Source organism: Thrips palmi, unplaced genomic scaffold, assembly GCF_012932325.1.
Source record: "Thrips palmi isolate BJ-2018 unplaced genomic scaffold, TpBJ-2018v1 HiC_scaffold_10, whole genome shotgun sequence".
Lineage (NCBI taxonomy): Eukaryota > Metazoa > Arthropoda > Insecta > Thysanoptera > Thripidae > Thrips > Thrips palmi.
This window is the reverse complement of record NW_023144621.1, coordinates 12,816,362-12,886,022: the sequence shown is the minus strand read 5'-3', so window position 1 is coordinate 12,886,022 and position 69,661 is coordinate 12,816,362. Positions and strand designations below refer to the sequence as shown.

Genomic DNA, 69,661 nt, shown 5'->3' with positions numbered 1-69,661 from the left:
CCGGCCGGGCGTGGCCGCGTGCTGTTGGCCTACCCTGGCACGCGCGGGCGCTTCACACGTGCACCCGTGTTTGTCTGCCTGTCTGATTGTTGTTTGTCCGCCTGTCTGTTTATATACGCACGCCTGTCCTCTCTGTCCGACTGTCTGCCTGTTGGATGGGGTTTGAGTGCTGGTGTCGGTTTGTTTGTCAGAGGGGAACAACTTTTTGAATTTGAAACAATAATAAGTGGAATGGCGCCCCACAGTGGGCCAGAAGACCGGTGGAGGCGGCCAGAATCCGGGACGTGTTTTGAGCCCCAGAGTCGCTAAACAGGACTCGAACCGTAGGCCTATGTGTGACCCCACCAATGGATTCCTCGTTCGGAGAGCAATCCATTGGTGGGGTCACAACGTCGGTTCGAGTCCGAGTCCCATTTAGCGCCTCTGGAGCTCAAAACGCGTCTAGAGTTTTGGCCACCTCCACCGCCCTTCCCCTTCGCCAAGCCGTTTGTCTGATTGCTGGGCGTTGCAGGGCGGGGCCGTTGCGGCCCCTCGGCATCGGGACGGAGGGGCTCCGCAGCGCTCTATCCCGGCTGCGGCACCCGACCCAGGGCCACGGCGGCCACGGCGGCCACGGTCATGGCCTCGCCGGCCACGGCGCCACCGCACCGGCCGGCTCCACGCCGTGCCTCACGCAGGGCTCCACGCAGGGCCTGACGTCGTCGCCCTCCTCGGTGCGGTCCGGGACAAGGTCCGGGAGCCCCGACAGCGGCCACGGCGGGGACCACCATCACCACCACCGCATCGGCAGCGGAGTAGCGGTAAGTGGAGGGCCGCGTCTCTTAGAGTCTTACGGTGAAGATTTCCCATATCATGGTGATGATTTTCGATTTTATAGTGAGGAACCACCATCTTATGGCGATGAATCACTATATTCCACTGTGAAAATTTGAGTCGTCACTTGATGACAATTTCAAGATGACATTGTTGTCACGCCCATGCAATAAGTATAGGAGCTTTGATGAAGATGTCATCAATTTGTGATGAGATTGTCATCATTTAAAAGTGATGAAAATGTAATCCGCTTTTTTGTCATAAAGTGACAACAAATTTTCACAGTGTTATGGTGAAGAATCACAATATTACAGTGAAGAAGCACAATATTACAGTGAAGAAGCACCATATTTTAGTGAAGAATCGCCATATTATGATGGAACATTCAATATTGGTGGTGCAGTTGACCTTGTCACTTCTAAAAATCCATTGTTCCTCATGAATATTCTGTCGTGTTTCTTTCGTATGATGAAAGAAAAGAAATCTCCACTCCAATATGTTGGTAAAGCCGTTCATCTTTGCTTTCACCGTAAGACGTAGAGTGTAGAGAAAAAAGTACAGTCTGTTGTCCGGTCTATTTTTTCACCTGGGGCGGTTCTGTGCATGTTTTCCGCACCAGTTTACACGAGAGCGAACTTAACCGGACAACACGTGGCACGTTACCCCCGATTTTTTTAACAGTGCACGTTCTGTGGTGCGTGCTGCTCGTGATTTATGCACAGCCTCAATGTCATTACACGACCGCGAAAAAAAGAAGAAAAAGGGCAAAAAGGTTCGCGGGGTCAAACGGCGCCAGCAGCCACGAGCGTTGTGCTCAGGATAAGTTAATTTCCAAATTCACTCTCTGGCTTTCCCCCTCCCTCAGTCCCACGGGAGTGAAAAAAAAAAAGCTTTTCGCAGTTTGTGGAGTCCGGCCGCGGGTCCGCTTGTAGGTAGGACCTCCCTTCTGCACCTGCAGGCTGGATTCTCTTGTCCGAGTTGCACTTTTTCCAACACCAAGAGCTCAGATGACAACCGAAATGTGATCCCCACAAATTATATGGCTCCGCAAGTGAAAATTTTTTCTTTTGCAGTGCTCAATTTATGCAATAATCATCGCACATTTCTGCCATATCAGTCTGAACTGTTGAAAAAAAATATGCAATTTAAAAAAATTATCACGGCTTTTTCAGATGGTCACATTTAATGTACCATGAAATTTGTATTGCGCCAGCGGTCTTTTTTTAATCGAAAGTGGAAACACAGTGTTGGCACTGGTGAGGCAACTGCACCTGTGCCGACGCCCGACAGCACCAGCTTTGATAACGGGTCCGACATAAACAACACCGAAAAAGCTTTCAAAAAACACTCGTGACGTCATTGGACCGGGATATCAACCCGCGCCACGGTGCCGATGGGCGGAAGGCTTGTCGCTCCACGACAAGTCGCGTCGAATGACATCCATCCCGAATACGTTGTTTTTGTTTGGAGGTCTTTGCGAGTTTGAGACGACCGTTTGACCCCCCCCCCCCCCCCCCGTGAATAGTTGACGAGCTTCATGAGCTCGCTGGATCATCGGGATCAAAGCGCAGCCAGAGAGAGAGAGAGAGACAGAGACAGACAGAGGCAGAGAGAAAGAGAGAGAGAGAGAGAGAGAGAGAGAGAGAGAGAGAGACAGACAAAGAGAGAAGAGAGAGAGAGAGAGAGAGAGAGGAGAGAGAGAGAGAGAGAGAGAGGATCCTTGGGGCGAAGGGTCTTCGCGAGGCGGGGCGGGCAGCATGCTGAAGCATCCGATTCCCGTCCGGGACTCTCCAAACTGCAAAGGAATGCACCGGTGGCACAGACAGCGCTGCGATCGCGAGCCTTTCGTGCTTTGCGCCCCCTCCCCCTTCTTCCTGCCATCCCCTTCCACGCCTCTCTCTCTCTCTCTCTCTCTCTCTCTCTCTCTCCCCTACTCACTCACTCTCCCCCTCCCCCTCCCCCCCTTCCCCCTATCCACTTCACTCACGCGTCCCGTGAATGGAATTACAAGGGGCCATCACTGCTGGGGCCACGCCACGCACTTAGGGACGACGGGCACAGTGGGCCAGAAGACCGGTGGAGGCGGTCAAAATCCCGGACGCGTTCCGAGCTTTAGAGTCGCTATGGGACTCGAACCGAACGTGTGGCCCCACCAATAGATTGCTCTCCGAACCAGGAGGAATTCATTGGTGGGGGTCACACGTTTGGATGGAGTCCTGTTTAGCGACTCCGGAGCTCAAAACGCGTCTAGAGTTTTGGCCGCCTCCACCGGTCTTCTGGCCCACTGTGCGCGGGATTGAGGCGGGCAGGCGGACAGACTGACAGTGGACTGCCAGGCAACGGCAGGCAACGGCAGCCAACCAGGATTGTGTGCCCGCCCGCTGTCCGGCCTGCCTCCGTCCCGCCTGTCACTGTCTGTCTGTTTGACTGTCTGCGTGTCTGCCGTCCCCCCCTGTGTGTGTGGTGGGGGGGGGGGAGGGGGAGCAAACACAAAGCAGCCACAAAATTACGCGTTCGCTTTGTTCTCGTCAATAAGACGAGGCCCTAGCTGCTCGGCCCACTAGGCCCGCTAGGCCCGCTAGGCCGCTAGGCGGCGACGAAGGCAAAGATTTGGTCGCTCCGTCTCTCTCTCTCGCACTCGTGGCGCCTTCTCGGGCCGTGGGTGCGAGAGAGACGGCGACGCGGTCGATGCGTTTGCAGACACGCGGCGTGTCAATAACAGGCCGACACGGTCCATTGTGAGGCCATCGCCTCGGCCATCGTCGCAAGCAACTCTCTGTCTCTGTCGCACTCGCTGGGGCGTCCCGTGTGCGTGCGAGAGAGACGGAGTGGATCGGACACAAAACGGCCGACGTAAATAAAGACAGGGAAATAAAGGGAGAGGCCTTTCCGCTGTTTGGGCTGCACTGCACTGCGTCAACCTCCACCCCACAGTGGCCCAGAAGACCGGCGGAGGAGGCCAAAAACTCTAGGCGCGTTTTGAGCTCCAGAGTCGCTAAACAGGACTTGAACCGAACGTGTGACCCCACCACTGGATGGCTCTCCGAACGAGGAATCCATCGGTGGGGTCATACGCTCGGTTCGAGTCCTATTTAGCGACTCTGGAGCTCAAAACGCGTCCGGGATTTTGACCACCCCCACCGGTCTTCTGGCCCACTGTGCGGCCGAGCGCATTTTGTGTTCGAATCCATGCGCGCGTTGCTCAGTGGGAACTACAGTGTGCTGGTTCAACGCGGCAGGGAATAGTCATTCCCACCCCTTTCACCTACTGCTCTGCGGCTGTGAATCAACGGCCCACCCCGAATAGGCAACCCGCCGCGCTGCTTCCCGGCGAGGTCCCCGACTAGTCCCGGAGAGGTGCGGTGGAGCGCCATCAGCCGACGGCCTGCGCTCTGTCTCTCTCGCACCGCTGCGGCACATTGCACGGGAGCGAGGGAGACAGGAAGCTTCGTTCGGGATCGCTTAGCTGGCGTTATTGGCGTGGGAGCGGGTTCAACGCCTGCCCCCCGCAGAAATTAATCTCCATTTGGACGCCGCTAGCGCCGCCTATCGCCTGCAGCTTACTAGCCGCTCCACCGTTAGGCTCGGCCGGCTAGGCACCGCATCGGCGGGCATCGGCGGGCATCGCCACCCACTAGAATCCAATTACGGTGCCGGGCCGCCTCACTCGCCTCGACTCGCCTCGGCCGTGCAAATTAATGGACTGCTTTCGCGTGGATGGGCTAAGCGCGGTGCGGCTGAGCGCGGCCGAAGCGCGGCACAGTGGATTCGCCGGAAGACCGGTGGAGGTGGCCGAAACTCTAGACGCGTTTTGAGCTCCACAAGTCACTCAGTGGGACTCGAACCGAGCGTGTGACCCCACCAATGGAGGGCTCTCCGAACGAGGAATCCATTCGAGGGGTGGGGTGGGGTCACTCGTTCGGCTCGATCCCCACTGGTCTTCTGGCCCACTGTGCGCAGGGCTTGGCTGAGCGCACGTCTTGGCTGAGGGCGCGGCGGGGCTTCTGAAGGTGTGTATACCAGCGGTTCCCAACCTTTTTCGGTTCGCGACCCCAAATTTGATACAAAAAATTTCCGGGACCCCCAGGAAAAATTTCGCGACCCCACGCGACCCCTCTTTTAGCATGCCTTTGATACAAAGTGCGATAATCCACCTTAGTTTGGGAGCAGTATTGCCACAAAGTTGATCAAAACGGCCACAAATGTCTTTGAAAAATCGTGTTTTGGGCCGACTTTAAGCAGCCTTTGTGTCTGATTCGAGGCGGTATTTCGTCCTCCTTCAACGGGCATTTGGTCTTTGGACCTTCCTTTAACATGCCTTTGTTACGGAGTGCGATTATCGGCCTTAGTTTGGGAGCAGTATTGCCACAAAGTGGATCAAAATGGCATTCAAAGGCATTTTATACTGTTTTCATCAACTTTGAGACAATACTGCTCCCAAACTAAGGTCGATAATCGCACTCCGTAACAAAGGCATGCTAAAGGAAGGTCCAAAGGCCAAATGCACGCTGAGGGAGGACGAAATACCGCCTCGGATCAGACGCAGTTGCTGCTTAAAGTCGGCCTTAAACACGAGTTTTCAAAGGCATTTTCGACCGTTTTGAACAATTCTGCCAGCCGGGAAACAGCCGCGCCCCCAGGCGACCCCAACCACCTCACCGCGACCCTTCGAAATTTTTTCGCGACCCCATTTGGGGTGGCGACCCCAAGGTTGGGAACCGCTGGTGTATACACACCCTATAGGGTGGAAGAACTGACTTTAAAAAGGGGCTGCGGTAAAAGTAAATTTTCTTCAAAAAGCGAAATGAACACTTGCCTGTGAAATTTGATAAACACCGGAGAAGTCGTCAAGTTTGTTGTGTTGGCACTGCAGGCAATTGTTCTAAATTAGAGACGCCTGAGTGTCTTGAGTGTTGGAGGAGAGAGTGAAGCCGGGCAAGGCGAGGCGGGGCGGAGCGTCCTTGGCCTTGGATCATGATTCATACTGCGGTAATGACCATGCTGGCCCTGCCCGGCATATTGCCAGACGCCCTAAACCCTCCAGGCTGTCTCTGTCTCTCTCGCTCCCATCCGCTACGCCCTGTGAGTTCGAGAGAGACAGAGAGGCAGCGGCGTCCCCAAGGTGCCCCCTTCCAGCCGCCGGCCTTCCACGGCCCGACACGATGAGACAGGGAGCTAAACAGCTGTGCGTGGTCGGGCCCGCGTTGTGCGGCGCTCTGTCTCTCTCGCACCTTCACGGGGCGCCCCGCGAGTGCGAGAGAGACGACGCGGTGGTCGGAATCAGTCTTCAGGTCGGGCCGATGAGAAATGTCACAAGCGGCGGCCGAACGGCGAGAGAGAGAGAGAGAGAGAGAGAGAGAGAGAGAGAGGGAGGGAGGGAGGGAGGGAGGGAGGGAGAGAGGGGGAGGGAGGGAGGGAGGGAGGAAGGAGCAGCCCACCTGCCGGACCGTCGGAGACTGGGCCGCCTTGCGCCGCCTTGCGGCAGGCACCGGCAGGGACTCAGGAGGACTCTGCAGGGTCGACGCGGTAATCCATGCGGATTCCTTCTGCCAGGAGCAGTGGAGCGTGTGAGGGACAAGGGGTGGCAGCGGGCCTCCGGAAGACAGGCAGGCAGGCAGACAGGCAGACAGACATGCAGACAGGCGGATGTACAGACGGGCTGACAGGCACACTCTTAACATTTGGTCTGTCACTTGATTTCAAGGCTCGTTTTTCTCAGAAGACTCCGTTGTCTCGACAGGCGGACAGATAGGCAGACAGACAGGTAGGCAGACAGACAGACAGACAGACAGACAGGCAGGCAGGCAAGCAGGCAGACAGACAGACAGACAGACAGACAGACAGACAGACAGACAGACAGACAGACAGACAGACAGGCAGGCAGTTGAGCCAATAGGCATGGAGGCAGGTGGAGGGCGCCGGGCGCAGCGCGACAAAGTGTGTGAACTCAGTGCGAGGCTGCGCCACGGCTGCGCCCCTGCACACTGATTCCGAGAGTCGTTTTCGTCGCCCTCGCACTCATGGGGCGTATCGCATGGGTGCGAGAGAGACAGAGCGAGACTCTCGGAATCAGCTTGGTGCGTCCCTGTCCCCGGCGCTGCAATGAGGCAGCAGGGAACCCGGGGAACAAATGAACGGGAAGAGAAAGAAACGAGTAAATGGAGAGCTGGTGAGGCTTCCAGCGTGCCTTCCAGCGTGCCTTCCAGCGTGCCTTCCAGCGTGCCTTCCAGTGTGCCTTCCAGTGTGCCTTCCAGCATGCCTTCCAGTGTGCCCTCCAGGCCCGCAGGTGGGGAAGGGCTTCCGCTTCCTCGCTGCCGAGGGCTGCATTCCGAAGGGCTCTCTGTCTCTCTCGCACCCTGGCGGGGACGCCCCCTGCTTGCGTGAGTGCGACAGAGACGGAGCGACGGAAGAAGGCGTCCGGGGCGAGCCGTGCTGGCGCGGCACTACTTGCGAATTTATTTTCCAATGTCGGGGCCCCGCGTCACGGCGGAGCCCTGCAGGCGGATTCTGAGCGTCGGGTCTCTCTCTCTCACTCACGGAGCGTCCTGGCCGGGTGCGAGAGGGACAGAGCGCCAGCTCGGAGCCAGCCAGCTGCCTTCCAAGGGCCTTCCGAGGGCCTAATGCGCTTGAGAGAGAGGGGAGAGAGGGGAGGAGAGAGAGAGAGAGAGAGAAGAGAGAGAGAGAAGAGAGAGAGAGAGAGGGGGAAAAGAGGAGAGGAGAAAAAAATTCCTAGCGACACAATGCTGCCACTCGCTGCTCGCGCTCTAAACTAGGGGTACGCGCCGTTTAGTTTGGGCGCGTAGTAGGCGAGCGATGCGTCTGAACACATTCTTATAGGAGATGGCGAAGAATATGGCAGAATAAGGCCAATACAGTGTCTTCCGTCACGAAGGGCCGGAATTCATGTCTCTTACTGAAAACTGTGGGAAAACAATGAAAAACTCAACTTTGAAATTTTGGTCAAAAATTTGGTAAATTTTAGGAAAAGAAAAGGGTCTGGGATTAAATTGGAAGTCATTTTCGTGATCGCACACCAAAAACTGCAGGAAACTTTGTAAAACTCACTCAAAAATTTGGTCCAAATTGGAAAATTTTTGGGAAAAAGTAAAGGTCTGAGATGAAATTGGAAGTCATTTTCGTGATCAGCACACCAAAAACTGCAGGAAACTATGTAAAACTCGACAAAAAAATTTTTGGCCCAAAAATTGGTAAATATTTGGAAAAGTAAAGGTCGGGGTTTAAAATTGGAAGTCATTTTCGTGATCAGCACACCAAAAACTGCGGGAAACTATGAAAACTCGACTCAAAAATTTTGGCCCAAAAATTGGTAAATATTTGGAAAAGTAAAGGTCGGGGATAAATTGGAAGTCATTTTCGTGATCAGCACCCCAAAAAACTGCAGGAAACTATGTAAAACTCGACTAAAAAATTTTTGGCCCAAAAATTGGTAAATATTTGGAAAAGAAAAGGTCTGGATAAATTGGAAGTCATTTTCGTGATCAGCACCCCAAAAAACTGCGGGAAAACTATGAAAAACTCGACTCAAAAATTTTGGTCCAAAATTGGTAAATATTTGGAAAAGTAAAGGTCTGAGATGAAATTGGAAGTCATTTTCGTGATCAGCACACCAAAAACTGCAGGAAACTATGTATAACTCGACTCAAAAATTTTGGTCCGAAATTGGTAATATTTGGAAAAGTAAAGGTCTGGGATGAAATTGGAAGTCATTTTCGTGATCAGCACCCCCAAAAACTGCAGGAAACTATGTAAACTCGACTTAAAAATTTTTGGTCAGAAATTGGAAAATTTTTGGGGAAAAGTAATGGTCTGGGATGAAATTGGAAGTCATTTTCGCAATTTCTAAGTGTGTTTCCTGTTCATTGTGTCGTAACATGAACCCTGACACTGTTACTCAGTCGAGTAACATTCAACAGCCAGCATTGAATTACTTAATACGATTCACAAATGCTTAAATTTACCATTCGATATCTCCTTGTTATTGAACTTATGAATACACAATGTTATAAGTAATACCTAAAAAGCCTTTTATCTCCCTTTTATTTTAAAATAGTGGATAAAACTACATTGATTTATCTCAATTAATTTAAAAAAAGACACATTTACAGGCAGGCTGATTGCAACCCTTTTCGGAGAAGACCTTCTGTCAGATCCAATGAATCGTTCCATTGAATTCAATGTCGAGCCCACTTATTGCTAAAAGCAAGTTAATCTTATTCATAAGAAGTCATGATGTGGTATTTAATCTTTAAAACAGTATAGCATAAGTATTTACCTAACATTCTGAATAAATTAAAAAAACAGCCAACTCAAAACCCTGACTGACACAAATTACCAGTTGTCGCAGACAATGTATGATGAAGTTAAAAGAAACGTTTATGAAATCATATGACCAAGTCACTGAATCGTCCATTGAATCAGATGTCAATGTCAAACCATGTATGCGCTACTCTCACTCACCATATAGTTATCTTTAAGGTTAGTACTATAGTAAACTTACAGCATTGCAATGAAGCCTTTCCCCAGAGTCAGTGCCAAGAGTCAGCAAAGACTATTTTTTTTGGCAAGATTAGTGTCTGGTTTGTACTTTTAGATTGTTGATCTATTTTCTAACTGTTATTGAGCAAAACAAAAAACTAAAAAGTATAATGTCTGAGAATAAAAAAGGAAATACACTCTCAAAACTTAAAAAAACCAAATCATTCTTGCAATTATCAAACGATCAAACACACTCCACTGACTAAAACATTTCCCCTGTGGCGGGGGGGGGGGGGGGGCGAACGGACGGACGAAACGCGTAATAATTGTCACTTTCATTTTCCGTATTTCACTGTGTTGACACTCCGGAGGGGTTTCAATCATTCTAGAATATCGAAAAACTAAGACCGAACTCACTTCTAAGCCCTTCTCCTCTCTATTTTGTTTTAATTGCCAATGTTTTGCCAGTCCCGTATTTGAGAGCCGCGGCCGCCAGTATGAAAAATTGCTATATATGCTGCCAACCTAACCACGCTAAGAACCTAATTCAAAAAGATGTTTTGAATATTTCAAACGGTAGTAATCGTGAATATAAGATAAACTCCCCCTGTGGGACCTTTAGGGGATGTTCGGTGCAAAATTTGGTAACTATTAGTGTTGTAGTTGCTGAGAAACGTGAGCGTGTACGCTACAGACAGACAGACAGACAGACGCACGACCAGTCACTTTTTGGAGCGCCCAAACACGGCAAGGGCTCGCTATCGCTCGCCAATTACCCTGTCGTTACTTTTTGGAGGGCACAGCGTTTTGTTCGCTATTATTTTGAACCGGCGTTCCGAAATTTTGTGCTTGTTTAGAAACTTTTTAAACGTTGCATTGCTGTGTGGGACTTGTGCACAGCAGCACAGTTTTATTTATTCTCAATAAGCTGAATACCATCCCCCCCCCCTTTCCCGCCTCTCCCGGCCCCGTGAGTCCCAGTCTGAGTGGACGGGCATTAAAAGAAATGGAAACCATGCAAAACATGGCGGTGCTTCTAAAGTTTGGATTGGGTCACGGGCGGGACAGAGAAGAGAGAGAGAGAGAGAGAGAGAGAGAGAGCGAGAGCGGTGGATGGATGGGCGGCATTGGCGTTATTGAAGGTCAGATCAACCCCCTCCCTGCCGCCCCGCTGGACCAATGGGCACGTCGCCCGACTGGTGTCCGCCAACATTGGTACGCCCAGTCCGTACGGCCCGCACCGAAGCGATGCAAAGCCCGTTGCCAAAGATCACAAGCCGAGTGTGTGTGCTCTTTCGGCGTCTGTGAGTGCGTGTGTTTGTGTGTATGTATGTGTGTGTGTGTGTGTGTGCGCGCGCGCGTGTGTGCGCGCGCGCGTGTGTGCGCGCGCGCGCGTGTGCGCGCGCGCGCGGCAGGGATCACTGCGGAGCAGGTTAAACCCAATCAAGTCAGGAAAGAACCCGTCCCGGAGATTGTGGGCGTTTAAGTTTGGCGTGGCAGCGAGTGGCGCACTGATTCCGAGCAGGATCTCTCTCTCTCTCTCTCTCTCTCTCTCTGTCTCTCTCTCTCTCTCTCTCTCTTTCTCTCTCTCTCTCTCTCCACGAGGAGTCCCCCATGCGGGTGCGAGGGAGAGAGACACACGCGACGCTGTCACCCCTTTCCTCCTTGCGCCGACACTCGAGAAAGTCAACTGAACTTCTCTCTTGCCCTCCAATCTCCCCCCTCCTCCCCCCGCCTTTTTGTGTCTCTTCCCCCTCCCCCTTTCCCCTTGACGGCGGCGTCAGCGTCTTCTAATTACGTCCAGGATCCACATTGAATCTTGAAATATATGCTAATGTATGGTAAGTTTTCACAGTGTTTGCGCTATCGGTGTGCTTGGGTGCCTTCCCCCTCCCCCTCCCCCTTCCTCTTCCCCCTCCCCGCCTCGCTCAGGGGGTTCGTCACCCGAGGAATCCGATTTACATTGTAAATCAGGACTGAATAAGTGACATGTTCTAAACTAAACCGCCAGCTGACTGGTGGCTGCAAGTCACACAGCAGCGGCCCCCTCCTACACAACAGCGGGGGGCGGAGATTTAGGCTTTCGCAGTCGGCAGCGTCCCCGCCACCGGACGTGGGGGGCCCGTGTTCGAATCCCGGCGCCGCGGTCTTTCTGTTTTTTGTTTCGCCGTGGCCTCGTGCGTGCCGCCTCCGAACAGCCGCACTGCGCAGCCTCCTCGTATGAGAAAGTCCAGATTTATTTTTATTCCCCCCTCTCACCTCGTCCTCGGCATCCTCCAGCATTCGCAGCGTAGTGCCCAAACCGGAGCCGCGGCCCGTAATATTGAACCTGCGCCCCCTTTGCTGCCTTCACCGCCGATGCCGCCAACACAAAGCAATAGAGAGATGAAATAAAGGATTGAGGAGACGCCGAATATTTCATCACCCTTGCGGGGTTTCGGGGGATGGGGTGTGAAAAAGGGGGCAGAGGGGGAAGAGGGAGATGGGCCACCACCGCCTAAACCACTGCGCGGTTGGCCAAAATTCTAGGCGCATTTTGAGCTCTCGAGTCGCTTAAGTAAAGGGAAAATCGAATGTGTGACCGCACCAATGGATTGCTCTCCGAACGAGGAATCCATTGGTAGGGCCACACTTCCTGTTCTAGTCTTGTTCAGCGACTCCAGAGTTCAAAACGCGTCTAGAATTTTGGCCACCTCCACCGGTCTTCTGGTCCACTGTGGAAGGGACACCACCTTTGCAACCACTGCCCGGAACGTGCAAGCAGTCCACGCGAATTTCTTCAAAGCTCTCAAAAAGTGAAAAAAAAAGAAATGTATATATTCAAGGTGGAAAAAATATAAATCGCCCCACTTTTCGCAGTCACTAAATCGTCGCCAAATCCTCGTATGTTTACGGCGTAGGCGTGGGCCGAGGAGTAATGGTGCCATCCGGCGCGCCGGCTATGAGCTAGGGTGTCCCCCCGTCCTGCCCCGTCCTGCCCCGCCCGGCCTCGCCCGACGTTGCAACACGTATATTTTTATTGGGGCTTTGCCCCTCCCGCGCATTTGTCTTCGACAAAGGCTGTTATTTTGTTATTTTACGATACAGCGCCTCCGCCGCCTTGACCTGTCGCCCTTGCCGGTGTGCCAGTCAACGTCCAGTTAAAGAGGCTCCGACCTTGAGGCCGCGAGCCAAGTGCAAATGTTACTCGGTGGAAAATACCTGCACTGGAAAACTATCTCATTTTTCCAAGTGCGGCTGAGCACAGTGGGCCCCAGAGGACCGGTGAGGGCTGTCAAAATCCCGGACGCGTTTTGAGGTCTAGAGTCGCTAAATGGGACTCGAACCGAACGTGTGGCCCCACTAATGGATTGCTCTACACACGAGGAACTGGTGGGGTCACACGTTCAGTTCGAGTCCTGTTCAGCAACTCTGGAGCTCAAAATGCGTATTTGTGTTATGCGCAAATCGGCGCAAATCGTCCCAATCTGTCAGCCCATCCGTACGTCCCACGCCGCTTCTCATTGCCACGCCGCCGAAGTCGAACCCGATCCCGACCTCGGCGTCGTCATCGACCCTTTCAAGTGGCCCTTTCAAGCGGCCCTTGGACAAACACGGCGCGACCAATCAGAGCGGCCCTTCCACGTGACCAATCACAGCGGCGAGAAACATTTTCGCTCTTTCAGACAAGTGGATCCCCCCCTCCCCCTCCACTCGGGCGCCTCGGGGATTCCCAGTGGGCCAGACGACCGGCGCAGGCGGCCGAAACTCTAGACGCGTTTTGAGCTCCAGAGTCGCTAAATGGGACTCGAACCGAACGTGTGACTCCACCAATGGATTCCTCGTTCGGACAGCAATCCCTTGGTGGGGTCACACGTTCGGTTCGAGTCCCAGTTAGCGACTCTCAAAACGCGTCTTGAGTTTTGGCCGCCTGCACCGGTCTTCTGGCCCACTGTGGGATTCCCCAGTCGGCTGTGGAAAAGTGGCGCAGCCAACGCAGCCAGCAACACGCAAACCGCGTTAGCCACGCGGGCGTGTCAAGAGCGCGCTGCTCAAATTCCCACAATAGTCTCGCACGGACACACGCACAGACACTCGCACGCGCGCGCACACACACACACACACACCTCCGCCTACAAACGCACGCGCAAAAGGAAGTCTCTGAGGGGGCACGAAATGGAAGCCAAGTGCGTGTTGCCCCCCCCCCCCCCCCCCCCCCCACGCGTCCGTCCCGGCAAGCTGCTCGGGGACCTGGGGCCGTCTCGTCACACGCCCTGGGAGGGAACGCCGCCGCATAGTGCTGTACCGGTGTCACATGACCATCTCCATGTCTCTCGACGACAACAACAACAACAACAACGACAACAACGCGGTCGTGTTTCGATGGAACGTGCCGCTGCAGCGCAAACGGAGTTCAAGTTCTTCTTTATTTGTGAGGCGTTTTTTTTTCACCCCAGAATTTTTGTGTTTGAACCCGGCGTACTCTTTTTTGGGGAATTGAATCTGCCCCCGATTTGAGAAAAGCTCAGAACCCGAGTCAAAACCCCTTATGTTCCAACGGTTTGCATCAGGTATAGAAGAAAAAATTATTTTTGGAACACGAAATATTCGGAAATTTCCGAAGCTGCTATGCATCTTTGTGATTCTAATCCATTTTTAACAGTGAGCGAGTGAGTCCAACGAATCTGACTCCACCCCCGATGAGATTCACAAATGACGTTAGTACCCGGCTGCCCTGGCTCCGCAGCAGGCTGATTCCGAGAGTCGTTTTCGTTGCTCTGTCTCTCTCTCGCACCTGTAAAGGGGACGCCCCGTGAGTGCGAGGGAGACAGAGCGACGAAAATGACGCTCGGAATCAGTCTGGCCGGATCGAATTACGACGCGGCGTGCAAAAGGAAGGAAGGACGTCAATATGTCCCGGACGGCCCCCGTCGGCCCCCCCAGGCCCCGTCGGCCCCGCGGCCCCCCGGCCCCCGTCGGCCCCCGTCGGCCCCCGTCGCCCCCGTCGGCCCCCGTCGGCCCCCGTCGGCCCCCGTCGGCCCCGTCGGCCCCCGTCGGCCCCCGTCGGCCCCCGTCGGCCCCGTCGGCCCCCGTCGGCCCCGTCGGCCCCCGTCGGCCCCGTCGGCCCCCGTCGGCCCCCGTCGGCCCCCGTCGGCCCCCGTCGGCCCCGTCGGCCCCCGTCGGCCCCCGTCGGCCCCCTCGCCCCCGTCGGCCCCCGTCGGCCCCCGTCGGCCCCCGTCGGCCCCGTCGGCCCCGTCGGCCCCCGTCGGCCCCCGTCGGCCCCGCATCCGGTGGCAGTCATTATTCCGGATTGCCGTCGATTCCGGGAGTATTATCGACGCGCTCCACGTCCCCGGCGGTCCCCGGGGACCTCGTTACGTCGAGCAGCCCCCCACGGTGCGGGGCCCACACGGTGTGCTGATTACCTCAGCCTGCCGAGCCAAAGTGAATCCAAACGCGCTGGTAGACAGGCGGGCTTCACGCCAAGAAACATTATGCACAGTGGGCCAGATAGGACCGGTGGAGGCGGCCGAAACTCTAGACGCGTTTTGAGCTCCAGAGTCGCCGAATGGGACTCGAACCCAACGTGTGACCCCACCAATGGAATGCTCTCCGAACGAGGAATCCATTGGTGGGGTCTCACGTTTCGGTTCGTGGATTCGAGTCCCATTTAGCGACTCTGGAGCTCAAAACACGTCTAGAGTTTCGGCCGCCTCCACCGGTCCTGGCCCACTGTGCAATGGCGGCTCTACTACTATGACTCGAATCGAACGATGGGGGTGTTGTTGTATTTCTTCATTCAATTCAAATCGAACGGATGATGATCAACGCGTTTTAGTAATTGAACAACGCACCCTCTCTCCAAGACAACCCTTAATTGAGAGGTCTCTCAGAGCGCACTCCGAGCCGCATCCGTGAAAGCACTCTATCCGCGGGGGATCACAGTGGCGGGGTAGAAACACGTCAATCCGGCCGGCCCTGGAAGCATTCGCCCTCACCTGCTAGGGAGAGGTGCGATGTCGGTCGTCCTCCTCCCTGACTGCGACGACGAGCTGGAGACGAGTGGGGTGGAAAGGTTCACTCTCTGGACTGAGGTGGCGGCCTCGATGCTGGGAGGGCACACTGTCAAAGTTTGGGCTAATTTCAAGCACTCGTGTAAATTTTGTCAGAATGTTGCCAGGTGGGCGCGGCAAGGGGAAATTACTGTGAATTTCGGTGTACAAATGAAGTGAATTTCGGTTGAGCTGAGATGAATTTTGAAAAAAAAAAAATCGAAGGGGCAACCACTTGAGGAATCCTGTGTCCCCTGGAGCCTTAGAAATCTCTGGAAATCCGAAATCTTTCCCCAAAAAGGCAAAAAAGAGCACACTTTTGCCGTAAAATTGGATGAAATCTTGCGAAATCTCTTGTCTTAAGAAATCACGTGTCCCCGGGTTGCCCCCGAAAAAATACAGAATTTTGAGTTGGTGAATTTTTGTGAGCAATTTCAGCTAGGGTGATTATTTCCCCTCGCGAATAAGGCGGCGGTCCTCATCCCCCGCCAGGCTCGGGAGGTGCATGGCGTGCTTTTGTTCTCCCTCGAACGAAACTCTGTCATTTCTCCGCGACCCCGGCTCCAGCGCGGCACCGTATCAAAGCCCAATTACCATCCTAATTGCCTCCACCAGGCTTCTTCCGCGCGACGCGTCCCTCTCCTCCCTTCCTCCCATCCTCCGCCACCTTTCCCATAACCAGAATCGCCCGAAAGGCCGCACTCTTGAAAATAAATTGAAAAGTCCTTGATTCCCGTGGCTTGCTTTATGAATTTCCGAAAGGCTTCGCGTTTGAAAAAGGTTGTTTTTATACTACTACTATACCTGTTGGGAAATCGTTTCGAAATAGAAGGTTTCGGAATGTGCCGAAGATCGGAGTCAGTTGGTTTCTCCGCAAGTTTTCCGGGAATTTCCAAGATTTGTACTTTAACAGTGGGAGAGACGACACCAGCGACAATGCTCTCCGGGCAGAGTAACAGTCACTCTCTCAAAGTTGGTGCGATGGGTGAGCCAGAGGCAAGTCGGCGCGCTGAATTAGTGAGAGAGAGAGAGAGAGAGAGAGAGAGAGAGAGAGAGAGAGAGAGAGAGAGAGAGAGAGAGAGATTCTGCCTTGCGGGATACGCGTCACTCAGACTAATGGGCAGAGCCCGACGGACTGACCTGTTACTTTGGGATCCGTTTTCCCACTCGCCACCCGCCAGGGTGGGCAAAACGCGAACACACACACACACTCTCTCTCTCTCTCTCTCTCTCTCGTACACGGACACACACTCTATCCTCTGACACTAACACACTGGTGCCGGAGGGCGCTCTAGAGATCAGTTTCATCGTCAATAAATCCACACAAAAGTCCGCACTACACGAGGCTGTGTTGCAATTATCGAATTAGCTTCCGAGTCTTGGCACCTTGGCTCGGGCATCAATCACACCTTTGCTCGGGTCTTGCACCTTTGCTTTAGTCTTACACCTTCGCTCCAGTCTTACATTCTTTCACAGTCTGCTTCCGAGTCACTTTGAAAGTAAACACGGTGCAAGCGAGACTGTGTTTGATTGGTCCGCCTGGTTTTAATCGCTCCTCGATGACTAATAGATGACAAGGGGAGGTAAAGTCCAACGCAAAGTTGATTGCTTGGCCGTGAAGGCCGACCCAACATCCCGAACAAGCGGGCCACCATGTTCCCGATGTAGTTTGACAGTTGCTCAAGCTGCCGAAATTCGTGGTGCCAAAGCGGGGCCTTTGTTCGCGGGGCCCCTGTAGGCCATGGAGGCCTTCGAGGTGGTCGGTTATCGGGCCAGACCCCTTCGAGGGCCCTTTCTCCGCCACTGGCAGCCACCGGCAAAGCCCGGGCCGGCCGCACACTCTAAAAAAACATGAGGGAAAGATCAATTTTCTCTGTTGATATTTCGCATTTTCTGTCCCGCAGGAATCTCTTTCGACATGATGAAAACACTTAAAATGGGAGAATCTTGATCAAAAGCAGATTTTGGGCAAGGTGTACTTTATCACCCAGATTTGGACACTGAAATAATTCATTAAAATTTGGGTGATAAAGAATACCTCACTCAAAATTTTATTCCTGCTTCTGACTCTTTCATTCTCAGTGCACTCTACATGTTGTTCAGTCAAGATTCTCCATATTATGGTGAAAATGTTCCATATTATGGTGGTGCAGCTGACTTCATAACGTACCATTGAGAATTTATTGTACCTTACAGATATTTTGACAAATTTCGTTTGTGTTATGGAGAAAATCTCTACCATAATATGTTGGTGCAGCCTTTCACCGTAAGACATTTACAGTGTGAGCCGAGAAAGGGTGTCCACTGGGAAACATACTTATACAGCATTGGCGGTCATTCACAATTTTCTCTTCTCTAGAACCTTTCGAACCTACCGAAAACTGTTGCTGCTTTTTGCAAGTCGGCGGCAGGAAATGCCTCCCCGACTGTCTCGGGAAATGAGGAACAAGACGAGAGAAAGTGTCTTGCGAGTCGGGGAGGAATATATTTGCGAGGCAAGCGAGAGTAGACTTTTATTGCCAGCACGTGTCTCGGAAGCAGACTTCCACGACCCGCGCTGTGAAACAGCGGCTCTGCTTACACCGTCAAGACTCGAACGCGAACGAGGCGAAGTTGTGCAAGAGAGGTGCTGCCTCAACCAGTTTTCACGATTCGGCCCAGTTCTAAACGGATTCAGTGCAACGAAAATTAATGGATGTGGGGGGGAGTTGAACCAGGGATCTTCCGGGCCGCGGGCGGTGCGTCTGTGCGCGCGGCCACCGTGGTGTTCCCCGCCATCCGGCAGGCTAATCCCCGCGGCGCGGCGGTCTGGTTAATTTGGATCTCCGTCGGCAGAGTGTTTTCCTACCGGAGAGCCACGGCGAAAAAAAAGCAAAAACTTGACAGGAAATGGAATTCGGTGAGTGATGAAGCTTCGACCTGCCTCTGCGTTGCCTGCCTCGGTGTTCTTGTTCTTCCTCGCCACACAAAAGCTTTGATAAATGAAAACGCGAGTATGATCTACCGGAGCGTTACTCTCCCCGTTGTTATTGTTTTCACGCTCTTTGTTCCCCATTCTCTGTTGTTAATTTGCTTTCAAGGAACAGTGGAGCTGAATCAGAAGTGAGCTAGCCGGGCTGGTTTGATCCGCACCGCCACGCTCCGCCGCGCCACAGTGGGCCAGAAGACCGGTGGAGGCGGTCAAAATCCCGGACGCGTTTTGAGCTCCATAGTCGCTAAATGGGACTCGAACCGAACTTGTGAACCCACCAATGGATTCCTCGTTCCTCGTTCCGAGAGCAATCCATTGGTGAGGTCACACGTTCCGTTCGAGTCCCATTTAGCGACTCTGGAGTTCAAAACGCGTCCGGAGTTTCGGCCGCCCCCACCGGTCTTCTGGCAAAACCACTATGATGCATCCGGGAGCTGGTCCTTCGCGGACCTTTTACAGTGTGTCCGATCAAAGGGGTGGGCCCCGGCTGGCCCTAGCTGGCCGGGTCGGGCCAGAAAATAAAACTCAGCGCGACCGCTTCGGTGTCGAATGGGCTGCCTACGCGGTAGGGGCGCTCAAGGGGGAGGGAGATGAGAACCACCGCCGTGAGGGTACCGGACGCGTGTCCGGAGGGAGGGCGAAGGCAAAAAGTCGCACTTTGCCCTGGAAGTGGGCAACTTTTACACACACACACACACACACACACAAACACGGATCTCGTCGCTAAATCCGCCCTTGGAGGTTACACTTGCGTTCCGGCGTTCTGTGGGTATGGCCGGTAACACTAGAGAGAGAGAGAGAGAGAGAGAGAGAGAGAGAGAGAGAGAGAGAGAGAGAGACCAGTGACGTCGCCGGCTCAGCGATAAGACCGACCGAAAGTGATTGGTTCCGGAGGCTTGCGGACCATGGTACGCGCACAGGGCATGCACGTGTCTGTCTGTGCGCGGGGGGAGGGGGGCAAATCTGGCGTGGGTTGCGCTGCGTATTGCATGGCGTACCCGCTGCGTGCTTCGGCTTTGGAACCGGCGAGGTATCACGGGTCCATTCAGATGATTGAAATTGGTTTGAATATTGAAAGCGTGAACCGGCACCACTCGCGGGGCAGCCTCCCTCCCCGTCGCGCTGAACAAATGGCCAAACTTCACTATCCGAACCGTTTCCTTTGCCTTGTCGATACCAATCAATTTCTATGATTTCTATTACGTGATTTGGACGACTTCGAAAATTCCCTCCAAAATGAATTTCGAAACGTCCCCTTGGACTTCAACTGGATAAATGGTTTCATGATTTTTAATTTTCTTGGCTTTTGTGAAAAAATAATCTTGGCACAAGAAAATTTTTCTTAATACAACAATAAAAAGATTGAATCAAGATCGTTTTTCTTAAAAAACAAGTTTATTATTTCTTGAACTAAGGATTCATTTTTTGGGTGTTCAATGCCGCACTTCCTTCACTCGTGTTGTTGACAAAAACGGATGGCGGGCAATGCTGGATAGAGTAACGAGTTGGGGAGAGAGAGAGAGAGAGAGAGACGCGTCCCGGATCGGCCATCGAGGGGAAGGAGGATGGATGCAGCGAGGCTCGCGGTAATCTCCGCGCTAATCTGCCGCATTCCGCGCGTGCCGGCGGCGTACGGCGGCGTAGCCTCGCCTAGGCCCGCCTAGCCCCGCCTAGCCCCGCGGAAGGCCTCGTGCGACCCTTGATCGATGGCGGCGCGCTCTGCCGCTCCAGAAGACTGATTCCGAGCGTCCTTTCCGTCGCCCTGTCTCTCTCGCACCCGTACGGGACGCCCCGTGAGTGCGAGAGAGACGGAGCGAGTCTGCCCCAGCCTCGCTGCGTGGGCGCCTATGGCGTCTATGGCCTGCTTTGTCGCGCGCCAGCCGCGTCCTCCAGCCACGCCAGCCACGCCGGCATACTCAGCAAGTCTGCGACCCCCCCCTTCCTTTCTAAGGGAGGCCAAATCCAATTTCCTGCTCACATGTTACCTCGGAAGAATTCCCGGGAAGCACAATTTGGCGCCCGAGGAGTTGCGGGAAGGGAAGTTGCCCCGAGGAGGAGGTCTTGTTCCCTCCATCCGCCTGCCTGCCTGCCCGTCTGTCTGTCTGTCTGTCTGTCTGTCTGTCTGCCTGCCTGCTTGCCTGCCTGTCTGTCTGTCTGTCTGTCTGTCTGTCTGTCTGTCTGTCTGTCTGTCTGTCTGTCTGCCGCACAGTGGGCCAGAAGACCGGTGTAGGTGGCCAAACCTCTAGACGCGTTTTGAGCTCCAGAGTCGCTAATTGGAACTCGACCCGAACGTGTGACCCCACCAATGAAATGCTCTCCGTAGGAGGAATCCATTGGTGTGGTCACTCGTCCGGTCCGAGTCCCATTTAGCGACTGTGGAGCTCAAAACCCGTCTGGAATTTCGACCGCCTCAACCGGTCTTCTGGCTCACTGTGTGTTGGTAGCTCCGTCCCTGGAGAGCGCCCGCGCTCCGCGGGATAGGCAACCGGGCAGGCAAGGCTGTGTTCGGATTGCCTACCCTCCGTTCTGCGGGCGCTTCGGCTCTGGAACCACATACTTGGCGCCAAATGGCTTGGTTGTCTCTCTGTTCCAATGTTTTTATTTCGTGTATTTTTTTTTGCGGCCCAAGGGATGCTTTTGGAAATTGTCGACGGCGTTTCAGACCGCGCTCTGCGGGATCTCCCACTTTGTCTCTTAACAGTGCAGTGACTGCGACGACCCCGTCGTCACGTAGCGGCGCGTAGCGGCCATCAGTTCAAATTCGAGTCGGCCGGCTCGGCCTATGGGCAGTGGCCATGAGGGTGGCGGGCCGCTCCGTCTCTCTCTCACTCGCTCGCTGTCGGCCTGCCGGCGTGCGAGAGAGACAGCCTCGCCCCCCGGCCCGGCTGGCCAATTTTCCGCGCCGCCGGAGTGGCGCTGGGCTGACGCTGGCGCGCGCTGGCCTCCTCGACGACCCCCGCGGCCCAAGTGTCGAGCGTGTCGAGTTGTTGCGCCTTTCCCCCCGTTTTGCCTCCTTTTATTTATTTTCCCGCCGCTCGACTTTGAACCCCGGTCAATGTCGGCGCAACCCGAGAGTCGCGCTGTCTCTCTCGTGTGGGTGCGAGAGAGACAGCGACTCTCAGTCTGCTGCCTGTCCGGCGCAGCCGCCGCACCCATCTGCATGCCATCAGCGCGCACTGCTCGCACGCTTGCGTCCGTCTGCCGATTGCACAGCGTCATTGCGTTCTGATTGCGTCGTCTGGCGATTGCGTCCGATTGCCGAAATGCATTATGCAGGGTCTCCTGCTCGTCAAAGCGGCCCTGCGGCCGTGTCACTGTTGTTGTAGGGCCGCCGGGCCGCCGGCCGGGCCTCCCTTGGGGGAGGGGCGGCGGAGGCACAGTGGGCCAGAGGATCGGAGGAGGCGGCCAAAACTCTGGACGCGTTTTGAGCTCCAGAGTCGCTAAACAGGACTCGAACCGAACGTGTGACCCCACCAATGGATTCCTCGTTCCGAGAGCAATTCATTGATGGGGTCACACGTTCAGTTCGAGTCCCGTTTAGCGACTCTGGAGCTCAAAACGCGTCTAGAGTTTCGGCCGCCGCCACCGGCCCTCTGGCCCACTGTGGGAGGGGAGGGGTTGTGGGCTAGAGGCGCTGCGAGTCGTGATTTATTAAACGCCGGTCTTCCGGCCAGCAGACTGACTCCGAGAGTCGGTTTCGTTGCTCTGTCTCTCTCGCACCTATACGGAACGCCCCTTGAGTGCGACAGAGACAGTGCGACGAAAAGGACTCTCGGAATCAGTCCACAGGGCGGGTCAGCCTCGGCGCGGCCCGAACACGGCCCGAGAGGTGCGGAGAGGGAAGGGGGTGCAAGAGGGGCGGGGTAAATTGGTTGGATAAAGCCTTTCCAGACAAACATTTTCCGATGGGGCTACATGAGAAAGAGAGACAGAGAGTGTTGGTAATTAGTCAAACAACTTATTTCAAACTCTCTTTTTCTTTGGCTTTACCCTTTTCGGAATGGGATAAGCGGTGAAAAACGCGCGCGAGGCGACGGCGCAAAGCGTGTTATTGCAAGCAGGACCCTGACCTGGTTGGCCTGGTTGGCCTGCCTGGCCGCGCTCCGGTCTATATCCACTATCCCCCGGTCGCGCCGGCCCGGCCCTGCCTAGCCCTGCCCGGCCTGGATACGGGGTAACAAATGTTCCAAGAATCCTTGCCGGAAGCGGCTGCCCACGCCTCTCTCTCTCTCTCCGCCCCTCCCCCCCCCTCCCAAGCCCGCGAGTCCCCTCTCCCCTCCGACCCACACCCCGTGCATCCGGTCCCGTTTCCGTATCAAGTCTCATTCATCGACCTTTTACAAAACCAATAAAGCCGGGGCCCCAGGGACAATTCCTCTGTTTGCGTGTCTGTCTGTGCGCGCGCGCGTGTGTGTGTGTGTCGGCTTGCGTTGGAGCAGGAATAAATGCATGCGTGTGTGTGTGAGTGCGACTAAAGATGGACGCGTACTCTGCGCGTGTGTGAGTAAAAGCCCCCTTCCCCCCTGCGGGCACGACACATGATGCAAACACTCTGTGGTTGTGTGTGTGTATGTGTGTGTGTGTGTGTGTAAACATTCCAGCCGGCCGGGGAATGGACCCATCACTGGACGGACTGCTCGCCTACAGTGGCGTTGCGTCGCGTTGCGTTACAGTGCACCGCGGCATGTGGGTATGATGGCATGATAGGGAGCGAGAGCTCGGAGGCTGAGCCCCCGCATAAATTAAAAGTTTGCGCGCGCCGGGGTTGTAATCTTGGCGGAGAGGCGGGTAGGAGGAAGGGGAGGAGGAGGAAGCGAGAGTCTCAGAAAGGGGGAAGGTAAGAAAAAACTAGGGAAAGGAATGCCGAGAAGACTTTGAAAGGGTTGTCACTTTCTCACTATTTACCTCCCCCGCCCTTCGGTGACCCTCCCTGAGGGCCCCTCCCCCTTTTCTCCCCTCCTCCCACACCTCCTCCCCCTTCCCCCTCCTCCGCGCCAAAGCCGCGGTCTCAAAGGAGGCTGTGCGACATTCCTCCCAAAACCGCGCCGACCGCGCGCTAGTCGCGCTAGCAAAAGAAGGAGGCCCAATTTTCGTGGCGAGGTTGGTTGTGTTGGCCGGGCTCGCGCCGCTTACGCCGCTCGCGGGGCCGGCAGTGGTTTTTGCCGTGCGCGTCGTGTCATCCGTGCAATCCCCCTGCCGTGCGGCCGAGCCGCAGGAAAAATGGCATAAGAACCAGAGAGAGAGAGAGAGGGGGAGGGGGGAGAGACTGTCCGCACGCCTTTGTTGCTGCCCGCGCCCGAGGTGGAAAGTAGTACTGTAGGGGTGCCACTGGTGCCTCGCCAGGTGGCAACCCTGTCCTCCGTGCAGCGCGAGAAACGAGAAGAAAATTGCAGCCGACGGAAGGCGCGGCGAGGTGGCGCGGCGTGGCCCTGCGGGGGGCCACGGCCACACCCTGAGCGGCGGCGACAGGCCGTCCCATTTCCGGCCAGGCTGACCCGCCAAAAGAGAGAGAGAGAGAGAGAAAAATAAGGAACAAAAAAATTGCACCGTGTTCCGGCCGCCGTCCCGGCGCGCGCTGTTTTCGCGAATCTTCTTTGCGAAATTGGCGGGTCGGCATTTCTGCCCGAGCTTTCCCGTCCTTTTGCTGACGGTGACCTCTGGCCAAGGACTTGCACTGAAAAAAATAACACCGGTTTCAAGTTGGTCGAAAAAAAATAAATTATAATTTAAAAACGTTTATGAGTAAATAAAAGCAAGTTGGCAGGTTCCTGCGTTCAAATCACTGCAGCAGAAAAAAAATCTCCTTCGTCTGTGTTTATGCAAACGTAGAAAACTGGTGCCAGCAGAAACGAAAACGACAAAAAAAACTGCGACCTTTGTTTTGGCAGTGCAGTGTTCTACTCACTCGGCGCCGCCTAAATGTGCGTCCGCCTGCGCGGCCAGTCTGGCGCGGTCTGGCGTGCGGTGGGGCCGGTGGGGCGCTGCAGCCCGCTGCGGCCTGGCCTAGGCAGCCTAGGCCTGGCCTGGGCCTGCTGCGGAGGCTTTGCGTCTGAGCTGCACTGCAGGGGTGCAGTGGACCGCGACGGCCTGGCGGCGTGGCCTGGCGGCGTGGCCTGGCGGCGTGGCCTGGCGGCGTGGCCTAGCGCACTCCTAGGCCCACTTTGCAGCCCAGTTTGTGGGCCACTTTGGGCTCAGCGCATTAGGCTGCACCGGCCGCCTCGCCGCAGCAGCGGGCGAAACGGTTGTACGGACACCCTGCGACCGCCCCCCCCCTTTCCCCCTCCCCCTTCGAGCCCCTTCATCAGCACGTACATTCCACTATCTCCCGACCCTTTGGACTCGCAGCCTGAAACTTCAGCCCCCCGGCCGACCCAACCCCACCTCGGCCTGGCGGTGCGATGCTCGGCCCGGCCGATCACACTGTTAAACGGAACACTGTCGAGCCCAGTGTGTGGAGATGGAGAACCACACAGAAGACCATAAACGCTGTGCCAAGTCCGCGGACAGAAAACTTCCATACTTCCTCATGGAGAATTCCACACTTGGTTTCACAGTGAACTCACATCAAAATTACTCCTCTCTTAGACGCAGTTGTTGTATCACGTGGATGGACACCCCCCCCCCCCCCCCCTGGTTCGCATGTCTCGCGGCCCTCCTCGCGAGCAGATAGCCGGCACGCTCCTCGATAGGCGTGGGGCTCGGGCCGCGTTCGGGGCGGCAAAGGCGCCACACACACACACCAACACACACGCCCGCGCGCACACACACACACACACTCACACTAAAACACACACACTAAGGTGTTAACGCGCCGCAATCTGAGGCGATCCCTTCCGCCATCGCCGCCCGCTTTCGCCCACCCGGGATTTATGCCCGTCGCTGCATCGCGTTGGGTTTTGCAATTATTTTCATCTGTGCAAAAAAAAAAATAATTGAAAAGTTTTACGTTATTTTTTTTAAATGTCGGTTTTCTCAACCGAGCAAATTGGTCAGGGAAAATTAGCTTTTATTCCGAGGGAGTTTTTCAACCTCCTGTTCAGTTGTTTGTTTTTGTAAAGTTTTGGTCGTGTCAAAGTGACACGAAATCCTGGAAGATACTGTTGTTTCCAGTGCAGTCACGGAAAGGAGCCCATCCCAGAAAAGGAGCTGAAAATGGCCGAGGAAAAAAACGAGGTCCCCGGGGAGACACCGAGAGAGAGAGAGAGAGACAGACAGACAGACAGAGACAGAGAAGCAGGGAGGCCACTGCCATTGACAAGCCCCAGTTTGTCCCCGCTTCCACTTCGTTACCGAGCCCCGGGAAATCTTGGAGGGGGGGAGGGGGAGGGGGAACTGCAGCCAGGTGCGGGTAAGTGTGCGGAGTTAGGAGGGATGGAAGATTTCCAGGAAGATAGTGCCGATAGGGCTGGCCCGGTCGGGGGGAGGGGGAGTCTATTTTTAGATTGAGACACGCGAAAGGGCGGCGGCGGGGCGGGCGGGGCGGGGCGGGGCGGGGCGGGGCGGGGCGGGGGGCGGGGCGGGGCCCTATGGATGTGGGTTTGGAGTGCGACCCACCGAGCGACTCACAAGAGTCGTTCGGACGCTCCGTCTCTGTCGCACACGGCGCGCGCGCCGGGCGGGGCGGGCGGGGCGGGCGGGGCGGGCGGGGCGGGCGCTCCGGGGGCGCGAGAGAGACAGTGCGAGGGGCATTCATGGGCCGCCGAACAGACCGCGGTCCGAGTTTGGCATTGGCGGCGCCGCCCGGCCCCGCCCCTGCCATCATCCCCTCACTCGTTTCTCCATCTCTCTCGCACCTGGAGGCCTCCAGGGCGACGCGCCGTGAGTGCGAGAGAGACGGAGCGACTCAGCCCGCCATGCTCACCGCGCCGAGGGGGCGACCGGACCAGCGGCCGCGCTCCCGGGCCGCACCGCAGACTCCAGGCCACGCCCAATTCTTGGAACACAGTTAAAAAAACTTAAAAATATTCAATTAAATTAATTAAAAACAATTAAGCTGATTGCAGTTTCGGATGTTTTTTGCCGATCGGCCAGCCATTAACCCAGAAAAGTATGAGCACCAATGTTCTCAGTTCCAAACTAAGACCGTGCGCGTTGATCATTCAATGGAATTCAGTTTGATTCTTCTTGAGAAAGTGCCTCTCTTTCACAGTGTAAGCAGGCGTGTGTTACCCGAAGGACAAAATTGTTGCATGCCCAGCACGTGCTGTGCGATGTGTAAACCGCAGACTTCTCTCAGCCAAACACGCCAAAGCCTGCAGACCGAGAGTCGTTTTCGTCGCTCTGTCTCTCTCGCACCGATGGGGCGCCTCGTATAGGTGCGAGAGAGACGGAGCGACGCAAACGACTCTGTCTGCTGGCCGCACTGCCCGCACTGCGCATCGTCCCCGCCATCGCCAAAACGCCCTTGGCCGCCGGCGGGGTCAGCCTGTCTCTATCTCTCTCGCACTCGCGGGGCGGACCGCAGTCCCCGCAGGAGTGCGAGAGAGACAGAGCGACCAAACGATTCTTCGGAATCGCCGGGCAGGAAGCGTGAGGCGTGGGAGCGCCGCGCCACCGCGCCTCAAGGCCTCCCTCAGGGACGCCCCGCCCCGCCCCGCCTCCTGCCAGCGCACATGATGGAGGGCGTGCGTGCCGCGTGCAGTGGACTGACCTTGTTTGTGTTCTTGTCTGTTAGCAGGTGAGTCCGTTCGGAGAAGGCGAAGGGTTCAACGCCCCGCGACACCCGAAAGCAGCCGAAGACGCCCGAAGGCCGTCCGCAGAGTCGTGAGTGACTGAGCGGCGCTAAGCAGTGCACTGTAAACAAGCCATTAGTTGGGGCGGAGCGACACCGCCAGGACGTGTTGGCGGCGCCGTGGACCCGGGTGGGCCTAGGGTGGACCCCAGCGATGCCGTAGTAGTGCCGGGAGGGCGGGTAGCGCCCGCCGTGTCATTGCCTCGCTGGGGCTGAAAAAACACCCCCAGCCAACCACCGTGTGCCGTGATCGCCCCCCGTGGTAGTTCGTGCCATCATCATAACCATCCGTTATGCTGCCCGGCGTGCCCGGCCGGGTCTTGTTCTCCCACGCAAACCGCATTACACCACTGGCGAAAAAAAAACATCGAAAACCTCGACAAAAACAATTTTTTTTGAAAAAAATCTCATTCAACGAACGTTAATGAAAGCAGATGATACTCGTTTGGTTTTCTTACGGGGTAGTATGCGGGCTCATTCCAAAGATAGTATTTAAAATTGTGTATGAAACAAAATACATAGACCCGAGCGAGCTGGCCGGTGTAGGTACTTGGGTACTGGCCGTGCCGAGCTGTGGCTTGCACCGCCCCCCGCCGAGCCCGAGCGCCCCAGGCCGGGCCGAATCGAGAGGCATTGTTGCGCGTGCCAGGCGGGGAGGGATTGTCAATGTGAGGAGAGGGTGCCATTGTTTACGCCCGGTGCCGCTGGCGCTGTACCGCGGAGGCATTGTCGAATTCCGCGCAGGCTGCGCCTCACCGCCAGCCGGCCAGACACACCAGCCCGCCCCGGCAGCCAGCCCCTATTATATTGTTAGGATACGCGCTTGGTTTCTGGACTCGAGAGTAAAAGCACGCTGACACCTTCATTTGTGTATAAAAGTTTTAAGTAAGTATGTTTCAAGAGTAAAGGTATCATCTGCTAAAATTGTCGTTTTGTGTGTTTTTTAAAATTGAGTTTGATGCGGGGCCTCGCACACACCGTGCTCGTTTGACTTTTGGGATTGCACGCCGGCATTCGGCTCCACGGCTCCACGCCGCGCGGCGCGTCGAGCGGCGCGTCGAGCGTACTGACCTATCGGTCCGCAGGGGGTCGTGCCGTGTTCCGGGGGCTGGCCAATGATTAGGTCTATCTGTCTGTCCTGTCTGTCCGCCTGTCTGTCTGGCTGTGAGGCCGTCCGCCCGCCCGTCCCGGATTCATTATTTTCATTGCTGCCGGAGACAAGCTACACAGGTGGCCATCCTCGTGTTAAATGAACGAGACTGCGAAAAAAGATTGCGCCTCTCTTTTTCAATTACCACCCCGGTCGCCTCGCCGCGCCTCGCCTTCGCCCAACTTCACCCCTTCGGGCTTCGCCAGCCTTCGCCAGCCTTCGCCCGGCCTTTTCATTATTCACCCCACTTCTGCCGGTGACCCACTTCCGGGGCGACGGGCAACGCCGGCAACGCCCCAGTGGAAACAGAAAGCGCGGACAGGACATGATCGGCGGGATTCGCGCGACACGGCGGCGCGCAGTGGGCCAGACGACCGGTGGATAGTCGGCCGAAACTCTAGACGCGTTTTGAGCTCCAGAATCGCTTAACGGGACTCGAACCGGACGTGTGACCCCACCCATGGATTCCTCGTCCGGAGAGCAATCCATTGGTGGGGTCACACGTTCGGTTTGAGTCCCGTATAGCGACTCTGGATCTCAAAACGCGTCAAGAGTTTCAGCCGCCTCCACCGGCCTTCTGGCCCACTGCGCGGTGCGGTTGACGGTGAGGTGGCCGACGACGACCTTTACCCACAGTGATAAATGGGAGTGCAAAAACGGAGCGGCACAGAGCAATTAATCAGACAATTAGCGTGCAGCAGGTGGCGAGGACGTCCCGGGGACGCTGACGGCCTGCATGGCGGCCTGCCTGGCGGCGCGGCGGCGCGGCCCTGGCGGGGCAGACAGGCAGCCGGCGGCACCGCGGGTGGGCAGCCTCCACACGCTATGTCATTCTGTCTGTACTCACGAGACAGAGGGAAGCGGAGAGAAGCTGCCGAACCGAAAAAAGGCTCCTTGGTGCTAGCTGCTGGGTTGCCGCGGTCGTCGCAGACGCGGTCCACAGCGCGCCAGAAGACCGGACGCGTTTTGAGGTTCTAAATCGCTGAACAGGGCTGGAACGGAACGTGTGACCCCACCAATGAATTCCTCGTTCGGAGAGCAATCCATGGGTGGGGTCACACGCTCGTTCCGAGTCCCTTTTAGCGACTCTGGAGGTCGTAACGCGTCTCGAGTTTTGGCCGCCGGCTCGCTGAGCGCGGTCTCGCCAGAGTCTCGCCGCCGTGAGGGCAGGCCACCCCTCGGTCGCGTGCCCGAGTGAGAGCGCGTCGCAGTCGTGGCAGTCACGCTAGTCTCGACAGCTCACCCCTGCTTCAACTTCTTTTCCGGCCGCGGTTTTTGGCACCTGCCTGTGACGCTGCCGACATTGACACGTGGCGCGGCACGGCACGGCGTGGCACGGCATGGCACGGCACGGCACGGCGCCAGAGCTGAGCGGCACGAGCGCGCGGCTTTCCCGGAGCCTTTGTTCACGCCCATGACGATGATCATCATAATGGCGATACTGGGGTGGGGGTGGCGGCACCGTGCCGCGCCGTGCGGCGGTTCCATCGACAAAACAAATGAAGGCCGCACGCCCCGCTCCGCCCCGCCCCGCCACGCCACGCCCGGGCGCAATCTGCTGACATCTGCACATCCTCAATTCCCTGATGCTGCTCTGCTTTCTAGCCGCCACCGCGCCCTGTTCCCTTCCTCCTCCCCCCCCGCCCCCAATCCCACTGCCAGACCGCTCTCCCCCCCCTTCTCGCACCATCCACCGCCGCCCCTCACGCACCGTTACCCCACGTGTGTTCTCTTCAATCTCTGCCTCCACCTCATGTTGTTATTTTTTCTCGTTATCTTTTTAAACGTCTTGTTTATTTTTCGAGAGCCAAAGGCAGACTGGAATGTCTCGCAGTGGGCCGGAAGACCGGAGGAGGCAGCCAACATTCTAGGCGCGTTTTGAGCTCCAGAGTCGCTAAATGGGACTCGAAACGAACGTGTGACCCCACCAATGGATTGCTCTCCGAGCGAGGAATCCATTGGTGGGGTCACACGTCCGGTTAGAGTCCTCTTTAGCGACTCTGCACTGAGAGATGTTGTTTCAAATCAGGAATGAAAACTTCGGTCTGCGGGATCGACATGTGTTTCATCCGTCCTACCTTAACACAGGTACTGAAGTTTTGGTTCCGGGCATGGAAAATTTTAACGCTGAAACGAAAGTTTTGACGCGTAGAACCCAAACTTTAGTACCTGTGTTAAGGTTGGACGGATGAAACACATTTTGATCCCGGAGACCAAAGTCTTCGTTCTTGATGTGAGAAAATCTCCCAGTGTGGAGCTCAAAACGCGTCTAGAGATTTGGCTGCCCCTTCCAGTCCCCTGGCTCGTGTTGCTCCTACACCGGAAAGCCGCCTACCCCGAGTTCCCCGAGGGTGCGGCGTGCGTAGCGCGGTGTAGCGCGGCGTTGCCTGACCGTTCTCGGCGAAAAATTGCAAAGGCGTAATACAGCAGAGATTTTTAAACAGCCTGAAAGGGAGTGGCCTCACCGGTGGCCCAAAGTGGAGTGTGCAGAGAACGCCTGCCGCGCAAACACTCCTTTCAGCCGCTCCCCTCGTGCCCTTTGTGTTTTGAAAATTTCGGGGGGCGGAGGGCACTCCACACCGAGCGCAGTTTTGAAAGCGGCGCCCGGGATGTAGGCCAGCCGAAACGAGGCCGGACTCTGCAGCCCTTTTCCCTGCCTCCCTGCTTCGGTCTCGAACCTCGATACCTTGTTAGGAGGCGACTGATTGTCTGACCTGGCCCAACCCTGCCCGACGACTGCCTCTCTCTCTCTCTCTCTCTCTCTCTCTCTCTCTCTCTCTCTCTCTCTCTCTCCCTCTCTCCCCCTCTCTCTCGTGTGGGTGTGTGGCAGCGTGGCGGCAGTAGTTCGACTCCTAGTTACCCCGGTTGTTGTTCGAGGCCATGGCAACTTCCGGACTTAGAGCCGCACCGGTAGTATTGAATTCCGGTGGACAGAGCACCGAGTGGTGACGCGTCGGAAGCACGGAAGCACTTCTCCGAGTCCGTCCGTCCCCAGTGCTGGAAAAGTTGAATCAAGGCGACTTGAACTTCAGTTTCTCTTTTGGTTCACTTTTAACCTCGCGGTGTATCATTATCGGCAAGTCCAATGGCGGGCTGCAGCCTGTCTGTCTGTCTGTCTGTCTGTCTGTCTGTCGGTATGTCGAGCCTGAGCGACCCGCCACGCTGTGGTCTCAGTGCAGACGTTAAACCGACAATGGCCCTGTTATCCCTCTGCTTGCACTGGCTTTGCGGGATGTGTTGACTCACTCTGGATGCAACCCCCCCCCCCCCCCCGCCCTATCCCCCCCTGTGACGGCGCGTACCACCGGCCGGCCCTCTGGCTTTATACTTGTTCTAATGAGGTCCTGAAGTATAGCAAATGGCTTCACAAACTTAGATTGCACGCTCGGCTCGGCGTGGTTTCAAGGAGGGGCGGAGTGGGGCAGGAAGTGGGAGGAGGGCCTTGCCGGCCTTGCCGGGCTGTTAGCAGGGTCCTGCCATCCGCGGTTCCGGGCCCTCTTTTTACGGCACTGAGGCTACAACACTCGGAAACGGCGCGTGGTTTGGCGTGGCGGTGTGGGGTGGGGCGGGGGGCGCGCGCAGTGTGCAAGAAGACCGGTGGCGGCGGCCAAAACTCCGGACGCGTTTTGAGCTCCAGAGTCACTAAACAGGGACTACAAAAGAACGTGTGACCGCATTAATGGATTCCTCGTTCGGAGAGTAATCCATTCGTGGGGTCACACGATCGGTTTGAGTCCCTGTTTAGCGACTCTGGAGCTCAAAACGCGTCCGGAATTTTGACCGCCTCCACCGGTCTTCTGGCCCACTGTGGGGCGGGGCGAGGCGGAGCGTGACACTAATTCGTCGTGACCTTGCTTCCATGCGATGCCCCAGCCCAGCCTCCGCGTCTGCCCGCTAGCTCCAGTCCAACTCATCCATTTGTTTAAAATCTATTCCCTTAATCTATTTTTTAAAATTTTGTTTTCCAGAGCCTGCGGCGCCTGTCCCAGAGCAAGGCGATCGCCAAGATGACCGTGCTGCACAGGTCCTCCGGCTCGTCCAGTGGGACCCACTCTGCCGATGGGTCGCCAAGCCACTCGGCGTCGCGGCCCGACGGCCGCCCCGAGTCCGACCTGCTGTCCAGCGCGTCCTCCGCCCTCCGGAGGCTGCACTTCAAGTCCTCGGCCAGCAGGAGGTGAGCGGCAAGGCTTTCCAGAAGGACTCGTGCACTTTATTTGTTCGGATGGTGATGATGGACTTTCTGCTCGCCAGGTACAAAGGCAAGCACGCCGGCAACGCCACGCCGCCCATCCCCACGGTGGTCATCATGGGTTCCAGCACGACGTCGGAGACGACCATCAACACCAGCACGGACTCGGCCACGACGCAGGTGACGGCCGTGACGGCGACGGACGGCGAGACGACGGAGGACTCGCTGGACCGCGGCCCCAACTTCGTCATCAACGACTCCCGCGATGAGGACGTGTTCGTGGGGACGTTCCCGGGGACGCCGTCGTCGGACTCGCGGCTGCAGGCGACGCCGACCACGCCGCTGCTGAGCGCCCTGCACCGCAAGACCGGCGACCAGAGCTACCTGTTCACGCGGACGGAGATCGAGGACGACGGCGAGGACTTCCTGGGGGACCCTTCGTCGCCGACCTGGCTGACGTCGTCGTTGTCGTCCGTGGCCGCCACGACGCCCACCATCTCCCCGCGGACGTCCACGTCGTCGCAGGTCATCTCGCTGTCGTCGCTGCAGCGCACCATGCCGGGCACCGTGCCCTCCTCGCCGCCCTCCACGCCGCCCAACACGCCGCTGTCCAAGACCAGCCCGCAGGTGAGCCCGCTGCACCGGCCGCGGCACTTGAAGCGCAAGCAGCACGTGAGCCGCAAGTCCAGCCACGTGGCGGACCGCCGGCACTCGCACTACCACCCGCCGCCCAGCCCCACGCTGTCCGTGCGCCTGGCCGCCGACAAGCGCCGCATGTCGGACCAGCCGCGCTCGTCCGCCCCGCACGCCCCGCACGCCGCGGCGTCCTGCCACGCGGCCGCCGCCACCACCCTCAACGGCCACGACTCGGACTCGGACTGCCCGCCGCGCGCCGCGCACCCCTCCAGCCGCAGGGCCTCCAGGGCGTCCGCCGGCAGGCCGGCCACCACCACCAGGAAGGCGCCCGCCACCATCGTGGTGCAGCAGCCCTCCGTCACGGGCAACTCACCCGAGGGCGGCGGCGACGGCCACATCGACGCCAACGTCTTCATCCTGGACAAGCAGCAGCTGGACGTCAACAGCCACTTCAACACGCTGCAGTGCCTGGAGACGAGGTGAGTGACCGCCGGCGCACCCCACAGTGGGCCAGAAGACCGGTGGAGTGGCCGAAACTCTCGACGCGTTTTGAGCTCCAGAGTCGCTAAACAGGACTCAAACCGAACGTGTAACCCCACCAATGGATTCCTCCATCGGAGAGCAATTCTTTGGTGGGGTAACACGTTCGGTTCGAGCCCCCCCATATTTGCTGCTTTTGGACTCGCGGGACCAAAAAATCGGTGCAGAAACGTGTCGCGGTAAACAAGCTGCGGAAATCCACTTTGGGGTCGCGCCTCGCCTCGACGCCGCGGAGGCCGTGGCGGTGGTCGCGGACCCGAGGCCTAACAGGCCTTAGCCGTCAGCTCAAGTCGGATCTCGAGGCCGGGAGGGGAGGGGAGGGGAGAGGAATGCCCTTTGTCGCGGAAGCCCCGCAGCTTCCCCTCACCACGAAAACAGAGGCGGGAGACAAAACGCGGCCAGTTCGGTTCGGGCTCTGGGACACCAAAACTACATTAAACTACCTCACGGTTCAACTTTGCAGTTGGTTGTGGCGACGACAAGTCGGCCGAGGCTTTTGATCGAGGCAGCTAGGAGGAGGCGTGCGCAGCGTGCGCCAACCCTTTCCTCCAGCCGAACGGCCGAGCGGCCGAACCAACAACTTTTCGCTGCTGCCACTGCACTGCGCTGAGGGTTGCTGTAGCCGAGGCTGTAGCGATGTTCGGGTGTACATTGTTCGGGTCTCCATCGACTAATCTTTTCCCCCGCGATCCGGTTCGCTCCTCCTTTCGAAGTTCCTTCCCCAAAGTCCCCCTCCAGGACATTAAGGAGCTCGGCTTAGCCATTTTGCCTCCCTTTGCGAAGTTTCCCGCGCTCCGTCGAGCGGGACAGGAGCGAAGCAAGGGAAGGCGGTCCGATTTCTTCGGAAAGGGGAAGGAGGGTGAATTGAAAACAGCCCCGAGTCGACTAAGCAGAGAACCCCTTCGGCTCACTTTGCTCAGAAGCACCTCCGCCCCCTAGTGGGCCAGAAGACCGGCGAAGGCGGTCAAAATCCCGGACGCATTTTGATATCTAGTGTCGCTAAATGGGACCCGACTCGAGCGTGTGACCCCACCAATGGATTGCTCTCCGAACGGGGAAGCCATCGGTGGGGTCACACGCTAGGTTCGAGTCGCAGTTAGCGACTCTGGAGCTCAAAACGCGTCGAGAATTTTCGCCTTCTGTCCCACTGTGCACCCCCACCCCCTAACGCCGAGTGTTTCAAACGAGCGATTTGGCGTAATTCCGATTCAAGGACTCGGTGATGCATGCGATCTGGCTAATGCTGCCAAGTAAAACCGGTCCAGGGCGTTCCGCGCGGCCCTTGGGCTGTCTCTCTCTCTCTCTCTCGCACTCACGTGCGCCTCTCATGGGGCGAGAGAGACAGCGTGAAGAAAACGACTCTCAGTCCCCTGTGTAAATGCAAGAGTCCCTCCGACCGCCTCGCAGACACAGTCGCCCTGAGGCCTGGCGAGCCGATTTCACCCTCGCAGGGATAAATTGGATAAGTCCGGACCGCGTTTTTTTACTCCGCTTTATAAAGCAATCAAAGATACCTTTGGCACGTTACAAGCTTCCGGAGATTGGGAGCCCGTTTCCGGGAAAGAATTGAAAGGCGCGGGGCTCCGGGTGAAACGGAGTCCGATCCAACTGCCGCCCCGACATGCACATTCCACAAATTTAAAAAAAATTCAGGTGCAACAAGAAAAAGAAAACCTAGCGCGATTTCGAACCCTGGACCTTCGTCACCACCGATGAGCTCGCTAACCACTACGCTACCACCTTGCAGGTTCGGGCGGCCGCACCACTCCCGGTCGCAGTCCGTGAAGACGCCGGGGCGCAGCGGCAACGTGTCGGACCGGCAGCGGCCGCACCTGCTGTGCCTGCCGCAGCAGCGCGCGCGCGTCGCCTCCATGCCCAACACGGGCGTGGAGGAGGAGTACTACCGCCTCAGGCACTTCTCCATCACCGGCAAGGGCATCGTGAACCGCGGCGACTCCCTCAAGAGCAGGCGCTCCAGGTCCAAGAACAGCGTCGCGTCCTCCAACTCCAGCCACAGGTAAGTTGTGGCGCAACCCCCCGCCCGTCGTTTCAGCGGTCACACAACAGTTTAGTCAGACCGAAGCCCAAAAAAGCGTTGTTGTGTCCGGTGGCCAGTGATTTTCTCCGTTCGTTACGTTGCACAGTGGGCCAGAAGACCGGTGGAGGCGCCTAAAACTCTAGACACGTTTTTGACCTCTGACCCGCTGAATGGGACTAGAACCGAACGTGTGACCCGGTGTGACCCCACCAATAGATTGCTCTCCGAACGAGGAATCCATTGGTGGGGTCACACGCTCGGTTCGAGTCCTGTTTAGCGACTCTGGAGCTCAAAACGCGTCTAAGGGTTTTGGCCGCCTCCACCGGTCTTCTGGCAAATCCACTGTGCGTTGCCTTCAAGTTCTGCGGGTTGCAAGGTCCCGCACGGTTCACCAACAGTGTCCCAAACACAGGGCGGCGATTACACAACAACACGAGTCGGCTATCGAACTTTGACATTCAGGTGGTTCCCTGCGGTTCGCTGCGGACTGCGTCCGAAGGCCCGTTTTGGTGGCGCTGTCCCTGTCGCACTCATGGGGCGTGCCGGCGTGGCGGCGTGGCGCAGGGCCCCGAGGGGTGCGAGAGAGACGGAGGTGCCTCACGGCACGGCCCGGCCGCGCTGCGCCGCTGCGCGTGCGTAACCTTCGCTTTATGAGGTACGCGATCAGGGATTCAGGCAACGCCTCGGCAACGCCGCTCTCCGTGACGCCACAGCTCGCCAGCGTGTCGCTCTGTCTCTCTCGCACCCCTACGGCGCGCCCCGTGAGTGCGAGAGAGAGCGCCGCCGGAATCAGTCCTGCACCGCCTACGCTTGCTCCAGTGGGGTGGCGGCCCTCGCGGCCTCGCGGGTCGTGTGTTTGTTTTTCTTGTTGTTCGGCGTGGACGTGCCCCATCGTCATGGAATCGCCATGGTGCACCAGGGACAAGGGGCGGCCGCACATTGCAGTATAGCGACATGTGGGGGTTGGGCGGGCTGAAATCGGACTACCCCGCGATATTGACGGGAGGGGGGGGGGCGATTTTAGCAGTGGCGCTTCGAGCCAGTAATGCGTGCATTCCATCGGCCGGCCGCATGCACTACCGGTGCGGTCGATTCCGAACTAGTCGCTCTGTCTCTCTCGCACTCGTGGGCGGCGCTTCGCCAGGGTGCGAGAGAGACGGAGCGGAAGCGCGCCGCCCGGAACCGCTCTGCTGCGCGCTGCTGCGAGCCACAACGGTGTTCCGGGAACCGTAAACCCGACCGCAGGCCTCGCCCAGCCTTGCCGCACGCAGGGCGGGGCCGAGCGGGGCCGGCCGGGATGCGCCTCAGATGGGTTGCGGCGTTAGGGCGTGACGGTGTCACGGCGCACCGGCAGCAGGTGGTCGCAGAAGGACGCCAGCCCTGCACAGCCCTGCAGCCCTGCACAGTGGGCCAGAAGACCGGTGGGGGCGGTCAAAATCCCAGGCGCGTTTTGAACTCCAGATGCGGATGGGCAATCCTTCCGACGGACGAGGCGAATGCGCGTGTGAGTTTGCTTACTGACTGCAGCGCGCGTACTTACACATCTTGACTGCTGCGACTCCCCGCCCGTACATGCAACAACCTTTGTGCTCCATCGATACGACGCTCTTGTGTACTCGCGCGTCGTACACACACACACACACACACACACACACACACACACACACACACACACACACACACACACACACACACTGTGTACACAGCATGCCTAGCAGAGGGTGTTTGCTGCAGCGGGCCCGCCTCCGCGCGCTACAAGGGCTGGATAGGTCATCAATTTGCCGACCGAGCCGCGCCGTCCCGCGCCGTCCCACGCCGTGCCGTGCCGTGCCGCACTGCGTAGCCCAGTGGCACTGCGGAGCGCGAGCGATTATGCGATCCGAACCGAACAGACAGCACAGGAATAAAAGTTGTCGGCGATAAACTGCGAAACCGAACGGCGAGCCTCGCCAGCGCAGCCAGTGCGGAATACGAAAAGCCAACCCGTCTCGCGGCGCGACCGGCGCGAGTGCCACGCCGGCGTGCCTCCGGCTGCCTCCGCCCCCGGGGACCGCACCGCCACTGTAAGTTACACGCGGAGCGGGCAAGCGTCGCACTCGTCGCAGTGGGCCAGAAGACCGGTGGAGGCGGCCAAAACTCTGGACGTATTTTGAGCTCCAGAGTCGTTAAATGGGACTCGAACCGAACGTGTGACCCCACCAATGGACTGCTCTCCAGAAGAGGAATCCATTGGTGGGGTCACACGTTCGGTTCGAGTCCTGTTTAGCGACTCTGGAGCTCAAACCGCGTCTGGCGTTTTGGCCGCCGGCGCCGGCATGTCCAACTGTGGCTTGCGCCCTCCTCCACGCCCCGCCCTCCGCCCCATGGCTCGAGGGTCGCTTCGACCCGCAGAGACAGGGCGGTCAACCACGCCTGGCAAAAATTCTTTTTTTTTTTTTTCAGAGGTTGGCAGGGCTGGCGACAACGACGCATGTGTAATTCATGAGGGAGCGAGTGTCGCCAACGCAAAACTCGGCCTTTTGACAGTGGCGGCACTGCAAGCCACAATTATTTGCTTCGCGAAATGACCTCTCGAGGCAAACTTTGCGCCGCCCGGCTGTTTTTAATTATTCGCCTCTGGAAGAGCACTGGCCGCTCAAACGAGTGTCGTCTGAAAACTAAACGCGCAGAGGAGCCGCAGGGAAAAGCGAAGTGCGCTCCCGCGCTGCTGCTGGTTTTGAAAACAAAGCCCTACCGGGATTCGAACCCGAGCCGCACGGTTGCCAACCACGCTGAGCTAATCCAGGCCGACAATGAGGACCGTGGACAGTGGATCTGCTCTGGATCGCGCAAAAGCCTGTGGGGGATTTAATTTTATTTCAAGTTTTTTTTATGGTGTCTTGTACAACAATTGTCCTTGGATGCCACAGTAAAACATGAAACAACATAACAGGTGGTGCGGGCAGGTTGAGGCGCCTACCAGCGCGGCCACCCGGACGCGCAGTCGCGCAGCGGGCCAGAAGACCGGCCGAGGCGGCCAAAAGTGTAGACGCGTCTTGAGCTCCAGAGTCGCTAAACAGGACTCAAACTGAACGTGTGACCCCACCAACGGATCCCTCGTTCGGAGAGCAATCCATTGGTGGAGTCACACGTTCGGTTCGAGTCCCATTCAGCGACTCTCTCAAAACGTGTCTAGAGTTTTGGCCTCCTGCGCAGGTCTTCTGGCCCATTGTGGACCTGTCCCCACCGTACGGCCCCTGTAGTCGTCTGAGCCTCAGAGTACTTACAGTGGAGTCTGTTTGCAGCATGGATGACGAGGACTCGGACACGCCACTGATGGCCGCCTTAGACTTGGCTTGGTGAGTTCCACGGCACTCACTCACTCACTCACTCACTCACTCACTCACTCACTCACTCACTCACTCACTCACTCACTCACTCACTCACTCACTGCGCAAACTTAACTTTAAAAAATCGAGAGTTTTGGTGTATATATCTTGTAAACAGCCAGGATTGAAAAGTTCCGCATCAAATTTTGTTTCAAATTTTCAATTGAAAGCCATTTTATGCAGAACTTTTTGAACGCCGGGCGTTTGCGAAATAAATCATCGGAAATCACAAACAATGTTAAGTTTGCCCATGCGGACCAAACACGTCCCCCCAGCTTCCATGTGTAGATCCTTGTCGCTAGGCTTCGACCATGAGAGGGTTTGCAAGGGGAGGGGAGTGTCAGCACCTTGTTCTGCACTTCTCGTGGCCACTCTTAGTCCGACCTGTTACACAACGTAAACTCTGATTTTGTTTTTTGTTTTTGTGTTTTTGTTTCACTGGAAACGGGACTGCGGGCAACACTGCAGCGGCATGCAATGCATGCGACCATGGCGGGGATGTACACATTTTGTGTCTCGTTCAGACGCGCTTCGCGTGAAACTGAAAAAGAAATGAGGCCTTTATTCCTTTTGAATAATTGAGCTCGTCTTCGCCTGACGTGAAGCGACTCCGACGCTAATGTTGAAATCCTCAAGTCCGAAATGGCAAGGCTGTGGGGCACTGCCTTCGAGCACACACCAGCCAGCACATAGCGGCACACGACCAAAGCCACAGGACAATCCCCACAGAAAGCACAGGAAAGCGACACCGTGTTATGTGTACCCGTCCAGAACACTTACTTGTTGATGCCATACACCCATCTCCCCCAGTGTGCTAGTACCCGCACCACGAAGACGGCGGCACTGTGTGCTTAGAGTGACGCTGCGCCAGGTAGACTTGAGTGTCGCGCCGACGGGCTGTTGTTGCTAGAGGGACCGTCCCTTAGTCGTTCACCTGTATTTTATGTGTGTGTGTGTGCGCTTTTTGTCCATAGTTGTAAAGTGTAATTTGAAATCCAATGTAAGAAAAAAAGCGAAAGCAAAGTAAAAAGAACTCTGCAAACTCAACAGTGTACTCAGGACACCCTCTTAAGAGTGTACTCAGTACACTCCCTTTAGCGTGCACTCACGAGTACACTGCCTCAAACGTATGGGAACTAACGTAAGGTGTGTACTGATCTCAGCACACTTTCGTTGGAGTGTACTCAGCTGAGCACACTCTCACTAAGTGAAATAAAACAAAGTGAAAAAAAATAAAACAAAGTAAAGAAAAGCAAAGTAAGAATAACAAGAAAAAAATCATAAGAAAACAAGAAAGCTAAGTAAAAAACAAAAAAAAGCAAAGTTTAAAAAAAGCAGAAAAACTAAAAAAAAGCAAACTATTAAAAAGCAGAAAAACTAGTAAAAACAACAATGAAGCAAAGAATGGAAAAAAGGTATTAAAAAACGAATAGCAAAGCTTTTTTCGCAGTGTCTGAGTCCTCGCCCCGCCTGATTGCAGCACCGAGCATATAGGGCCCAACGGCTCGGCGCGGTCCTCGGCCACGTGCTCCTTGGCGTCGTCCAGGGACTCGTCCACCTGCACCGTGCCGTACCGCGTGGTGATGCTGGGCGGCGCCGGCGTCGGCAAGTCCTCGCTGGTGCAGCAGTTCATGACGTCCGAGTACCTGCACGCCTACGACCTGTCGCTCGGTAAGTCCCACACCAGAAGGCCGGCGGAGGCGGCAAAAACTCTGGACGCGTTTTGAGCTCCAGAGTCGCTAAATGGGACTCGAATCGGACGTGTGACCCCACCAATGCATTGCTCTCCGAACGAGGAATCCGTTGGTGGGGTCACATACGTTACAGAGGCCACCCCTCTGACTCATTTGCGATTACATAACATTCTGGGTTCAAGATGAAAACTTGGGCCCGGCGCGCTCGATGCAAAACTTGCATTATAAATGAAAGCGTCAGCGGCGCGGTCTCCTCGCCGGACCTGTTGTCAAAACTGCGTCCTGTTTATCCTCCCGCTAGGCGCTTGATGTAGGCAGGGGCGCCATACTAGTTGCCGCTCATTTAAATTTCGATGGTGGATCACAGAACTCGCGCCCTTCCGAGGGCCTTGGCAGCCCTATTCACTTACCGTCTCAAAGGGCGCGTGCCGCTTCGCCCGAAGGGACGGAAGGGACGCTCCTTCTCTCTCTCTCTCTCTCTCTCTCTCTCTCTCTCTCTCTCTCTCTCTCTCTCTCTCTCTCTCTCTCTCTCTCCCTCTCTCTCTCCCCCCTCTCTCCCCCTCTCTCCCTTTCCATGAGCCCTTCCAGGAGAATTGATGTCAGACGCCGTCCAGATTCCCTCAACTAACCGCTGCTACTTGCTTCCCGGGAATGTCCTTCCCAGGGGGTCCTCGGTTCGAATACTTGATGTAGTCGCTTTTCATCTCAGTTTGCTAGAGAGCCCCGTCGCCCTCGGCTAGGTTGCGCTTCATGATCTCGGTCATGGCCACCTCGTCATGATGCTCGTCACAGCCTGGGTTAACATGGCCACCTTACGATTGGCACTCCCTAAGATCTTTGTGGTCATCCTAGACTCTTGTCCTCGTCATGGCCACCCTAGGCCTTTGTCGCGGCCATCCCACTCACCGTCATGGCCACCCTATGCTGCCGCGCCTGGCACGCTATCTCTCTTCCATTCCCTCTGCAGTGCTCATCATTCGGCTCCCCCTCTCCCCTGTCCTTGCCGTCATCTAAACATAGCGTCCTCGTCCCCCAGGAGATCAGTCTGGTGGAAGCGATAGGCCCTGTGCCGCCCTGTGCAGGTGGGCTCGGCGTGGCGGCAGCGCGGCCTCATGGCGCGTCCTACAGCCTCTCCCTTTGTCGAGCCCCCGCCCCCTTCCCCCCTCTCCCTCCTCCCCTTCCCCCTTGACCTGGCGGAGGCCGTCATTAACGACACTGCTCGTTAAGTTTTGTGATACGGCCGCCAGGGCGCGCACGCGTCGCAGCTGCCAAGCACTGCCGGGACACTGCCAGGGCACGGCCAGGGCACTGCCTGCCGGGGAGGCCAGGCAATTCGTGTTTACTGTCGCTATGCTGCTGCTGCTGCTGGTCCTCAAGACCCCGGCGCAAGTGCATTGAAAAAATAACGTAGAAAAAAAACACTCAGAAAAAAATTATACAGAAAAAAATCACCCAAAAAAAAATTGAAACAAAAAAAAATGAAACAAAAAAAAATCACAGAAAAAAATTTACACAAAAAAATACACGGAGAAAAAAATTTTCACAAAAAAAACATTCCCTCTAAAAAAAAGAAACACAGAAAAATCACACAACAAAAACACTCAGTAAAACGACACAAGGAAAAAAGAACACTCAGAAAAAAATACAGAAAAATCGCACACCAAAAAAATTGAAATACTTTGAGTGCCGAAAAACGAGGCGGAGCTTTTGAAAAAAGGTCTCGCAGCAGTCACCGCGCCCAGGCAGCTGCCGTCCCCCCTTCCTGAAGCATGAACCCTTAATGTGGTCGGCGTACCGCAAGTCCTCCCCGGAGCCGTGTACATTCTGCGTTTGCGACCCCACGAGGGGCTCACCGGGGGGGCACCGGGGGGCATGCGGAAACTGCGAGACCAATTTTCAGCGCCCCCCTTTTCCTCCTTGTCCGACGCGACGTGCGGATAACCTGCCACAAGGTAGTGGAAACGCTTAGTGCCTGGTCATAAAAAATTTAAAGTGAAAAAAAACACAAAAAAACGTCAGGCAGTTAAGGTATGGTCCCTGAAGAAAAAAACCACACCGCCGACCTGAAATTAAGGAACGACCCCTTTTCTGTCCAGAGCACCGCGCCGGGGCTGAATTACACATGTGTCGAAACGCCGCCGCCTCGCGACCGCGAGCAAAGAATGAAGAGAGAGAGAGAGAGAGAGAGAGAGAGAGAGAGAGAGAGAGAGAGAGAGAGAGAGAGAGAGAGAGAATGTGGGGCCACGTGACTCTCGGAGCATGGACGGGAGCGGAAGGCCTTGGGAAAGTGCAAAATGAAACACAGTCTGTCCTGGGTCGCTGCTGAGACACTGAGACGCTGGTGGAAGACTCGATGCCAGCCTGCACACTGTTTCCGAGAATCCTTAATTTCATCGCCCTGTCTCTCTTGCACCTATACGAGGCGCCGCATGAGTGCGAGAGAGACAGAGTGACGAAGACGACTCTGGGAATGAGTCTGCTGGAGCCCCGTGGAGTCTGGAGGACAACGAGTGGCTCGCCGGCCCGCCTCCCACATTCCTCACGCGCCTGCACGTTCAAGTTGCCACATTGTTCCTGCTTGTCATTAATTTTGCACTGCATTCTTCAGAGCCTGTCCGAGCTCGCCTTGAGACGTCCACTGTCAGAAAACGGGAATCGCTGAATAAGTAGCCGTTTTTGCTGACTTCGGAAGGTCCAGTCTAGCTGCCGTCCAAGGCCTGCCTTAACGCGCTAGTGTTCTGAAGGTCCTGCCCCGCCTCGGGAAGGCTTTGACCGCAGCTACTTCGGCAGCGGTCACCTCACAAAGTTGGTCAAAAGGCGTTTCAATCTACAAAAGTACGATTATTGTGATCATGTCGGATTATGTTGAATATTTCACCTCTAACCTCTTTCGGCATTCACTGATTATGTCAAGTTGGTTACCCCTTATGCAAAAAAAAAAAAAAAGAACAGTACACAATTTCCGTCGTAGGCAGGTATGGACGGTCCAGGCGGTCCAGGCAGCAAATTGTTGACCAGACTTTTTTCGTTTTGGGGGGGCGTGGGGGTGCCTTCCCGGGCTCTGCTCGCGCCGCTCGCGTAGCGCGAAGCCCGCGAAGCGTAGCGCCTCGGAACACGCGAGGCGACCGCGGCGCCATCTATCTGCCGATCAAACAAGCGCGATCGCTGCTCTCTCCACCCTCACGGGCCGCGCCACGGCGAGAGAGCAGAGCGCCTCGCGAGCTGGGCCCTCTGGGACGCACAGGCCCGAATGCGGAAACCCGTGGCCGTCTCTCTCGCACCCCCACAACGGGCGGGGTGCCTCTCGTGTCGCCGTCTCTCTCGCACCCCCACAACGGGCGGGTGCCTCTCGCGTCGCCGTCTCTCTCGCACCCCCACAACGGGCGGGGTGCCTCTCGTGTCGCCGTCTCTCTCGCACCCCCACAACGGGCGGGGTGCCTCTCGTGTCGCCGTCTCTCTCGCACCCCCACAACGGGCGGGGTGCCTCTCGCGTCGCCGTCTCTCTCGCACCCCCACAACGGGCGGGGTGCCTCGTGTCGCTGAATGAAAGTGCAGCCGTATTGCAATTTGTATTCGTATTGCAATTCGATAGAGCGCCCGCCATTCAGAGGGGCGTCGGGTGGATTCTGGAGCTGTCGTCGCTCCGTCTCTCTCGCACTCCCGGGGCGGCCCGCAAGGGTGCGAGAGAGACAGAGCGACGTCTGTGCCGCAATATCGGTGCGCGCGGCAGGCCTGCCCCGACGAAAAGCATAAAAATAATTAAAAAAGTGAACAAGGTCTTCCCTTTTCTATCCGATTGGAAGCGGCGAAATTACAGCCGCGCCAAAATAAGTCGACTTTTTGCTTTTCAAGTTGGCAGCCGCGCTGCCACATCAATCACCCATCCAGCCTTGCAAGATATTTGATGTTTTGTTTTTCAGACCCCTTTCGCCCCCACCCCCCTTTCCCCACAGCGCCCACGCCGCCTGCTTGACGAGTATTGAGCTGTGGCGGCGGAGTTTGCAATGTTTTGTTCGTCTCATCAACCAACCCACCGACCCGCCACCGACCCGCCAGCGGCGCGCAGCGGCGCCAGCCCTCCGAGCCCCCCGAGACGGCGGCGGCGGCGCACAGTGGGCCAGAGGACCGGTGGAGGCGGTCGCGTAACCTCGGACTCGTTTTGAGCTCCAGAGGTCGCTAAATGGGGCTCGAACCGAACGTGTGACCCCACCAATGGATTGCTCTCCGAACGAGGAACCCATTGGTGGGGCCTCACGCTCGGTTCGAGTCCTGTTTAGCGACTCGGGAGCTCAAAACGCGTCTGGGAGTTTCGGCCGCCTCCACCGGTCTTCTGGCCCACTGTCCGGCGCCGTGCTACGACGCCAGCCTGTCGAAACTGCGCGTGTTCGCCACACCGCGCACTGCTCACCATTTTGTCACGTTGTTTACGTGTGTGTAGGTCTGTGTGTGTGTGTGTGTGTGTGTGTGTGTAATTACCAACTTGGCTTCATTAGCAGTCCACGCGGCCGCGCACATAAAACCGTCCAATATTGGCAGCCCTGTGAGTGGCACTGATTATTTGCAGCAAAAAGCGGCCCGCCAAACACGGCAGCGTGCAAATAGTGCGAATAGCGCGCGGCTAAATCGAATTGAACTGCGGATAGTCGGACTCGGGGCGGGGGGCGCTCGGACCGTGCAGAGCGGGTCCAGCGTTGATGATGATTCCCCCAGCGCTTTCATTTCGAGAAATAAACCTCCCGAGTTTTCCGCCCAAATGGAGCGGCCCTGGGCCTGCCCTGGGCCTGCCCTGGGCGTGGCGTGTCATTGGGACCTGTTCGCTTCGAGAGGTCCGGGAATCCCTCCTCCTCCCCTTCTCCCCTCCCCCTCTCCTGCTGGCTATGACGTATAATTAGATTTCTCTCGCCACGAGTTCTGTATCAGTGCCAAGAGCGAATTAGCACTCATTTCAAATCCCGGCATTCACCAATTTTCACCTGTTGTTAATTGCATTTTCAGGTGTAACGATCACAATTCGCCTCTGACGATCACACGCCGAAAGGCGCGTCTCGGTTGTTTCAGCAAACCTTTTTTTCTCTGCCACCTAAAGTCACGTGGCATGTGGATAGAATACAAAACAAGTTTTAAAAAAAATTGGCAGGATTGACCCTTTTTTCGTGTAGATGCAGGCCACTATTGGACATTTTGCGGAGTGCCTTGATTCCGCTTCGCAGTGAAAGCACACACCAGACGGACATGCACACACTGTTGTGGCTGACATGGAGCGCTGCCCTGCGGCGTGGAGAGAGAGAGAGAGAGAGAGAGAGAGACTCCTTTCCAAGCGGCGAGGCTGACCGCCAAAGCCACAGCCAATACTTCTCATAATTCCACCCCCTCCCCTCTGTCAATCTCTCTCTCTCTCACTTTCTCTTGACCGAGTTGTCGTGGAAAATATGGAGGGACCCCCGTTTGATTTTGCATGTTTTTCTCGTCACGTTTATAGTTTCTGGGCCAAGGGCCGCCGTGGCGCCGAGCGTCGCCGGGCAAAAGGTCGGAGGCGCGTTTTTAAAAAGCGGAAAGGCCCACACCTCTGTGTTTTTGTTCCTCGTTGGAGAGCTAGATCGCGCCGCCGCGTCCGTCACCAACAGACTCAACGTCTGTCCCTCTCGCACCTGCGCGGGACGCCGCACGAGAGCGAGAGAGACAGCGCGACGTGTCAACGCCTCTCTCTTTCTGCTTGCAGACGACGAGTGCGGCGAGAAGTCCGTTAGCATCCTGCTCGACGGGGAGGAGTCCGAGCTCACCTTCGTGGACCATCCGTCCTCCGACACCACGGTGAGTCTGCCAAAACAACAGCAACAAAAGGACCAAAACAATGGGACACGCATTGCGCTTGCACTCTTAAAAAGTTAGTCAAAAAAAATCCACGAAAAACTGCGTTTTGAAGTACAGTAGTACCATCGTAACTATCCAGAGGCTTGTTTTTTTTTTTAAGATTATTTTTGTTGTATTCCTACCGGAAGCTCATATATTATATGTAGATCCATGGGAGGTTTTTCGATTGTCCCGAATATGGAAGGCATCGGTTATTTTCGCTACTAGTTTCCTCCGAAAATTGCCAAGGCTTTTTTTGTCTTCTTTTACCAGTGTGATTGCATTCTGACCGCCATGTTGTGCACCTATTATGGGACGATTCTGCCTCTTAATCAGAGATGTGTTTGCCTTTATGCTTGTGTGTGTGTGTGTGTGTGTGTGTGTGTGTGTGTGTGTCGCGTATGGTGTGCGTGTGTGCGTGAGGGGATGTGTGAGTGTGAGGAAGATAAACTATAGCTGAACGAGGCCTGTGATGACGTCATTACTGACCCACAGACAGACAGAGGGAAGGCCGAGCGGGTCTGTGTGCGTGCGTGTGTGCGTGTGTGTGTGTGCGTAGGGCCGAGACGGGCCGCTTGCAACACCCCACGGTCTCAAAAAAGAAGGACGGAAGGGACGCCCGCTCTTTTTTCTGTCTCTGTTTGAGGTGGAAATAGTAATGGCTGCACTTTCCCGAGACGCGTTTCCGTTTCAGGCGGTGCAGGAAAGGGGGGAGGGGGCTCCCCTCTAATCTCAACCACCCTCCCTCCCCCTCCCCTCCCCCACCGCATCTCGAGTGCATTTTTTATGGGCAAGCAGAGCGAAAAAATTTATGTGCGAGTTGAGCGTATGTGGCGCGGCGCCGCACGGTGTGAGTGCGTGCGTATGACACTGGCACCATAACAAGCCGCATTTTCTCTCTCTCTCACTCTCTCTCTCTCTCTTCTCTCTCTCTCTCTCTCTCTCTCTCTCTCTCTCTCTCACACACACAATCACACTTTGCAATTCCTTTCCCTTCGCTCCGCCGCTGCGGCTGGAGTGCACCGGATCACCATTCACTCGAAAAGAGGTTTTTGTTGCAAAACCTGCTTGCCATGCCACCCTTGCCGGCCTGCCTGTCATGCCGGCCGCCCCAGCTGGCGGCGGATCGTATCTCTGTTTATGAAGACATAAACCATGAGTGGTGCAGTTACACGCGCGCAACGGCGGCTGTGCACCAACGCCGGGTACACCACAGTGGGCCGGAAGACTGTTGGAGGCGGTCAAAAAGCTCCGGATGCGTTTTGGGCTCCAGAGTCGCTAAATGGGGCTCGAAGCGAACGTCCGACCCTACCAATGTATTGCTCTCCGAACGAGGAATCCATTGGTGGGGTCACACGTTCGGTTCGAGTCCCATTCAGCGACTTTGGAGCTCAAAACGCGTCTAGAGATTCGGCCGCCTCCACCGGTCTTCTGGCCCACTTGTATGTGCATTCCTCTGGACGATCCGTCACGTTTGGCGTGTGTCTGAAAGGCCTGCGATCGTTTGTGGCCCAGCCGTCAACTGCAATGGCAATAGCTCTGCAGGCCGTCGGGGCGCTGTGTCGCACCGCGGAACGCAGCGGCGTGGCGCATGGCCTATCCTCTGGACAACAGGCTGAAAGCGGCTGACACGGTGCCTTCTTTCTTCTTCTTCTTCTTCTTCTTCTTCTTCTTCTTCTTCTTCTTCTTCTTCTTCTTCTTCTTCTTCTTCTTCTTCTTCTTCTTCTTCTTCTTCTTCTCCTCCTCCTTCTTCTCCTTCTTCCCTGAGGGCCAAGGCGCCGGCGGCCGCTCTGCTGCGCTGCCACCACACTAATAAGCATAGACCGGTGCAAGCTTATTTTCGTTCGCCACCGATTTAGATTTGGAAGCTTTTCTTAAATAACCGACGGCGCTCTATTGTGGGCACCATGCTGGCCTGCTCGCTGCAGCGCGGCGTTCGGCAGCTCTGCGCCGCTCTGCGCCGCTCGGCCGGTCAGTGTCCCATTTCGCCTCCAAACACCGTTTTATTTCTGGCCGGGAATTGATTCGGTTTAAATTTAGCGCGCCCTTTCTCGCGCCCTTGCTGCAGCAGCAGGGCTGAGGGCCGGGCCGCCTGACCGCCTGGCCGCCAGGCCTTCCGGGGCAAAGCCTCCACGCACAGTGGGCCGGAAGCGTTTTGAGCTCCAGAGTCGCTAACTAGCACTCGAATTAGATTGCTCCCCGAACGAGGAATCCATTGGCGGGATCCCGTTTAGCTACTCTGGAGCTCAAAACGCGTCCAGAGTTTTGGCGGCCTCCGCCGGTCTTCTGGCCCACTGTGCTGCGTGTGTCCGCCGGCGTCATGCAGTGCTCTGTCTGTTGCAGCCGCTGAACGAGGGCCAGCCCGAGCCGCACGCGTACTGCGTGGTGTACTCGCAGGCCGACCTGCCCAGCTTCCGGAAGGCCGAGGACGAGCTGCAGCGGCTGTGGACGGGAGGCAGCGTGGGCACCAAGGCCGTCATCCTGGTGGCCAACAAGACGGACCTGGTGCGGGGCCGCACCGTCACGGCGGAGGGTCAGTACCGACTTAACACAGTGGATTGTGGATTTGCCAGAAGGCCGCCGGAGGCGCGGCCAAGACTCTAGACGCGTTTAGAGCTCCAGAGTCGCTAAATGGGACTCGAACCGAACGTGTGACCCCACTAATGGATTCCTCGTTCGAAAAGCAGTCCATTGGTGAGGTCACACGTTCGGTTCGAGTCCCATTCAGCGACTCTGGAGCTCAAAACGCGTTGTTGTCCGCCTCCGGCGGCCCCCTGGTCGGCCTCGCTGACGGCGGCTTTCCTGTTCCGCAGAGGGCAAGGCGGCCGCCACGTCGTACGACTGCAAGTTCATCGAGACGTCGGTGGCCATCAACCACAACGTGGACGAGCTGCTGGTGGGCATCCTGACGCAGATCCGCCTGAAGCTGCAGGACCCGGAGCGCACGCGCAGCATCTTCCGCAAGCGCAGCGCCTCGCGCTCCAAGAGCCGCTCGCGCTCGCCGCTCATCGTGTCCTGCGTCGGGGGGCTCACGTCCACCTGCGTGGGCGCCGGCGAGGACCCCAACGGCAACAACGGCCACCCCGCCGAGCCGCCCCTGTCCCCAGGGCGGGGCTCGGGGCCGCGCTGCCGACGCAACCGCATGTCCGCCAGCCTCAAGGTCAGGGGGCTCCTGGACAAGGTGTGGGCGCGCGACTCCAAGTCCAAGTCCTGCGAGAACCTGCACGTCTTGTAATCAAGGCCCGTTAGGCTGTGTCCCATCTCGGAGACGAATTTGTTGGGCTTCACCGGTAGGAGGAACACCACCATCTCGGAGCAGCCCGGGGAGACGTGGGTGTGACCCATGGTGTGACCCGTTGTGTGACCCATGGTGTGACCCATGGTGTGACCCTCGGTGTGACCTATGGTTTGACCCATGGTGTGACTCATGGTGTGACCCATGGTGTGACCCCTGGTGTGACCCAAGGTGTGACCCTTGGTGTGACCCTCGGTGTGACCCATGGTGTGACCCAAGGTGTTACCCAAGGTGTGACCCTTGGTGTGACCCATGGTGTGACCCATGGTGTGGCCCAAGGTGTGACCCGTGGTGTGAGCCATGGTCGTGGGGTGTCACGCGCACCAGCAGAAACATTGGCGTTGCTTGGGTGCTGGTGCCCTGCCATGAATGGGTTATGGCGAACTCCGCCACGCGAACCATTTCCAGCATTTTCAGGGGGTGGGCAGGGCTGCCGGTGATTCACGCTCAAGAAATTCGTGTGCCCTTGGCACTCGCCTGGGACGGCATTCAAAGGTTCAATTTCGAGGATTTTCTTCTCTTTTAGTCTCATTGAACGGTCGGTGTCCGTCCCAAAAGGCTCTTTGACAGGCACTTGCGATCCTGCGAGGAGCGTCCTTTTGCTAATCTTTCTTCTAAATTTCTTGTTGACTTTTTTCGCAGCAAGTGTACTGTGGGTGCTTAGCCAAGGCTCTGAGATGGGATACAGCCTAATAGGTACGGATTCGCAGTTACCTTATCTTTCTCCCTATTCCATTTTTGTTCAAAATGTTAGTTTTTTTTACTTTTTACTGAGTTGTGCCTATTTCTTCTGGAGGACAAACCCAATTTCTTCCGTTATCCTAGGGCAGAGTAAGTAATCGGCTGGTTCAGGCGTAAAAAGTAGCACCCAAAACCTTGTTCCGCGTACAGGTGAGACATTGAATACTCGTAGACGACGTCGGGTAGGTGGTCAAACAATTATCTAACTAACGATACCGTAGAATTTGATAAAATAGGCTCCGTTGTTTTAGCAGTTTCTAAAATATTGTGGGCGGGTAGCATCATCTTGAGGACGAAATTTTAAAATAGCGCGGACTCCGCGCCAGTAGAGTGTGTGTGAGTATGTGTGTGTCTGTGTGTGTGTGGTGTGTGTGTGTGTGTGTGTGTGTGTGTGTGTGTGTGTTTGGGTAGCGGGTCAGGTGGATAATTAAAACACAAAATGACCAAAGATGAAAAGAGTTTGCTTGTTTCATTCTGCGGTTGCATGCAGCGAATGCTTTCTATGCATTCGCGCTGGGCCGTGCATTCTGATGAGCTCCACTCTAACGTCCCAGCCAAAAGTTGGTGGTTTGTGATTAGTGCTGGGGGTAGTCGGAGTGGCAGGTGGCTTCCCCCGCCAGCGCCTCTTCCGGCGACCTCGGCCCACTTCCGGGAAACCGCCGAAAGCACTTCCCCGATTTCCAATTTCTGCCCTGGGATAACTATTCGTTTCGCAATACCGGGTGCCATTGGTTTTACAATTGGCGCGGATTTGCGAAGTCGGATTATAATCATCAAGATTTCCAAAGTACTATATCAACGGTAGTGTTTCGTAGGTTATTTTTTTACGTGGATTAAGAGTATTTTGATGCAGAGAATTCCTAAAACTCCATTGTACGAGTAAAATTTCATTCAGTATTGTTAACACTAAGAGTTCGTGTAGATGTAGGGTTTAACTTTTCCCTCGAGACTCGCTTGCACTCCCAAACGTATGAAACAAGTTGGTTTTTATCCTAGTGCATTTTACATTTTTAAAGATAATAATAATTGTTCTGTTGAACAAAAGAAATGATTATTTACGTTGTCCAAATTATCAATTTTTGACAAGTTAAATGTAGTAGATTAGTTCACGATTCGAATAATAGGTGTGAATTTCTGATGTTTGATACTAATATATATTTATGACATTAAATCAAAAATTGTATTCAAACTTTAGAGCTAGACGTTTTATTCCGTGGTCCAAGGTCACGATATCGGGAGTGAAACAGACAAGTCGAAATATTCGAAAGGATAAGGGCTGTAACGTGTGTAGGAGCCACTGTGCACTTTGAATCATCATATTTTTGTGACTTTTTATCAAAATTGCACGTGTACTGATTTCATGAAAATTTCAGCACTTTTATTCACTTAAAACTAAATTTTACCTTTATTTCTTTCAAAATTCCAAACTTTTTTGAGAGACTTATCGAGATTTGATTTCACTGTTTTGGGTATAATGTGCTAGAAAGTATTGTTTCCGCCAGGTCTGCAATTTCCGTGACCTTGCAGATACTGGCGCATTTTTGTTCTAAATGTGTAGGTTTGAGAAAAATCCCTTTGAAACGAATACGCTAATCAATGTGATATATTTGTTTCGAGCTGTTTCGACACAAGACCAAGTGCGGTATCTCTCTTGTGAGATGGCGTATGTTGTGTTCTCGATTCAGCTTAATGTATAGATTTGTGCTATTAGTAGACCCCCTGTAGATATGAGTGAATGTCTGTGTATTAATTAAGAGTTTATCTTTGTTCATAATTATTCTTTATTCTTTGGATTTAGAGTTAATTTTAGACGTGGTGAGAGGTGTTCATGGACACACTACTTCATAATGTTTGTCTGAGATGCAAGAGATGACAACGAACGACTGAAGGAGGCTTTTATGTGGGTGACACATTACTCAATGAGTCAATCCTTTTTAATGTACAGTAAAATAGAGTTTATTCCAATGATATCTTATTCACATTACTCTTTTTGTCGATCGCTACCACACGCAATGTTGTTGTGGCTTTTGAACTGATTCATTTCATAGTTGTCGATGTCACACGTTTTGCAGTGTAGACATCGCCCGTAAATTTGTCGATGTTTCCAGCGTGGCCCACACCCGTTGACAGTTCAAGGTGTTCCATGCGTACTTGCACACATATCTTTCTGCCGTTCGTTTTTCTTCTACAATCTCTTTTGCTCCGTTTCCCCTTCAACGTTTGGTGCCAAAGAAACTCACCCTAAGGCCAAATTACTTCTCTAACTTGCTTTCGGCCTGGCCAGGCCAGGAATCGTCTGCCTTGCTAGGTGCTTGTGCGTATAGTGATGTGCTGTTCGCCCGAGACCTTCTTGGTCGTATTCATAGGAATTTTCGCGGTGGACTTCCTCATCCCTATTTCAGCTCTTTGTTTCTCGATTAGTTTTGTGGTTCATTCAGTCGTTTGATTGATAATACAACTCGTATTATCTATGTTCGGACATTCCGGGTAAATTGAACAATAAAGCAATGCTTTATTGTCGCTCTAGATGCAATGCTCAGACTACGATGCGATGGTCTGATGCTGCGCAAAACCATGTAGTTCACGTGTTTCTTTATTTCTTAAGTATTTGGCCGATATTAAAATAGCGCGGAAGAGGATGCGAACGACGAACTGTTTTACTTTTATTTTCTTTAATGGGGGCTGGATGTTGGGTCCATTAATATAGCGTTCAATTATCACCCCTCTGTGGGAATGAACTGTAAATTATTATCCTAGAATCAGGTGTGGAAGGACCAATTAAATTCATTCGTTGTTTCTTAGAATATTTGGCGCATCCTGTGGCACATTGTGCTTTGAGTAGAGAGAAAGGATTTCATTCTGCTTCCCTGACCCGAACTGAAAGCTACTATGTTTAAAAAAAAAACGCGTTCACCCATTTTACAGTGTACAAGTAAAGTTTCCATTTGAATGTAAACCTTTATTGTAGACCTCATGGTAAGAAGACTCTTTCACTCTTTTTATCAGCACGACGTATGAAATGATTTTCAACGCACATGATTTCAGCTAAGAAAATCACCTCTTTTCAACAGTGCCCAGTTTTTGTCTTTTTGTCCTGACAGCAGCCTACAAATCAAAACGTTTTGTAACATTGCCTGTGTGAAGAACTTCTGACTTTGACCGCTGTTAAAGTGCAGTTTTATTGATTACTTGCCTTGTACGTGTTAGATATTTTTTCGTATTTCGGGAAACTGTGTTTCCTTGTGAGATTGGAACCCTGTTTTATAAAGCTATCCTGTATAGTATATTCAAATAAATTCGTGTAAATAACGTTATTTTATTGCGTTATTCATTTTTACTTTTCAAACTGCACAGACAGAAACCACAACTCGATGCTTGTTATAACAATTTATTGTTTGTTTCTTTTTAAGAAAATGCACATAAAATTACAGAGACACTCGAGTACAGGACTTCAAAATATCGAAACAAAACAAAGTGTTGAGCTAAATCGTATACGAATCTCAAAACTTTAAACCATAATAAATGACTCAATACAAAACGACAACTTGGACACCAAGGTGCCCTTACAATGTTGACCAGGGAAAACACAGGTGGGCAACACAAACCATTTAAACATGGATTACGTTCGCTAATACCCTCAAGTATAACAAATATCAGTCGTCCCCGTGTGACTTTGGTCCACATTAAGGCCGTTGTTCACACACGCACGCGCGCGCGCGCACACACACACACGCACTCTCACACACTTCTCTCGCATGCACGCACACACTGTTGGTCCACACAAATCAGTCAGCTGAGCTAGATAAGTGTTTTCCGCTAGAATTAAGCCTCCGCAGCCCGCGGGGACCGGGCGCAGAGGCAGATCACAGTCAGGGTAATATTTAACAAAAAAAATCACTTGGCGAATACATATTTCCAGAAGCGTTTCAGTCAGGACGATGGGCCGTTGGGCCGGGGCGCGCCTCGCGAGCTGCCACCACCACCACGCGCGGGGTGATGGAACGAACTCCAAAGTCAAGTCCAAGTCGCGGAGCGCGAGATGCGAGTTATCACAGGACGTGCAGCTTCTCGCAGCTCTTGGCCTTGGAGTCGCGCGCCAGCACCTTGTCCAGGAGGCTCTTCATCCTGAAGGAGGCGGACGTCTTGGAGCCGCGGTACAACTTCCTGGGCACGGCCTGCTCGGGTCCGCGCGTGCTGGCCCTGGACATGACGTCGGTGGGCTCCAGGTTGGCGGCGTCGCCGAGCGCCAGCTTGCCCAGCGACTTCCGCCGCGAGAAGCTCCGCTTCCTGAAGATGCTGCGCGACTTCTCGGGGTCCTTGAGCTTGAGCCGGATCTGGGTGAGCAGCCCCACCAGCAGCTCATCCACGTTGTGGTTGATGGCCACGGAGGTCTCGATGTACTTGCAGTCGTACTGCGTGGCGGCTGCCTTGGCCTCCTCGGTGGACACGGTGCGGCCGCGCACCAGGTCCGTCTTGTTGGCCACCAGGATCACGGCCTTGGTGCCCACCGTCTCCGACTGCCAGAGCCGCTCCAGGGCCTGCAGCGCCAGGCGGAAGCTGCCGCGGTCCGTGGCCGCGAACACCACGCAGAAGGCGTGCGGCTCGGACTCGTAGTCGCTCTGCGGGCAGGAAGGACGCCGTCAAGCACACCGCAAAACGGACAGACAGGGCACGGGGGTTTGAACCCGGGCACTTACAGTGACGTCAGCGTCGTGCTGCTCGAGGAACGACAGCTCGGACTCCTCGCCGTCCAGGAGGACGTTGACGGACCGCTCCAGGGCGTCTTCATCTGCAAAAGGCGAGGGGTTACAGTCAGAGAAGGAAAGTGGGAAAACCGCTGCCGTCGGGATTCGAACTCAGGACTCACCAGGCGAGGCGCAGTAGGCGTGGAGGAAGTCAGAGGTGCTGAACTGCTGGACGAGGGACGATTTGCCCACGCCCTGGGCGCCCAGGATGACCACGTGGTAGCGGTGGGGGTCCGCCAGCGGGACGCGGGTGTCGATGATCTTGGTGGGGCTGCGCGACCGCTCAGCCGGGCTGCAAAAACCATCAACCCGTTTAGAGAGAGGACGTTGAAGAAGGGATTGTGGCGCATAGTGGGTCAGGAGACCGGTGGAGGCGGTCGAAATCCCGGACGCGTTTGGAGCTCCAGAGTAGCTTAATTGGACTCGAACCGAATGTGTGACCCCACCAATGGATTCCCCGTTCGTAGAGCAAAGCCATTCCGCCTCCACCGGTCTTCTGGCCCACTGTGTCGGGGTCGGGCCTCACCTGGGGCAGTCGTTGCTGTCGGCGCTGGAGCGGCGGCTCTTGACGGAGTCGCCGCGGTTCACCACGCCCTTGCCGGTGATGGCGAAGTTCCTCAGCAGGTAGACGTCGCCGGCGCGGGCGTCGTCCTCGTCGTCCGAGGACGACGACGGGAACATGTAGTAGCCGGCCAGGCCGGCGCGGCTGCCGCGGCTATGCGACCGCGGGCGGGGCCTTGCGCGGCGAGGGCGTGCGCGGGCGTGCGCGCTGGCGGACGTCATGGAGCAGTCCGAGGGGCTGCGCACGGGCGTGCGCATGGAGCGCGCGCGGTGCACGCTGGGCGGCGCCGCGTGGCACGGGCTGGGGGACACGCTGCTGCTCCTGCAACCAGAGAGAGACGGAGAGAGGGTCAGACTCGCTCTCTTTGACAGCTGCCGCCGGCTGCATAGCGCACGGCCACCAGGCCGCACAGTGGGCCAGAAGACCGGTGAAGGCGGCCAAAACTCCAGACGCGGTTTGCGCTCCTGAGTCGCTAAATGGGACGCGAACCTAACGTGTGACACTACCAATGGATTGCTCTCCGAACGAGGACTCCATTGGTGGGGTCACACGTTCGGTTCGAGTCCCATTTAGAGTCTCTGGAGCTCAAAACGCGTCTAGAGTTTCGGCCGCCTCCGCCGCTCTTCTGGCCCACTGTGGACCGTCAGGCAGGCCGTCATGCCACCACCGGTCATCACGAGGGGCACTTCCACGCGCTGCGGCGGGCTCTGTCTCTCTCGCACTCGTGGTGCGGGCCGCCGCGGCGCGAGAGAGACAGAGCCTTCGGGACCAGCCCGCGGCACATTATTCAGAAGCACGGCCGGAGTGCACCGCCACAGCCACATTCAGCAGAACACGCACGCCCACCCGTCAAAACCCTAAACCGCGGACCGTTGCATTCAGCAGAACCCGGCCAAACCCGCCGAACCGCGGGTCGGAGGCACGGCCCTCAATTAGTCCGCACTGCCATCAACACAGTCCATCCGAGTGGAAATACGGAGCCGAAATTAAATCGCGCGACCTTGGCTGCGCGCTGTCCGGCTCAGCACGCTCCGCACGATCCGCGCACGCCACCTGAGCGTGCTGGCCGGGCCGTGCCGGGCCGGCTCCGTCCTCCTCGCACCCTCGCGGAGAGCCGCCCGAGTGCGAGAGGGACGGAGCGATGCCGGCCGCACAGCGCGCACAGCAACCAGCAGCAGCAGCAGTCCAAAGCCGCCGTGTTTATTCCGACCATCTAAATGTGTTTGCCGCCGCGCCGCCGGGCCGGGCCTCTAGGCCGGGCCGGCCGCAGCCACACCGAGCTTCCAATGCCCTCTTCAACATTTACGTCCGAAAGCAAAGCCCCTCCCCTCCTCCCCTTTCAATGCCTTTTCATTTCTTCGTCCGTAATCCTCGATTGGCGCCATAAGCCCTGTCCAGCAGACTGATTCCGAAAGTTGTTCTCGTCGCTCTGTCTCCCTCGCACCTACACGGGACGCCCCGGGAGGGCGAGAGGGACAGAGCGACGAAAACGACTCTCGGAATCAGTCTGCAGCGTTTTCGTGTCACACTGCTGGCACTTGAAAGGGGGAGGGGAGGGGGAAGTTCCGAGCCGTTCCAGCAGGCTTCGCCCGCTTTGCCCGCTTCGCCCGCTTCGCCTCGCCTGCCTGCAACCTCACCCCAATAATAACGTTTGCCCAGAGCCGCGGTGCCGCGTTTGTCGGTGGATTTCCTTGACGGCACAGTCAGCCGCAATGTCGTGTTTTTCTCGCCCACCCCCCGGCGCCGGCTTCAAATACTGGCAGCAGCTACCGTTTTTTGTTTTTCTTCTAGTGCCGTTTCACATATTTTAATTTTCTTGTGTTGGCTGCATGGACTGTGTTTGTTTTTGTTGCGTACCGTGCGTGTTTCTCTTGGGTCGCTTGTTTCGTGTTTTGACTGATACCTACAAATTTGAGAACTACAGGACAGGGAAATCGTGAACCAAATTGACTGATGAGGACGCGACAGTGCATCACGTATGTTGACACGCCTAAAAACCATGAAAATATCTGTTTTTAGTGGGGCCGACCAACCTCCCATGGACAGGTCCTACTGCCCCCCTGGAATCTTCACAGTGGAGATGAGAGGAGGGACTCCAAATAGTGCTTTGTAATCTCAAGACTGGACTTTTGGCCTCACATTAGTGTTTATTTATTTTTTGAACAATGATAAGAATTAAGTTTTGGAGCAAAATCAAGTGATGACTGCCGTTCGTTGACAAGAATATTCTGTTTGTTAACTGGTCTTGAGATGAGCTGTCCCCATCCTTGGTTGGATGAAGTCATCTCAGCATCACAAAGTATTGACAAGGTATGTGTTATTTATTTAAGCAAGATGGACAGTGTGTAAATTTATTATAAGCTGACCAAGTTCAGCGTAGGCCAATTTAATTTTGGTCAAACCTTCAAAGCGTGAACTGAAGTGTTGCTCGGATTGGGATTTCACTGTAGTGGCTTGGCTTATAACTCTGGTCAAATTTTAGGGATACTTTGTAGTCTCACCTCTGTTTGAGCGATACAAACCTGTCTCACCAGAAAGATGACGACACAAAATTGTCTCGCCTCTTCTTGGGTGATACAAACCTGTCACGCTCAAAAATGGCAAACAAACAAAAAAAAAAACTCAAATTTTGTGATGTCCCGCCAGCTGAGTTTCAACATTTTCTTTCTCTCTCTGCTGGGCCAAGGTGTTTGGCACCAATATAGTCATAAAAAGAAACTCACGATGGTTTATTGCGATCGACGCAGTAAATGAAATGAAGCGGAGTGACGATAAAGGCGATAAAGAGGGACGACAGAGAACGAGCACGCAATTAAACTGCAGTCGGAGGCTGGCTGCTTGTCAATCTGGTGACCCCGCCCCGCCCCGCCCCGCCCCGCCCCGCCCTGTGTCGGCTCGCTTGTTTTCCCGCCGTCCACAGTGCAGAGGGGGCAAAGGGGGATGGCCCCAGCAGACTGATTCCGAGAGTCGTCGCTCTGTCTCTCTCGCTCTCATGGGGCGTCCCGTGTAGGTGCGAGAGAGACAGACTCTCGGAATGGGTCTGCAGGCCCCCGGGGCCGCGCAGTGATTCGTCACGTCCGAAACAAAACGGGCGCCGAGAAAAAAGGCGGCAGGACGACGTTCCGGCCGTTCGGGCTTCGGGCGCAAGGCGCAAGGCGCGCCAGCGGACTGGTTCCGAGAGTCGTGGCTCTGTCTCTCTCGCTCTCATGCGGCGTGCCGTGTAGGTGCGAGAGAGACAGAGTGGCGGAGACGACTCTGAGTCCGCGGCAGCAGGAGTTACACGAGGCAGACACCGCGGCGTCGCCCCTGCAGACTGCTTCCGAACCGCGTCGCCCGCGTCGCCCTCGTCGCCTCGCACTGTCTCTCTCTGTCGCGCTCTCGTGGCTGCCCGTAGGCTGCCCCCAGGGTGCGAGAGAGACGGAGCGAGCGGGCTGGGCGTGCTGGGCCCCTGGGGCCGCGCCGCGCTGAGGGCTGAGGGATGCTCGAGGCCGGGGGGCGTAAGGGGGCCGGGGGGCCCTGCCCGTGTCACAGCCCTACGCCCTTCGCCTCGCCACTGGTTTAAAACAATTAATGTTTCCCCGGCCCGTGCCAGGTCCTCGCTCACTCACGGCCACGCATTCTCTCTCTCTCCTCTCCCTCTCTCTCTCTCTCTCTCTCTCTCTCTCTCTCTCTCTCTCTCTCTCTCTCTCTCTCTCTCTCTCTCTCTCACTCACGCCTTAGGCCGCACCCTGCACGGTGAGTTGCTCACCCCATAAATTGAAGCCCTTAATTTCCCGGCTTTCCGAGTTTAGTTTTATGATCTAATCAGGCCGGCGTGCGCGTCCGCGGGCGTGGCGGGGCGGGGCGTGGCGGGGCGGGCACGGCGGAGGCGTCACTGCCTGGGACGATGAATATTCAATTTGTTCATTTTTTATGATTTCCCCCTCCCCCTCTTTCCATTCTTTCCCATTTCCTTTCATACCTTTGCAAAACTTTGTTCGCGCCTCTGCCGGCGAGAGTTACACCCCTAGGACAAGGAGCCCGACCGGTCGGGCACTACTTAGAGGCTCCTCGGGAAGGGGGGGCGCAGGTAAGCCCGACTTCGTGTGTGTGTGTGTGTGTGTGTGCGCGTATGTATGTGTTGTTTGTAATGAATTTACGTATTTATGTTGGGAATGTTCTCTGTATGTCTTTGTGTGTGTGTTTGTATGTCTTTGATTTCGTGACTGTGTGTGTGTTTGTGTGTGTGCGTGCGTGTGTGTGCGCGTGTCACAGGGGGTCAGCAAACCCCGGCGGCCCGTCGTTGCCCTTGGTTCGTCGCCGAGGTTTCCGCGTAAATTTTGGTTGCACACTTACGGTGGTGGCGCCGCGTCGCGTCGCGTCCCGAGCGGCGGAGTGACGCCCTTGCAAAATGGAAAATATATGGGCACTATATGGACAAAATATATGACCCAACATGTATTGACGTCATATGTGGAAAAGATAATTTAGCAAGATACTTTTCCGATATAAAAAATATGTGGCAAATATATGAATTTCATACATTGCTCTATATGTAGGCAATATATAGTGTAAATACACCATGGAGTCTGACGACTCAGAGACTTCCATTACTATATTAAAAGAATGTAAACTGCGCCTAGCGAGGACACTCAAGTCTTGTCCTACCGTGGTCGCCTAGAAGAACTTTTCGCGCTACACCCAAATAAGACGTTTAAAATTTCCAAACTGTTTCCAGTTAATTTTAAACGTTTCTAAAACTTTTTCGGGCCTACGGAGGAGTAACCCCTAGACATGGCTCAATGGCGGACTACTTAGAGGCTCCACGGATGTGGGCAGAAGCCCCTTTCATGTGTGCAAGATTGTAAGAAGTTACTTAAATGTCTGCCTTTAATGCATTTACGTTTATGTGGGAATGTTCTTTGTATCTTTGTGTGTAGTATTAGTATGTCTTTGATTTCGTAGGGTTACTGGGGCGTGCGAGTGTGCCCCAATGTCACACGTGTCAGCAAACTCGGCAGTCTTCGTTACCATTGGTTCGTGCCGAGTTCCGTAAATTTTGGTTGCATACTTACGGTGTGTGCCGCGTCTTTCGTCCCGAGCGGCGGAGTGGCGGCTGAAGTGACATAATAAACCAGCCGCAACGAGCCGCGAGGAGCGCGAGACAAGACAGCGCCGGGGCGGGGCGGGGCGGGGCGGGGCGCTCTCGCGGAAGACGTGGAAGACGGCCCCGGCGGGAACGAGTCCTGACTGCCAGAATGGAAGGTTCCGAACGCGCTCGCTGCGTTTACGAGCCGAAAGTAAGGAGTCAGGATCCATCCTTTCTCTCCCCCTCTCGCTCTCGTCAATTGTTTTTACTGCACTTTTTCTCTCCGTTCGTCCGTTTGCCAGTGCTTGCTTGCTTGCCATTGCTTGCTTCGGAAGCCAGCCAGCCGCCCTGCCGGGCTGTCGTGCCGAGACCCCGCGCTCGGTAAGCCTTCAGTTATACCAAAGGAAGGGGTGTATATTTACACGGACCGCGGGGCGCCCGAAGGATCTCTGGGATCAGGACGCACCGGTAGTGAATAGGGATCTCCTCTGTGCCCCCTCCCTCTTCCCCGGGGTGAGGCCCCGGTCGGCTGCACCCTCGCTCGCGTCTAGGATGGCTTTTCTGGTCAACCATCCCACTCGTCCAGGTCTCCGACCCCGCAGCGTCGCGGCGTTGTTTCAGCTGCAGACCGATTCCGAGAGTCGTTCTCTCTGTCTCTCTCGCACCCAAGCGGGACGCCCACGAGTGCGAGAGAGACAGAGGCGGTGCACAGTGGGCCAGACGACCAGTGGAGGCGGTCGAAAGTCCAGGCGCGTTTTGAGCTCCAAAGTCGCTAAATGAGACTCGAACCGAACGTGTGACCTCACCAATGGGTTCCGCTACAATCGAGGAATCCGTTGTTGGGGTCACACGTTTGGTTCGAGTCCTATTTGGCATCTCTGGAGCTCCAAACGCGCCTGGAGTTTTGGCCCACTGTGCGGCGGCTTTAGGGTAGTTTGGACTTTGACGCCAGCGAGGCCCAGCGAGGCAGCCTTGAGGGAGTAGATTATGGCGGGACTGGTCCGGCGCTTCTCCAGCTGCTCTCCACTTAGCAGGGCGAACAGTAATCTGTTTTGGCCCCCGATGGCGAAAAACAACCGCTCCCAAAAATATGGAAGAAAGACCAGGGAACAATCAGCTTTCTTCTGCTCTCGCTCAATTTCTAGCAGTGTGCTAAACATAAGCCAGAGGGTCTCCGGAATCGGTCTCAGCTGAACAGTCTGAGCACTGAGAATCGATGAACTCGACAGCAGCGCTGACCGCTTGCCAGTGCACTTCGCGCGAAGTATACTTTTGGCGCATGGAGTTTTCCCGAGCTTTTCCCGTCTCATGAAACAGCCGGGCTTTCCTTTTTATCCGTCTCGAAAAGTGAGTCGGTCATCTTCCCGATTCTCTTTGGTGACTCAGTAGTAGGAGACACCGCCCGCGGGGTTAGCCCATGCTGAGCCCACGCAGCGCGTCGCCAACCCCCCCCCCCCCCCCCCTCTCTCTCTCTCTCTCTCTCTCTCTCTCCGCCCCTTCCCGAGACGAGACCGCGCACAAGGCCACACTGCTGTGGCGAGACTCGACGGTCAGACGAATGAGTGTACCCGCAGAAATACTGGATGATACAATGCAAAAGAAGAGAGAGAGAGAGGCGGGTACCAAGGCGGGTACTTTTTGACATTTGCATCCATCACTTAGGTATTTCCAGGAAAGTTTTCACCCCTTCCGACACGTTCTCGTTTCGCGCAACGTCGCTTCCAGCGGTGTGGGGCGCAACAAGCAAAACACCGAAACAAAAACGCACAAAAATGTACTTCGACAGTATCTTTTTTTTTGGGCGTGTGTGAGTGCGTTGCTTTTCCTCTCTGAAGTTTGTTGCAGCTTGCATTGAGTGCAGTCAAGGAAAACTGCTTTCGGAATAGAGCTTCCGTCTAAAAATACAGTGCACCGGGTATGACCCCGCGAACGCACTTAGTTGCGCTCGGCGGAGCAGAGCGGCGCTTAATTTTGTTGCCCCCGCAACTTCATGCGGTAACAAACTTTTGTTTTTTGTTTGGAAAAATGATTGTATTTGAAAGCGAACTCACCTCATTTTGTCGCTGCCGACGTGCAGCTGGTTGAGGGTGACTGCGTTGACCACGTCCAGGAACTGCTTCATGGTGACGGAGCGTGGCTGTGACGAGGGTGGTGACGAGGGCCGTGACGAGGTCTGTGACACACTTGCGTAAATCCAAAGGGCACTGCACTGCACTGTCTGTACACTGGCTTCTTCACAGCGTAGGCGCGACGGACCGCTGTCGACGCGGTGCGCGAGGGCCGATGCAGATTTGAGACTAACGCACCCCGCCGCCCGGCCACGCTTAAATAGCCGAGCCTGCAGTCGGGTTCCTCGACTTCCCCCCCTACACTCTTCTGGGAGTGTGACGTCCGCGGGTGACGTATTCAGAGCACATGTGTGTTGTCTGCAGCCGGCCCCGCCCCGCCCCGCCCGCCACTCCCGCCGCTCAGAATAGCCGACGCGCTGCAGTGCGCAGGGCAGGGCGCAGGCCGGCCCTTCGGCAGGGGCCGCGGGCCCTTCGGCAAGTCGTCATGGACGGCGCGCCCTTCGGCAAGTCGTCATGGACGGCGCGCCCTTCGGCAAGTCGTCATGGACGGCGCGCCCTTCGGCAAGTCGTCATGGACGGCGCGCCCTTCGGCAAGTCGTCATGGACGGCGCGCCCTTCGGCAAGTCGTCATGGACGGCGCGCCCTTCGGCAAGTCGTCATGGACGGCGCGCCCTTCGGCAAGTCGTCATGGACGGCGAAGTCGTCAAATCATGGACCAACTTTCACGCCGACACGATGTTTCTTTTCGACGTCGCTTTGACCCATGAAGCATGAAACTGTGCACCACGCCGCTTGGGCGGTTGTCCGGACGACGCAGCCGAGCCAAGGCGGGACGCTGCGCGCCACACGCAGAGGGCGCGCGCACAGTGGGCCAGAAGACCGGTGGAGGCGGCCAAAATTCGAGAGAGGTTTTGAACACCAGAGTCACGAAACGGGACACGAACCGGGCGTGTGACCCCATCAATGGATTCCTCGTTCGGAGAGCAATCCATTGGTGGGGCCACACGTTCGGTTCGAGACCCATTAAGTGACTCTGGAGCTCAAAACGCGTCCGAGATTTCGGCCGCCTCCGCCGGTCTTCTGGCCCACTGTGCGCCGGCCGCGTCCAGCCGGCATCTCTGCATATTTCATGTCCTCCGCCCTTCGGGGCCGCCGGGGCCGCCGGGGCCTTGGGTGGGGCAATGCCGGGCAATGCCTCGGGATCGCATTGTACATTGTAGGAGCGGGTGCATTGTTGCGGAACAGCAATTACGGCCACGGCTTGCCGCGCTGCCGTGCCGCCGCGGCCCACCCTGGGCCCACCGGTACCCCGGCCGGGCTGCTGCCGCTGTCGGCGCTGTCGGCCTGCATTTGGGCGGGGCGGACCACTTCCCAGGGCCAGACCGCGCTGGGGGAGGGGGGGGGGGACGACGGGCGGTCCACTAATTGGGACTCGGCACCCGCAGGGTCGAGGTGCTACAGACTGACTCCGAGCGAGGTCTCTCTCCCTCCCACTCGTGGGGCGCCTCGCGTGGGTGCGAGAGAGACAGACCCCCGCTCGGAAACCACCTGCTGGCTGGCTGGCTGGCGGCGGGGCCGGTAGAGTGCGCTGCGCGCCTGCGAGGTAGGCAACTTGCTGACACCCGTCGCACCGAGGGCCGGCGGGCGGGCCTACCTTCCAGACGACAGGGGCAAAGCGCCGCTCAGCGCGGAGCACGCACAGTGGGCCAGAGCCGGTGCAGGCGGTCAAAACCCCGGACGCGTTTTGAGCTGCAGGACCCGAACCGAACGTGTGACCCCACCAATGGATTGCTCTCCGAACGAGGAATTCATTGGTGGGGCCACACGTCCGGTTGGAGTCCTGCTTAGCGACTCTGGAGCTCAAAACGCGTCCGGGATTTTGACCACCTCCGCCGGTTCTCTGGCCCACTGTTAGTCGAGGACGAATTTCTGGAGGCGCCCGCCGCGCCGCTCGGCTGCCATGGGTTGCCATGTGGAGAATGTCATCCACTTGCTGCGCAGCTGCGCAGCCCTGCGCTTGTCTGCGGGGAGCCACTATTTTCAAACGAGTTTGACAAATGTCTTGGACCTCAAAAGCGTGGCGACACACACACACACACACACACACACACACCCCACAGAGAGAGAGAGGGGTCCCACCCGGTCACCCCATCATCGCGGAGAGATACATCACAGGAACTGAAAGGGAAACGGTAGGAAATGGAAGCAGGCAGTCACTGGCCCCCGGGGGCTGGGCCAGGCTGGGCTAGCAGACCGATTCCGAGAGTCGTTTTCGTCGCTCTGTCTCTGCCGCACCTTTAGGGGACTCCCCACGACTGCGAGAGAGACAGAGCGACGAAAACGACTCTCGGAGTCGGTCCGCAGGCTGGGCTAGCCGTCGCCTCGCGTCGCCCCGCGTCGCCTGCAGCAACAGCAGCGAAAACGTCGCCGGCCCCGAAAATAGAATTCCGTTGTCACGTCGCAGCGAAACCGCACGCAACAAACGATGCCGTCGCACAAAATTGATTATTTTTCATATTGGTTTTTTTTTTGCACCAAGGTATGACAGGTGAGACGAGACGCTCAGGTGGAGTGGAGCGACCAGGGCTTTGTTTCGACAGACCGCTGTTCCATCCACATCCCGCCTTGTTACTCGTTTTCGCTGTTCGCGGATTCGACCCCCCGCCCCCTTCCGTCTCTCTCCCCATTTATTTTGCATTGATGCGGTGCAGCGCCGCGTTTGGTTTGAGGCTCAGTGGATTACGTCCCGGATATCGCCCGGGTGAAAGGCGCCGCAGCTGAGAGAGAGAGAGAGAGAGAGAGAGAGAGAGAGAGAGAGAGAGAGAGAGAGAGAGAGAGAGAGAGAAGGAGGGTGGGAGGGAGAAGGTGTGTTTGGACACCCGCCACGCCGGATCAGCGGGAAAGATACACACCCCAAAACACACCGTCCCTCTCTCTGCCATCTCGCCGCCGTCGAGTGGCCCGTGTCGCTCCGTCTCTCTCGCACCCGACGGGCCGTGCGGCCGGGCCGCGAGTGCGAGAGAGAGCGCAGTATGGACAGCCGCATCGTCGGCGGGGCGCCGTGTCGTCTGCAGAGCGTGGCCGCCGCCGTGCGCGTCGTCTGCTAAGGCGCTCCGCTGAGTGGCCGCGACGTGGCGACGCAGCGCGACGGACACGTTAGCTCGCGTTAGCGCGTGTTTACAGGTGATCGGCAGTGTGTGTGTGTGTGTTGAGTCTGGGTATGCACGTTGTGCACCAAGGCGTTCGTTGCCCCCCGGGTCATGATCCCCCTTGCACCTTCACAAAAATATACCGCTCGCGTCAATACGAGTGAGACAAGTCACTAGAGAGACAGGGAGAGAGAGACAGAGAGAGAGAGAGAGAGAGAGAGAGAGAGAGAGAGAGGGCGCTTTGTTTCCCCCGACACGCTTCCCAATTTGCAACGGCCCAGCCGGACTTCCCAGTCATCTTCCTACTGAGAACGCTAAAACAATGTTGTTGTTGTTGCTGCTGCCGGGCCGACCTTGCGCCAGTTATCCTCCTGCCCTTGTTGTTGTTGTTGCTGGCTCCATTATGGACGCAATAACAGTGGCGGAATCCTTTTCTTCCTCGGAACAGCGGAGCGGGCGTCTCGTGTGACGCCAGCGCCCGGCAGGCGCCCCGTCTCTCTCGCACCCCTGCGGCCCTGCGGGACGCCCCGTGAGGGCGAGAGAGAGGGAGCATCAAAGGCCTGTTCGAGATCGGGCCGCCGGCGGCCGAACTGTTGTGTCTTGTTGCTGGAAGCAACGGCGGGGCGGGGCGCTGAGCGATCCGCGCAGGTTGCTGTTCGAGGAAGTGGCCTCCCTCGCCGGGCCGTGTGTGTACTACGCCAGTGTGGGTGGGAGCGACGGAAGCGGCAGGGCGAGAGAGCGCGAAGCACAACAAGGCCTTTCTTTCGAGCGAACCAATAGAAGAGACTGCGCACGATATAGTGCGTCTGCCACCTATTTTTAAGAGGTCCAACACACCACCGCACGGTGGGCCAGGAGCCCGGTGGAGGCGGGCAAAACTCTAGAAGCGTTCTGTGGTCCAGAGTCGCGAAGCAGGACTCGAACTTACCGTGTGACCCCACCAATGGATTCCTCGTTCGGAGAGCAGTCCGTTGGTGGCATCACACGCTCGGTTCGAGTCCCATTTCAAGACTCCGCAGCCCAAAACGCCTCCACTGGTCTTCTGTCCCACTGTGCACCGTGGAGCCTGGTAAAAATGTCACTTCGCAAAATGCCGTCATGACATATTACAAAATAAAACATGCGGAATCACCTAGCAGGACTGCGCAGCGCGGAGCGGGGTGCCGAATGCCGTTGAGCTCGAATGGAAGGTTTGGCCGAGGGAAGTGGCTGTTGTTCCGCTCGGGCTACGCGGCTACGCGAACGGCATCCGTTGTGCGCGGGAAAAGGGGCAAAACAACCTGCAGTCTCGGGGCAACAGGCTCTACGCACCACGCGGCCCACGCGGCACACGCGGCCTTTCCGGGAACCTCGCCTTGTTTTGAACGCGCGATTGCAATTCCAGGAAGGTGACGTCACTTTCATTCCAATGCGAATCGAGGCTTGATCGAGCGTGTTCGAGATTGGGACGAGCAATCCTTTCGTGGAGTCACGCGTTTCGAGTTCCAGAGTCGCTAAATGGGACTCGAACCGAACGTGTGACCCCACCAATGGATTGCTCTCCGAAAGAGGAATCCGCTGGTGGGGTCACACGCTCGGTTCGACTTCTCTTCAGCGACTCTGGAGCTCAAAACGCGTCTCGAGTTTTGGCCGCCTCCACCGGTCTTCTGGCAAATCCACTGTGCCTCGGCGTGCGGTTCCTCAGGGTCAGTGCCCTGTCGACGGGCCGCGGCGTCTTCGAGAGCGGATCTTTGTCGAACCGAACAGACGAGGCGACTCCGTTGTTGGCTTTTCAGGATGTAGTATGGATAGAGTGAGCGTAACTTTGCCTGCAGCGAGTCGTCCTAGAACACAGTCGAACACAGCCAGTTCCGGAAAGCGCTGCAAGCCTTGTAAACATGGCCGACTTACGCGGGACGCCCTCGCACACACACACACACACACACACACACACACACACACACACACACGTGTGCGCGCGCGTCCGAAAATAAGGCCGCCATCGATTGCTGGACTTGACTCATGATGTCTCTCTCTCTCTCTCTCTCTCTCTCTCTCTCTCTCTCTCTCTCTCTCTCTCTCTCTCCCTCTCCCTCTCCCTCTCTCTCTCCCTGCTTTTCCGCTTATCGGGGTCAGGGACTGCAGCAACTTGGCCGGTGTGAAATGGAAACAAAAACAAAACAACAACTAAAGCCTTCCGCCGGCGGGCGAGACGTGACGTTTATGCTCCCTTTTCAATCAGGCCGCGTCTCCGCGAGGTGTGTGGCCGGGCCGCTACTGGGGGGTTGGTCTCTCTCTCCCGCACTCGCGGGGCGCGCCGCCTGGGTGCGAGAGAGACGCTGTGGCCGGGTGAGTGATGGTGGCTGGCCAGGCGGGCCAGGCGGGCCAGGCTGGCAGAATGAGTCATTATCGGCACGACGAAAATCATCCCCGAGTCAGGACGTGTCACTGCGAATAACGTGGTGATGGATGGCCATCTAGATGCTCCTTAAGGTGGGCTGCCGTCGGCCGGCCGAGCTGGCTGTCTCTCTCGCACTCACGAGCCGTCCCGTATCGGTGCGAGAGAAGGCAGTCCGCTGGCCCTGGCCAGCCCTGGCAGGACTACAAAGGTCTCGGCCGGGCGGCGGGCGCCAGGCAGGCCTCGGCCAGGCAGGCCCGGCGCAGGCCTCTGACCCAAATCCCGAAGCCCGAAGGGAAAAAGAGGACGCAGTATTGGCATTGGGATGACTTGTGGTAGTTCGGGTACACGCCGCCCATGACCCCCTACGCCTCCCACGCGCTGACACACACACACACAAGCGCACGCGCACACACACACGCGCGCGCGCGCGCGTTGGCCCGGTCAGCCCGCCCCAGCCGTCAGTCACGCCGCCCAGGTGATGATACTTCCTCCTCGGCGACGCTATGCCGGCGCACAGTGGGCCAGAAGACCGGTGCAGGCGGCCAAAGACGCTTTTTGAGCTCCAGAGTCGCTAAATGGGACTCGAACCGAACGTGTGACCCCACCAATGGATTGCTCTCCGAAAGAGGAATCCGCTGGTGGGGTCACACGCTCGGTTCGACTTCTCTTCAGCGACTCTGGAGCTCAAAGCGCGTCTAGGTCTAGAATTCCGGCCGCCTCCACCGGTCTTCTGGCCCACTGTGCTTCGTGCCTTCGTCCTAGTTGGCAGGCAGCATCGCGTCGTTCAATCCGCGCGCAAATGAATCCCCTGATAGGGTGGCCACCCGGCCGCCGGCTCGGCGCTACTTGCGCACTGACTTACGGCCTCGTAAAGTGTCCGGCCGGCCGGGCTGGGGGGCGCCCCGACTGCCCCAGCCGCCCCCGCCGCCCCCGCGACCCAGTCTAGCGCACTAGACTCGCGCCGCTTGGCGATTTCTTTTGAAACTCGACTCCACTTGTTACGCCGCGCCGCCGCGCCTCGCGGAGGACTTCGCTGACGTTCAAATAGCAACGATTTAGGGACCTTTTCTCTTTTTTTAAAGGCCGTTTGAAAGTATAGCGCCGGGAAGGCGAGCCGTGCCGCTTCTTCTTTTTTGTTATTCCG

The 69,661-nt window shown here is 56.2% G+C and overlaps 2 protein-coding genes across 2 annotated transcripts; one reads left to right on the top strand and one right to left on the bottom strand.

Annotated features, from left to right (window-relative positions):
• Positions 1–30,251: 30,251 nt before the first annotated feature.
• On the top strand, positions 30,252–49,743 carry LOC117638997. The gene is made up of 9 exons (XM_034374268.1): positions 30,252–30,281; positions 32,162–32,367; positions 32,445–33,158; positions 33,321–33,497; positions 35,306–35,575; positions 40,445–40,635; positions 46,378–46,469; positions 48,852–49,041; positions 49,322–49,743. The coding sequence occupies exons 1-9, from the start codon at positions 30,252–30,254 to the stop codon at positions 49,741–49,743; spliced, it is 2,292 nt and encodes a 763-aa protein (XP_034230159.1).
• Positions 49,744–53,916: 4,173 nt separating this feature from the next.
• LOC117652642 (GTP-binding protein REM 2-like) lies at positions 53,917–63,205 on the bottom strand. The gene is made up of 5 exons (XM_034397725.1): positions 62,971–63,205; positions 55,816–56,172; positions 55,412–55,581; positions 55,242–55,333; positions 53,917–55,163 (listed from the first exon to the last, which is right to left on the bottom strand). The coding sequence occupies exons 1-5, from the start codon at positions 63,039–63,041 to the stop codon at positions 54,594–54,596; spliced, it is 1,260 nt and encodes a 419-aa protein (XP_034253616.1). The 5' UTR covers positions 63,042–63,205; the 3' UTR covers positions 53,917–54,593.
• Positions 63,206–69,661: the final 6,456 nt, after the last annotated feature.

Coding starts and splice junctions, on each gene's coding strand:
- LOC117652642 (XM_034397725.1), bottom strand. CDS start 63,041: ATGAAGCAGTTCCTGGACGTGGTCAACGCAGTCACCCTCAACCAGCTG. Junction 55,582..55,815: donor GACAGCAACGACTGCCCCAG/GTGAGGCCCGAC, acceptor TGGTTTTTGCAG/CCCGGCTGAGCGGTCGCGCA. Junction 55,334..55,411: donor CGCCTACTGCGCCTCGCCTG/GTGAGTCCTGAG, acceptor CGCCTTTTGCAG/ATGAAGACGCCCTGGAGCGG.
- LOC117638997 (XM_034374268.1), top strand. CDS start 30,252: ATGTGTTTCATCCGTCCTACCTTAACACAG. Junction 33,498..35,305: donor CTGCAGTGCCTGGAGACGAG/GTGAGTGACCGC, acceptor ACCACCTTGCAG/GTTCGGGCGGCCGCACCACT. Junction 49,042..49,321: donor CCGCACCGTCACGGCGGAGG/GTCAGTACCGAC, acceptor CCTGTTCCGCAG/AGGGCAAGGCGGCCGCCACG.